Source organism: Astyanax mexicanus, chromosome 4, assembly GCF_023375975.1.
Source record: "Astyanax mexicanus isolate ESR-SI-001 chromosome 4, AstMex3_surface, whole genome shotgun sequence".
Taxonomy (NCBI): Eukaryota; Metazoa; Chordata; class Actinopteri; order Characiformes; family Acestrorhamphidae; genus Astyanax; species Astyanax mexicanus.
In genome coordinates, this window is record NC_064411.1 from 40,005,857 (window position 1) to 40,061,613 (window position 55,757).

Genomic DNA, 55,757 nt, shown 5'->3' on the forward strand with positions numbered 1-55,757 from the left:
TAAATGCTAAGGAACTGAGAATGGTAGCTCTATATAAAAAAAGATATGCTAGTTAACAACGACTGACAGTTAATGTGGTCCAGATAGTTAGAACAAGGTCATCTAAATAATGCTAAATAGCTAAAATGCACTGGAAATCCTCTGGAAACCTCTTAAAACATCTGGACAGCCAGAAAAATGCAAGATTAGCTAATACAGCAAGCAGTGTGTTGAGTGTTTTTGAAGTATAATTATCCTGAATAATGCTAACTGTATTAAAACCATAAAAAAACCTTGCTACAACTTTTAAAAAAGAAACAAGACACCCAGAAATTAATGCAATACAACTTTTAAGAAGACCCAAAAAATGTAATCAAAATGGGTTCTGAAAATCAGGGCTGGTGTCCTGCTAAAACATGGGTTGCTTAAATGCTAAAGCACTAAGAGCGGTAGCTCTAAATAAAAAAACATATGCTAGTTAACAAGCAGTGTGTTGGATGTTTTAGACGTATAACTATCCCGAATAATACTTAAACCTTGATACAACCTTTGAAAAATAAATGAATGCTAATTTTGCAGCAATTTCTAAAAGTTGTGACCCATGTAAAGATGTGAGCCATATAACCTTTTTAAAATCATGCTATTTACTTACCTTCTCCTTAGGCTGTCCAGGAGATAGTGAAAGAAGAAGGCTTAATGTAAAAAGAAGCAAAGGGATAGTACTCCTACTAACTCGAACAAACTCCATTTTCTGGAAGTTACAGTCTTTTTCTGATGCTGACTGTCCCGCACTGACCACACTAAACATGTAAGGGTCTGTGACGAGCTGGAGAGGAATTTTTCTCCTGTCCAATCCTAAATAAATCCTAGAACACTTCCCCCTTTAGGCAAGAGCGCACAGAGAAAACACTCATGAGCTAACAATACGCAGCTGTTCAGTTTCCAACTTTCCTTAGAATCTCCAGAAAAAGAGCTCACAATCCACATGAGTCAGAGTTAATGAGAAGAAGTGATTCCACAATATTTCTACAGTCAGTCATATAATTGGCTACATTTAATTTGAGTTTGTTTATGTTTGCCCTCTCCGTGTACTCTGGCTTTTAGGCCTGCTAGGAGATTAGAAACACTTTTAAAGATAAAAGCAACAATTCTGCTCTTTTATACTCTATATCCTATAACTCTATGCATTCATGTGGTGAGAAACCAGGGTTTTCAGATACAGCAAAAAACCCCACCAAAAACACTTCTAATCTCTCTAAAAACCCTCTAAAAGCTTAAATAGCACAAAATATAATATTAAATATATTAGTATATATAATATTGAAGTTACCATTTTAATGTAAGCTTGTAGGTGTGTTTAATACTTTTATTTCGACATTTTTTATGAGCAGCATTACTCATTACAACTATAAGAATGCTAGGAATCCTCCCAAACCCACAAGACAAAGCAATTAGACCAGCTACACACCTTATATAGGCCTCGTGAACTGATAACTAGCTTCTGTCTTATTCGGTATACAAAGCACACTCACTGACCAACACAGTGACGTGCTAGTACTGTGACATGACTTCTCCCATGATGCTTTGTGGTGCTATTTATTTTTATTTGTTTAAAAAGTAAAGACGTTTAGCAGCATTTATGTTTAGTAGACTTTTGTTGTTTCAGCTTATGTTCTGAGAGACGCATGTGTGTAAGTTTTGTGTGTGTTTTTAAGAGTTTTTAGAAATTTTAGAATTTGTACTCAACATAAAGTAGCCAATTAGATCAGCTACGAGCTTTATATAGCCCCTGTTTCCTTGTCATTACTATAGAAAACTGATAACTAGTTTCTGGTTTTGTTTTTTTTATTCTAAACTTCATTAAGGGAATGTCCTACAACTGTGGGTCAACATCTAGGCTAAAACTAAAGTCAAAAACAAGACATGCAGTCTGTCAACTTAAATTCTGTTTTTATATCATTGTTATATCTACACTAATAATCGGCAGGTAGGTGCCGATTATTAGAGGAAGCGATCACTGGCAACTTCCATTCACCCTTTGAAAGATGAGTCATTTAATGACCATAGTTATTGGCAGTAGCTAATCAGCAAGTGGCACATGTTAGTAGTTAATTTGGAGAGTGACGTTATTTTTTAGCTTGAAACTTAAGCTTGTGACAGTGTGAACTAACACTGAAGACTAAACTTTTTCAGCTTGGTGCTGTAGCCTGTGCAGACTAGGTGTTATTTTTCTTCTGTCTTAATGTGTGAACACAAACCACAGTCACTGACAAACACAGTGACATGCTCATACTGTGACACAGGACTGCTCCTATGATGCTTTTGTGGTGCCACTGACTTTCATTGGTTTTAAAATTAAGGACTTTTAGCTGCGTTTATGTTTAGTACACTTCTTCTGTCCCAGTTTATATTCTGAGAGGCACATTTGTTGAGGTTGTATATGTTTACAAGAGTTTTTACAGTAGAATTTTTAAATACTCACCATAAAAAAGCCACATAGACCAGCTATGTGTCTTATATAGCCCCCATTTCCTGCTAAATACAGTCTTGTCAGGAAACTGATAAATAGGTAAAAATTTGGGTCATTTGCTAGGCAAATTCTGAAGTCAAAATTGTGTTGTCTATATACATAAAATGTACCAGATTTAATAATTATTTTACCAACACTTTTATACAACTTTGGATAAGTCGCAGGTCTCTGAACATAACATAAGACTTTGGATGAAATAATTGAAATTGTATTGATACAACATATAACAGCTCTACTAAATTCTGCTCAATGAAGGTGTTATGGATCGAAAATGTGTTACCACTTTTTTAATTGGGCCTCAAAATCATTCGTAGAGCCTGTAATGTCATAAATATCATAATATTGCTTTATAAATACATTATTCAATGTAAATGAATAAAGTCATTATGATTCAGATAAGCATGTATGTGCAATTCAGAAAATAAATAACTTCTAACCTCATTTCCTTATTCCTCTTCTTTACTCCTCTACCCCATTATTTCTCTTTGACCTCCTTCAGGCCCTATCTAACTTCTATTACTTTCGTACTTCACTATTGTAAGTCGCTTTTGACAAAAGCATCTGCCAAATGTAATGTAATGTAATGTAATGTAAATATCAGAACAAACACAGCGTGACATTTAACAAAATTCTTAATTCATTGACTCACATTTTTTTCTCTTTTGTTTTATTAGTATTCCATGTGGTTCATTATAAGTTCCTTTGGTCCTTCACTTTATTAACAATGCAATTCCAGTAATAACAAGCATTCAAGCTGATTCAAGTGTATGTTAAAATAACTGTTAATAAAAAAGAATATATTTGTTTAAATGTTGCAATGTATACATATGCAGTTATTAAAAAGAGGCATTATATTCTAGAACAAAAAGGCAAGTTATAAAATGGATCCATTGTAAACAAAAAAAAAGGATGACTCCATTGTAAATAGAAATTCCCTTGTAAAAGAATAAATTCTGGTGCGCTGCTTGAGAGAATGCTCTTAGGTGCTCATAATGCACTGGATGAACTGAAAAAAACACAAATAACAATATGTTAATGGAAATTGAATTAACATTTACATTTTTAGAAAAAATTAGGCAGATTACACCAGATATACCTGAATTATAAATGTTTTTATTTTTATAAATACATTTTATGTGTTCCCTGGGACTTTAAATGATAAATCATAACAAAATAGTTGTATATATTTATTTGCCACCCACGTTAACTCATTATCCATTACCGGAAACACAGATTCCAAAATGTACTATATACTTTGAATACACATTGTTGGCCAATACTTCTTTTATGGCCTATATGATCTGAAGCAACTAGCCCCACAACACTCCAGAGCTGTTGTCTACAACTCCATGGTCTGTTCTCAATTATATAGCTGCGTTAGACTTACGTCATCGTATTGAAATGTAGCTGCTCCTTGTTGCGCCTGGTCCCTTCGCCTGAAAATATCTACACACAATAGAATTGGGCATGTTACACATAAGGTAATATAGAAAATATTTTGCTAAACAGACATACAGTTCTGGAAAGAAATAAGAGACCACTTTAGTTTCTGAATCAGTTTCTCTGATTTTGCTATTTATAGGTATATGTTTGAGTAAAATGAACATTGTTGGTTTACTTTATAAACTACAGACAACATTTCTCCCAAATTCCATCTCATTAAGAGCATTTATTTGCAGAAAATGATTTAAATTAAAAAAGATGCAGAGCTTTCAGACCTCAAATAATGCAAAGAATGTATGTCTGTCATTCAAAAAGTTTGAAGAGATCAGAAATCAATATTTGATGGAATAACCCTGGTTTTTAATCAAAGTTTTCATGCTTCTTGGCATGTTCTCCTCCACCAGTCTTACACACTGCTTTTGAATAACTTTATGTCACTGCTGTCACTTATGCTTGATTTGAAGGCTTGTGGTCATCCAGCTTTTTCTTGATTATATTCGAGAGGTTTTCAATTTGGTAAAATCAAGGAAAATCATTAAGTGGTCTCTTATTTTTTTTTCCAGAGCTGTATATTTACTTTTAGAAGTCAGGCTTATGCCAGCTATCTTTGCTGTACTACAGAATGCAATAACTTAAATTGTTGAGTATTTATAGAGCTCTAATTTTCAGCACAACAGTCTCTAGAGTTCTCGGAGAATGGTACAATAAAAAACCTAATCAAGTAAGCTGCAGGTCTGTCAGGTTAGAACTGACAGAAAGGCTACAATTACCGTAGAGATACACCAATAGTTAAAACTGTGGTGAGAAAAAAAAACACATTTCAGGATGATGCAATTATGTAAGAAATGTGTCTGGTAGCAGCAGATGCAAAAAAAGGAGCAATTAATTTGAATGGTTTGTTGCTGAACATGTGAATCTCTTCATGGCCATTTTTTTTTAATTTTTCAGCTTTTGCTCACGTTTCAAACCTGTAAAAGGTCTCTTCTACTTACAAACACTTAAGTGGTCTGCCAGACTTCTAAGAGTGAATATTGTCACATAAAAGATGACATTACACTTACAAAGAAAAAAAAAAAAAGTTTTATTATATCTGACTCACCAGTCAAGCTTCTCAGTTTAACACAGCATGCAACATAATCGTCAAAGGTGATCTTCCCGTGAGTACTGTAGCGCTTTACGATGATATTCATAGCTTGAGGGCTCAATCTGTAGCCTAAGAACAAACAAGAATAAAACCATGATATACAAACTTAACATTATGACCACATCCTTGATTCTACAAACATTATCCATTTTTCAGCTCCAATGCTTATATATAAGCACTTTGTGAACTGTTAAAAATGGACTAGAGCTTGACCAACACATACTGTGTAGCACCAGATAACAGAGCTTCTGTCTCTGATTGACCGAATAGTGAAAAGTGAGTGTTTAAAATCTCCAGCAGCACTGCTGTGTATGATCCACTCATACCAGCACAACCAACATACTAATATCTCATACACCACCATGTCTGTGCAGTCACTGCAGTGCTGAGAATGACCCACCACCCAAATAATACCTGCTCTGTGGTAGTCCTGCAGGGTCCTGCATTAATGAACAGAGTGAAAGGAGAATAATAAACTACTCAGAGAAACAGATACAGGACTACTGTACAACTTACAGAACAAAATACTCAGTGGAGCTGAAAAAATGGATAATGGGTGAAGAAATTAGGAGGTTACAGTACATGCATTACTATTCAAAATACTGTACCCATAGAGCAGATGGCCTGGTTCATTTCCTGTGCATCCACAGTCCCGCTCATGTCTCTATCGATGGACATGAAATGCTGCTTCCAGCCGTTCATCACGGCCCACAGCTCCTTAAACTCATTAAAGCCCATCTGTCCTGACATGTCCCGCTAAACACAAACTTAAGGAGAAATAGCTGACTGCATTTTCAACATTTAAGCAACTGCTTGCTGCAGGTTTCATATAATATCCATCACTTATTTATTGATTTGAGTAAAAAAAAGCATAATATATTCACTTTTTAAGCACTTAAAAGGAAGAATGAGTAATAAATGGCTAAAGCATTTCAATTTCTAAACACTGGAGAGAGTTGTCGGTCCAGCACACCCCTCGACAAACATTACAAGTGGTGGCAAGCAATGGCATGTCTTACTCACAAACAAACTGTTGTGGATTTCATATAACATTAACATTTACGTTTAAGGTATTTAGTAGACGCCCTTATCCAGAGCGACTTACAACAGTGCTTCGATGTTACTTCAAATATCCAAAGCTAGTTTGCAGACTAGGATCAAGAGATACACAAAGCTTGATCATGTTAAGAACACTAGGAACGTTTTTTTTTTTTTTTTTTTTTTTATTCGTTTAGGAACTCTTTGAAAAGATGCGTCTTCAGTTGACGTTTGAAGACCGCGAGTGACTCTGCTGTTCTGACAACCAGTGGAAGTTCATTCCACCACCTTGGTGCCAGCACAGAGAAGAGTCTGGATGTCTGTTTTCTGTGTGTTTTGAGGGATGGAGGTTCGAGCCGAACCGTACTGGAAGCTCTAAGAGCTCTTGGTGCAGACCTGGCTTTGCCATATAACTCTTTCATATAACTGTTAGCTTGATGCATCCTGGGCTGCATTAGCCAAAGCTAAGCCCAATAAAAAAATATATAAAATAATTACCTTTTAATATAGAATGGAACGTTTGGAATGTTAGTTCAAATAAGTACGTTGTAGCATGATGCCGATAACTAGCCTAGTTCAGATCACTTTAATTCGCCTTGATAACACAGATACACACTGACCAATGCTGCACTCAAACACTGAAATGACTTACAATGCCCGTCCCTACTACAGCAGGGGTGGTGATAAATTACCTAGCTGTGGTTAGCAAACCTTACTGAAGCTCACGGCTTACCTGTTCAGGGGAAAAATGGCCAGCTTACAATATAAAATGTAAGCCTTAATAGTCATTAATTAATTCTGCTCCAATTTATGCTCTGAAACAAATAATTAAATTAGAGGCAAATGTATTTTGTACTTACAGATTTTCCACACTTGGCAAAAAAAAAAAACAAGGATACTAATAATACAAATGAATTAAATAAAGTAAAAGACAAAAGATCTGATTGTGGTGAGTTTGTTAACATAATTTGAAAATGGACTTCGAAACTTCTGTGTTACCATGTATGTGGCAGACTGAAATTCAATCAGAACAAGACACAGATTTCAGACATATTGGGAGTGCAGACTGCTCGTCCAATCAATGCTCATCTAATTAAATTATTCAATTCTGATTAAGACTCTTTTAGCCTTCGGTGTGGTTCTAAAGGATACATCAAGCATGTTGATCATCAGCCTGCATGTCTCCAAGTTGAAAGCTGCAAAAGAGGAACAGACAAGTAATGCAATTACTAATCTACTATCTGAATCTGCGTCTAAGATCAGAGTGCAGCTCTTAAAAACTTTATAGCATGACACGCATCATTTACACGGCTATGACGCAAATGCTAAAGAAAAGCTATTGTACAGTTATTGTACAGTGCTTAATATTATTGTGTAGAATATTATTCACATGCTGCATTTTCATAGCAACATTTTACAGCCTGAAGTGTGAACTGTCTTACGTTTGTAGCCACCAGAGAAGTTAGCCTGGGTTAGACAGGCCTGGAGCTCCTCAGCAGATATCTGACCATCCTGCACCAGAAGAAGACATACACATACATATTGATCAATTAATTAATCTATATATTCAAATGAAATTAATTGAGGGTGACTCTTATTTCCAATGTAGACAATTGCTGACAATAAACAGGGATAAAATTAAAAAAGAATGATAATTGATTATCAGAATTTAATCAATGTATGTGAACACACGTTTATACTTTGGGAACGAGTTTAGAGCAGCTTCAAGCTCAGCCCCCTCCCCCACAGTTTAAGTAGATAAAGCTTAAGAAGTGGAAAGACGGATAGAGGTGGGAGGGATGTAGTTCAACCTGATGATAGGGTGAGAGAGAAGGGTATATTTAGGGAGGAAGAAGAGGAGTTTGGGTGCACTAAAATGGTAACACAACAATGAACTAAATATTTGATTAAAAAAATAAACTAACTCAAATTTAAGCTTGTGACAGTGTGCACCTTTTCAGCTTGGTGCTGTAACCTGTGAGGACAGGTCGTTTTTTTCAGCTGTCTTAATGGGTGAACACAAAGCACAGTCACTGACCAACACAGAGACGTGCTAAAACTGTGACATAGGACTGCTCCCATGATGCTTTGTGGTGCCATTGATTTTTAGGTGTTTAAAAAGTAAGGACTTTTAGAGGACTTTTAGCTGCATTTATGTTTAGCAGACTATTGTTGTCTTAGTTTATATTCAGACAGACACATTTGAGTAGGTTTTGTGAGTTCCTTTTAGATTTTTTGAGTACTCACCACAAAGAAGCCAATTAGACCAGCTATATAGCCCCTGTTTCCCATTAGGGACTATGTTGTCAGTAAACTGATAAGCAGGTTCTGCTAATGGTTCTGCTGTGGAAGTTTTCAACAATCAAAAGAATACTGGATTTTCTAAAAACATGGGTCAACTTCTAGGAAACCTCTGAAGTTGAAGATTTGCTGTCTATAAACTTAAAAATGACTTTTTTTAATCATTATTTTACCAACACGTTTACACGCCTTTGCCTAAGTGGCAGGTGCCAATTATTAGAGGAAGCAGTTATTGGCAACTTCCATTTAGCTTTTGGAAGATTACAGTCACTTAATGACCACTGTTATTGGCAGTTGCTAATTATCAAATGGCGTATGTTAATAATTAATTTGGAGAGCTTTTGTTTTAACTTTGAGTTTAAACTGGACACTTAATTGGTAGGAGAATGTTAAACATAAAATAAGATAAAAAAAACCTGAGAATATATATTTTTTTAATAATAAAGTCTAAATAAGACATTAAAACATTCCTCAAAATGATAACATTATAGCTAAATTACTTAAAATGACTAAAATAGTAATACAAAGTAAAAATTATTCTACTCCAAAATAGTGGGAAGAAATTTAACAAATAGTTACAAATGAAAACACAAAAAAAATGGAATTATGTACAACAATAAATAAATAAATAAATTAATTAATTAATTAAAAAATACATAGGTTATTGATATACGGCCAGCTATTCTTATAAACCATATTTTTTTGGAGGGGGTTGTTTTTAATATTATTATCTTTCAACCAGGGCTGGGAGGTTAATCAAGTTATTGTTTTTATGCATTTTTCAAAATGGGATAATGAAGATTGTACATTGTTTCAGTAGATAGGCTTATGTTTCTGTCAGTAAACTGTAAAGAATTCTTTTATCTGATTTTTTATATTTTACACAGTTCTTTAACTGAAATGCACCGTTTAATATAAAAGCTGCTTAAAAAGCCTTCTCTCAACCCCGCCCAGGTTGATGACTACAGACCGGTCTCACTACTGCCTTTTCTTTCTAAAACATTAGAAAGAGCAGCTCTCAATCAAGTCTCTGGCTTCCTCACCCAAAATGACCTCGTGGACCAGAACCAATCTGGTTTCAAGAAAGGGCACTCTGAGACGGCTCTGTTGTCTGTGACAGAAGCGTTAAAAACTGCTAGAGCTGCAGGACAGTCCTCAGTGCTCATTCTGCTGGACCTCTCGGCTGCTTTCGACACAGTCAACCACGACTTCCTCCTAACTATACTCTCGAACATGGGGATCTCAGACAATGCGCTGTCATGGTTCAGATCGTACCTCACTGGGCGCTCGTTCAGGGTGTCATGGCAAGGACGGCTGTCCCCAGCCCACTCGTTACCCACTGGGGTTCCCCAGGGTTCGGTACTGGGACCTCTTCTCTTCTCAATATACACCACCTCTCTAGGTCGGGTTATCCGCTCACATGGTTTTTCCTACCACTGCTTTGCTGACGACACTCAGCTATACCTGTCGTTCTCACCAGATGATCACTCAATCTCTGCACAAATATCACAGTGTCTCTCAGACATATCCGCATGGATGAAGGAACATCACCTCCAACTAAACCTCTCAAAGACTGAACTTCTGGTCATACCAGCAAAACCTTCTGTTCAACACAACTTTGCCATAACCATCGACTCTCTCTCTCTCTCTCTCTCAACGACAAAGGTTGCTAGGAACCTGGGTGTCATGGTTGATGACCAGCTTCTCTTCACGCACCATGTGGCCTCAGTTGCTCGATCCTGCCGCTTTGTGCTTTACAACATCGGAAAAATTCGACCGTTTCTGATGCAACAGGCCACCCAACTCCTGGTACAAGCTGTGGTAATCTCACGCCTCGACTACTGCAATGCCGTACTAACTGGCCTCCCGGCCTGTGTAGTAAAACCACTACAGATGATTCAGAATGCAGCAGCACGTTTGGTCTTCAACCAACCAAAACGTGCACATGTCACTCCGCTGCTCATTGAGCTCCACTGGCTACCGGTTGCTGCTCGCATCAAATTCAAAGCGCTTACAATCGCCTACAAGGTGATGACAGTACAGGCTCCTTCCTACCTGCACTCGCTCCTGAAGGCTTACGCTACCTCCCAGCCGCTGCTCCAATGAACGTCGCCTCGCTTTGCCAAACACTCACACAAAGCAATCCAGACTGTTCTCATACAGAGTTCCCCAATGGTGGAACAAACTACCTTCCACTACCAGATCAGGAGAATCTCTCGCTATCTTTAAGAAACTCCTGAAGACAGAGCTCTTCAAAGAGCACTTACTCTCCTAACACCTCTAACAAGCTAACTAATTCTAACCTCATCTCCTTCTTCCTCTTCTCTACTCCTCTATCCCATTATTTCCCTCTGACCTCCTTAAGGCCCTATCTATAGATGCTTTATTTTTAACTTCTATTATTTTTGTACTTAACCTCTTCTATTATTTGCACTTCAATATTGTAAGTCGCTTTGGACAAAAGCGTCTGCCAAATGTAATGTAATGTAATGTAATGTAATTATCATGACATTTTGTGTTTACTACACTGCCCAGCCTTTCACTGAATGGTGGGCAAAGAACACGTATATTCAATGCATTCATCTTATCATAGGCTGCTTTCACCAAACCTTTAAATTATATTATGCCTAACAGAACAATCCCAGATGCAAAGTCCACACTTTGCAAAGCAAGAAGTGCACAATGCCTATCCATTCACAATGCAAACAGTGACCCTTTTGTGAGGCCTACATACCTGCCCAGCCACCGCACTGAAGTACCCAAACAGAGGATCCTGCTGCTGTCCCGGAAATCCTCCAGGAAACTACAGAACAGAGAAAACACATAAAAATATCTTCAAACTAAATGTAAATATCTACAATTTCAATTTAACTACATAATTAAAGACATAGTTGTGTAATTTCCTGCATTTCCATTTGAATGTGAACATACACACACGTAAACAGATGTGAAAGTGATCTGAAGTTGGATTAAATTAAAGATATCCTCTTTCACTACAAAAAGTGGATGTTTAGCAGTTCTGTTGGATGTGTCTAGAGGGATCTGTCTCCTGTTTCATGGTGGAGAATAGAGTTGCACGGTGTACCGAAGGTTCGATTCTTTTTCGATACTACGTCATCACAAACGATTCGGTTCTTTAGCGTTCGATGCTTTCGATACTGTATATAGCCCAGTCACTAGCTTCAAATGAGTCAAATTAGTAGGCGCGATTTGATTCAGTTCATAAGAAAACTGATTCACACCGCAGCAGTCGGTGTGGCAGGATTCAGATAAACTTAGTGTTCTGAACAAATGAATCGATTCACGCGCAAGCCAGCAGAGCAGCAGCGAGTGTAGAATGGCGACGGCTAAAATAACAGATGTCTCTCGTCCGCGACTTGTGGACAAAACGGGCGCGAGGAGTGAAGTGTGGGAAAATAGTCTAAGATGTAGGCATCTGTTTTTTATTGATATTTTTATTTTTAAATAAAATAACGAAAACTGAAAGTGAAACTAAACTACTTTATTAGCGCTGTTTTCACTCCCGCAGTTGTACAGTGGGGGGTGTTGTGCCGATTCTGTCCGCGAAGCGGGAGTCGGATTCAGTAGCGGATTCGGCACAAGGGCGGCGGCACCTCGCGCTCCGCGGTGTTAGTTGTAAGCGCTCGCGCTAGCCGCAAAATACGACAGAAAACACTGAGGGAGCTGCAGAATTATGTATGGGACTAGAATATGAGCACGAGGAGATCAAAGAGAACCTTTACCTGTGAGTAGCTCACATCAGAACACGCAAATCTCTCTCACTCTCGCTCTCTCACTCTCTCACTCTTTCTCTGTGTCTCTCTCTCGCACGTGAACGCCTCCGCGTTTGACCTGCAGCACTGTGTTTAGCTGTTCTTAAAAATCATTTTAATTAAATAATAGTTCTATGCTTCTATGTTACAGTGTTATTTAACATAATTCTGATCATATTTCACTTATTTAGCAGACAAGCACCCTGATCTCTACAAAGAGCTGCGAAGTCGACAGGTTAGTGGAGTTAGTCAAGATACACTCTGTAGCTTTACTAAGATTTACTAGCGACTGCTAGTAAATCACGTTAACACGGAGAGAGTTTTGTTTTGGACCCGTGGTTTTCTCTATTTCTCCATTATCCCATTGGCTGTGAAACATGAACTCAAGATGTTCACGTTTTCGCGTTTCCATCGCAAATCTGTGGTCAGGCACGTAGCCTGCTTGCTCGTTACACTGAACATGGGCTTATTAAAAACGGTAACCGGTTGATTAATAAAACGGAGCAGTGAGTGTTAAAATGAACATAACATTGTAATGTTCTTCTGTCTCTTTATTTTCCTTATTCAGAACTTAACTTCTGCCCGCCCGTCAGGTTCACATAGTCAGGCTACCATTACCTCTGGTTTTAGTTTTAGTTTTTAGGAAGTGTTTAGATAATTGTTATAGTTAAGGTTATAATAACGAAACTTGTTTTTTGTACAAATGTTTCATTTTAGAATAAAAACGTTTGCACCGATTGTTCAGTGTTCAATCCAGTTCAGTCAAAAATAAACATTTTATGTTCAGATATTTTTATTGTTTTTTTTTCTTCCAAGTATCGTTTTGGTATCGAGAATCGTGATACTACAGTTGGTATCGGTATCGAAGTCAAAATTTTGGTATCGTGACAACCCTAGTGGAGAACTACAAACAATGAATCGATACAACAACCAGTCAAAGAGAAATTCCACACTGCTTATCAAATAATGGCGTGAGGAAGTTCAGGAGATGTCATGGTCAATGCAATCGCCAAATTTTGAGCCAATTGGGAACCTGTGGTACTGTGTTGGGAAATGTGTGGAGAACATACACCCAAACAAAAAAGAGGGTCAGTGTAATGTTTCAACATTTATATACTGTATATTTCAATAGTCAATTTTTAACACAACAGTCTGTAAATTTAGGGGATTATGAGATTAAGAATATTAGCTTTGGGCAACAGACAACACAAAGATGGTAAGCAAGTGAGAGGCCACACCCAATATGCAAATATATGGTGCCAGGAGCCTTATGGGAAAGCTGTATGAACAAACACTGATGAAAATGCATTGACACGTGTAGTATACTAAAAGTTGGATGAAATCACATTTTTTCATTGGCTCAACAATCATTTTTAAGTTTTCAGGTTAAAGTTCTGAGTGTATTTTTTTGAATTTCGCTGGCCGGTAAGTTCACTCAGCTTGATAATATTAGTTATTCTGGTGAAATACAAAATCACTTTTTAGGGTGCTCTTGTGAGAGTGTGTAATTGCACAAAGCATGTGAAAGAGTACATTCAATACAAGTTAATGAACAAGAACTGCTGGTTTAACGTAATTCCAGTGCATTGGAGTTGCATTGCATTTGTTCCATAGTAATACCAGTGGGGTAAATAAAAAAGTCAGAAACCACAAGTAGTTCCAAAGGGGTTTAACCTCTTAGACCCCGAATGTCCTTCAATACTAAATTAAAAATAAAAACACTGTCTCTATTTCTGCAGTTTTTCACTTTTTGACATTTTGAATCTGGCCAATGTTAAAATTAACATCTAAATTAAGCACGTGGTTTCACTTTTTAATTGCTACATAATTGAAAAACTACTTAACAAATAAAGAAGCAAAAAAGCTTTTAACTGCTTTTCTCAGGCTGTATTAGTTCACTGACATGTATAACCGGTTTCCTAAGCATTAGGATATTATCAAATTTCAACACTTACTGTTACAAAATAATTCCACAAGTGTTCCTGCATTGCTTTAATGCCTTCAATATTAAGTTTGACTGGTACTCTAAACTGTAAACCCACAGTTATTTAGAACTTAAACTTAGGTCTGTTTTCTGTTAAATTTGATATTATTTCCAACTGGTTTTCTCACATTAAGTAATGGGAATAAAAAACCCATTCACTTTTTAATCATAATGTATAAACTACAAGTTTACCAAAAGGTAGCCCTGGGGGGAGGGGGGGGCGACTATACACTGACGGTGAGTGTCAGAAACCTGAAGACACACCCAGAATGCAAATAGTTTGTCGCAACCGACTAAACTCAGTTCTTATAAGTTGAATCAACTCAAAGGACTACATTTAAAATGTATATGAACTGCTCACCTTATTTTTAATAGTTGAGTAATGATGTTTGGAAATATCAAATTTTACATTAAGCACAGTTAATTTGTTCAAACTAATTGTGGATTTACAGTGTAGCTACCATAGAGCTATTTTTTTATCTGTATTTTACTTAAATTAAATGAAGAGAGGATTAAATAAACATTTTTATTCATCTGACCATAACAATTAAAGTAGAATTATTATGCAAATCAATTGATATGACAGCATATTAATTAAATTAACTTACAATTAAGGCATTATGACTATTTTTTTTGTTTGTTTTTTTAGTCAAATTAACTCAAGTTTTAAAGAAACATTTAAAAATGTTAAGGCAACCAGTTCTCAAATAATTTAAGTAATTCAACCTATTCATTGTGGCTTACATTGTGTAGGCCATTTCAACAGATTTATAGCATTTTATCCTAATTAGTCCAGAGAAACCAATAAACTAAGGCCAGAAAAAAACAGTGGAAACACTGACCGAGATATTAACCCTCCAACAAGCAGTAAACACACAGTAAACGGCTAAAACATCTTTAAAAAAGGTAAAAACATCATCACCCATTATCAAATATAATGAAGCTAAGCTACATTATCGACACTAGAGGGTACAGTACTGTGGTTTTGCAGCTCTGCGGGTCAAATACAGTGTAACGGAAGTGAAGCTCTCTGCAGTCATGGCTTTATTTATTAAACGCTAAAAGCTAAAGGCTAAAGCTAGCTCAGTCTCAGTCAGGCAGGATGAGGGTGTGACCCTCACTCAGCTCACACTGAAATCTGGCTCCAGAGCAACTGAAGCGAGACCCTTCAACTCTTCAAAAACAGAGCCGCGGCAGCCCTCCCCTCCCCCGCGCTGCTCCGGTTAATCAGAGCCGGAAAACACTCACCCCTCCGGGCTGTCCTCCGGGTGCAGCTCCGTAACCGTAACTCATGATTTTAACGTAGTTTAAACTGTTCTTCTGCGGCTTCAGGAGGTCAGATGGGAGTCTGAAGTGAAAGTCGACTGAAAACTCGCACTTTTATCTCATTAAAGCCGCTCCCTCTTCCGCAATGGGAGGATCCTGCTGCTCATAAAATATCCCCGTTTTCGGGTAGCAGTCATTTACATATTCCACCCGTTTTCCGGTATCCTGACGATGTGTGCTACCACAGTGTAAACTACAGCTCTGGAACAAATTAAGAGACCACTTCAGTTTTTATAGGTATATGTTTGAGTAAAATTAAAATTGTTGTTTTATACTATGGACAATATTTCTCCCAAATTCCAACTAAAAATATTGTCATTTAGAGCATTTATTTGCAGAAAATGAGAAATTACTGAAATAACAAAACAAGATGCAGAGCTTCCAGACCTCAAATAATGCAAATAAAAAAAAAAAAAAAAACTGTTTTTGTGCATCTTGGCATGTTCTCCTCCACCAGTCTAACACGCTGCTTTTGGATAACATGCTACTCCTGGCGCAAACATTCAAGCAGTTCAGCTTGGTTTGATGGTTTGGGATCATCCATCTTCCTCTTGATTATATTCTAAAAGTTTTCAATTTGGTAAAATCAAAGAAACTCATCATTTTTAAATGGTCTCTTATTTTTTTCCAGAGCTGTATATATGTGATGTGTATGGATAAAAACTGCCTAAATTAAACAGCGGCTAGGATATTTAAATAAAACCAGAAGGTAAATATAAAGTAATCTAATGATACTGTTTCTTGTATTTTTTTAGTTTTATTTTTTTTCATCTGTAACACTTAAACATATAAATGCACCAGAGGAAAATGGAATTATCATTTAAAAAAACAAGAAAACAGTAAAAACTGTGGGTCGGCAGATGTGCAGGTCAGCTAAGTAGTAATTGTCAAACCTTGTCAACCAAGAACATTAAATAAACATTTATTTTTTGGTTGCATTACGTCGCTTAATGTTGATGACGAGGAAAAAAAACTTTAATTAACCATTATTTAACATTATCTGCACATTGTCTAGATGGGTTTAAAGAGCATACACATATTTTTTTCCATTAATAGCTGAAATGTGTTCCTTTGAAGTATTGAAACATATCAATCCAGCTGAAAAATTTCTTTCCTTTATAATTTCCGCCCCTGCAGTGCACTCTCAGGTTCAACTGTATAATAGTGACACTGTGTAACTGTGCCCCTCCCAAACTACCCCTCCAATTTTTTAGCCTTTACCAAGTTCACATGTCTGAACTCACTAGCTTGTAATTTTATCTAAAATATGACTTAATAATAAATAAATAATAAATCCTGCCACATATTAATTTTCTTATTTATATTTTTTTTGACATTTAAAAAAATGCAGTGTAAAAATAAGAGAGGTGATACTCATCTCAAATAATAAGAAATTTTAGGTTCTTGTATTTTAATATTGACCTAAAAAGATAATTAAATCACATTATCAATGGAAAAAGCTGTGATGAGCCCAACTCTTAGAGCTTGTTGTGCAGTAGTTCAGATTATTCCAGAATGTAAACGCTGCCCTCTGCTGGTGATGAAGATGATGTGCTTTCCCTAATCACTTTTTAGAGACAACATTGACCACATAGTGGAGAGCACTATGATTAATATTGGTTTCCAATAAAGTGGCCAGTGAGTGGAAGCACTAAAGTTATGGATTCTAAACAGAAAGTGGCCAGAAAGGTGAAGCTCTCTAAAGTAGATGGTTCTAATAAATTGGCCAGTGAGTGGAAGCACTAAAGTTAAGGTTTCTAATAAAGTGGCCAGTGAGTGGAAGCACTAAAGTTAAAGTTTCTAATAAAGTGGCCAGTGCTTGGAAGTAGAAGGCTGATGTTTCCATTAAAGTGGCTAGTGAGTGGAAGCACTGTGAGGTATGGGCTTTTAATTATGTGGCCAGTGTGTGGACTTAGGTTTAAAATTCAAATTAAAATTAAGGTGGACAGAAAGCTAAATCACTATAAGGTATGGTTTTGTAATAACATGGCCAGTAAATGAAAGACTAATGTTGGGATTTTTAATAAAGTGTTTCTAATAAAGTGGCCAGTGAGTGAAAGCACTAAAGTTAAGGTTTCTAATAAAGTGGCCAGTGAGTGAAAGCACTACAGTTAAGGTTTCTAATAAAGTGGCCAGTGAGTGGATGCACTAAAGTTAAGGTTTATAATAAAGTAGCCAGTGAGTGCAAGCACTAAAATTCAGGTTTCTAATAAAGTGGCCAGTGAGTGGAAGCACTAAAGTTAAGGCTTCTAATAAAGTGGCCAGTGCATGAAAGTAGAGTAGAAGGCTAATGTTTCAAATAAAGTGGCCAGTGAGTGGAACCACTAAGGTATATTTCTAATAGAATGGTCATAAAGCGGATGCACATGGGAGGTGTTTCCATTAAAGTGACCAGTGAATGCATATGATGTAATAGTGATTGGAATGATTCCAATAAATCTTGCTGTTAATAATAGAATCTTATGGCCATATGTTGCACCGCTGACCATTCTTTATACAGCAGTTTAAGTGGGAGCAGTAAGAGGTGCATCACATCCGACTTGAGCAGGAAACTGAATGTCGTGTCTCGTCACAGAAGGGGTGGGTGGCTTGGAATGTCATCTATAATGACCCACCCAGCTCTGCCCACTTACCTTCCACAATCTGCTGGCTGGGTTAAAGCGAACGGAGCATCAAGAGATCATCAATCTGTGTGTAACACTTTGATATGTATCATCAAAACCATTATTTGTTGTGGTCAGACAGACCAGTCTGTAGGCATAGCTTGAGAAGACGCTGTGGTGGACTTGGCTATGATTGCTGTGGACAGCAGGAGAATGAGGACAGCAGTGCTTCATGGATGCATGAGCAACCGACAGTGTGCTATTATGCTGGTAAGAACTTAAAAATATTAGTGTTTTTTTCTTTATTATTTATTATTGTTTTATTATGTATGTATTAGTTATCGTTGGCTCATATCTTCACAAAACCAAAAGTGCTTCTTCTCTGGTATGGATAACCATTTGAAGGACATTTAATTTGTTGGTAAATGTAATGTAGTGTGAAAGAAGTCACACAAAGGTATGAAATATGTTTTTGTGTGATTGTGCACTTAGATATACTGACACTTGTGTTCAAATGGAACACAGAATTAAAATTAAGAAGTAAATAAGAAATTTAGAGCCTGCTGATTAAAGAATGAATGGGAATATGATATTGGGCAAGGCATTGAAGTGTTGGGCCACATACTTGGCATTAGAATTACAGTTTAAAAGGTTAATAAATGAGTGTGGATGGTAATCTTATTAGAAACCTAGAGGTCTGGATATGAAACTGTCTGAGGTTGCCTTGTTTTCCGAGGCGATCGGAAAGCCTGCAGCTGAGTGCCATACCCGATCACAGCAGGCCTGCTGGCACACACTACAGAGAAAGATGGGCAGTGGAATAACGTCATCCTGTAACAGATCCAGAAACAGCCACCTTCACACCTAATCCCCTCTCTCTCTCACACGCCCACGTTTCCTCCTAAAACCACAAATATATCAGTGTAATACATGAAATATATGAATATAATATATGAAAAAAACCAAGCAATGTAGTGATGATGGAATACTTGTACTTGTAAAGACGTTTAAAGTTTAGCATCGGTTTGATGTAAAATGGTCTTAGAGAAACCTACCAAGGTCTTTGTCTGGACAGTAGAGACAGTTACTCCAACAAAAACAGGATAAACTCTTTTTTATTCACTTTATTTCAGAAGAAACAATGAATAAGCAATGAATTTTTCAAGTGCTTTTGTCCTTAGGTTGTAGCTACAGTATTTTGAATGGATGGGTGGATGGATGGATAGACACAGTATCCAGTATGTTGAAACAACACAAATAGATAAGTACAGCCAAAAAAACAGATATATAGAAAAAATATATAGATATACAAAGGGTATATAAAACTTTGGTAGGGTATATAAAACTGCCGTAGATGGTGCAATCAGCCAATAAACAACCTACAGAGCAAAAGTGCAAGATGCAAACGACATTAAATATAAGATAAATTGATTAGGTCTGCTTATATACAAGTATCTACCCCACTAGTACCATTGATTTCTGTGTTATACTTAGTGTTGAAGATTAGTGGCAATTTACTCATTTCTTTCTAAGAATTTTCTTAGATTTGTTCTTGAGAAAAGCCCAAATTGTTCACAACTCTGACCATACAGTGATAAACACCATTGTCCTTGTACAATACACAAATCCCAAATAAGAAAACAATAGTGAATGTCAAAATCTTCATGCAAACTTCATTAATGGGTTTTTGGAAGAAATGTCTACTTTAGAACGTATCTGTAAACAAAATCTGTTCATACTATTCATTACTATTTTTGTCCTTCAGGTGAAACTGACCTCACCCACGAATATATTGAGATAGAGACAGATTCCTGCTTGACTGTAGCTGATCAAGATTTTGAAGAGGTCCACATTGGACAGGAGCTGGAAGACCACGAAGTCTGGTTGGAACAGACCCATCAAACAGACTATGACCAAGAACACATTCACGGAGTGTCGTCTTGCCCTCCGACAAATCACAGAATGAATGAAGGGTCAGAACAGAATAAAGGCTGTTTATGCCCATACAGGACTGTTCATTCAAGATGGGGCAATGAGGCAACCAACCAGTGTCCATGTGTGTCTCCTCAGTGTTTTAATGGTGGGTATTATGTAGATGTATTCACTCTGACATGCTGTCCATGGATTATCTATTTATTTTCTATCTATTTAATCTGCAGTTTTAACAGGTTTAAGATTAGTTTCTCCTTTATGTTATCTCACCATGATCCAAGACTTTATTTGATGTTTGTGCATCTGGTTTAGCGTGATGCTAATCACTGGCTAGCATACTCATGGCAAGGCAACGTGAATTATAATAGGTTGGTCTGGGTGCCAGATGGACGAGACTAAGTCTAAAGACATTTAACATTACTCAAGCCACAGTTTCACGTGTGTACCAGGAATAGATCATTGAAGGCATTACCACCCACAGTAGACAGTGCAGTGGATGGTAATGATTGTAAATAGTGGCATCTGGCTAGAAATGTCCTTCTCTGGCCACATCTCTGGCGGAAATTACATCCACATTCAGTGCAAGAGGCTCTGCACATGTATCTCACAGGTCAATAGGGTGTGTTTTAGCTTCAATGGGACATGGCAAAAGTCACGGGACACAATACTATTTCCTATTCCATGACACGTGGCATGTCGGTGTACAAACAGCCGTCAGAAAAGATTTACAAAATGTGAAACCATCAACATATTGCTATCAGAACAAAATGTTTTATATCCAATTTGTATCTTTCTATTTAACTTTTTGACATACTTAAAAATGTCTTGCCCTTTAACATTAGAAACATTAGAAAATTGCTGGATTCACGCTTCAAGCGTGTTAAACTGAAGTAATGTGATTTCTTTTCTGTTTAGTGAGGAACACCCTGGTAGTCGGGGTTGAGGTGGATGTTCTAGAAGAGCTGGTTTATGAAGACACAGAAATTGTGCAAACACAGACAGTGTGAGTAGTACAAGCAATGCTGCTGTTTACTAAATAAAAATGATTTTTTATATTGATATTTTAATGACTGATAAGATTGGGCTAGGCAATTAAAACTTGAGTATGAGGAATATGTCTAGATAAGGCCAAGCTGCACAGAAATGTAAATATAAGCCCACATATACAATAGTGTATGTGGTCAATAGTTAATTTTCCTAGTAATTATGCATCTGTAGAAAACATGTAGAAATTTATCAAATGCAATATGACTAATGACATTCCCAGCGTGCTTATTCTGCTGTTATTTATCTTCATGTTGTAGGTTTGATGGAAGTCTGGAAAACCATCCTATGAACTCCACATCATGTTGTTGCAACCAACTGTTTCTTCAGTGAACAGAATTGCAATTATTTTTAGTAGTACTATTGTTATTAGTATTAGTAGTTGTATCAGTTGTATTTTACAGTGTTTGTGTGTTTCTACATGATTATATCTACATCTTCTGCAGAAAGGTGCTGCATACAGGACAATCCAATCAATATAATCACCATTCATATTCATTCACTTTTCTACACTGGATTTAATGAGTGATTGCAATAACTCTTAAACAAAGTCATTCAAAGTGGGTTTGATCCAAAATGTTCCATTCTAGAGAAACTTACCAAAATTTCATACATTGGTGGTGATATATAAAACCATAAATACAGTATATATAAGTAAAACAAGCACAACCACATTATAAAAAATTATTAGAGTTTTGTTAATGAACTGTTTATAACAATTAAAGAGTGTTAAATCCAAAAATGGTTTGTAAGGAATTATTTTGCCTTATATCACCCTACATGTACCTCTCTGCTGTTGTAGTGTATTTAAAAGTGTTCTATATAGTATATTTTGTTTCCCTTTTTTAAAACAGGATTTTAATTATTCATAATAATTATAATATTCAGAGACATTTCATCTCAAAGTTAAAATAAAGTCTGCTTATTCACCATTAAGTAACTTTAAATTAAATTGCTATTATTATGTAACTAAACAACATTTGATGAATGCAATTCATTTGTGAGAATTATTTTTTTTAACTATTTATTTGTACTATTATGTACTATTATCTGTAGCTTTTTTATTTTATTTTTTATTTTCTAAAACACAAAAACACAAAATTAGGACACAAACACAGTTCAAACAACCATCATTACAAAAATACAAACAAAAAAAATACATGAACAAATAGATTTATTTTAAATTGAAAAGTTTTAAAATATACAGCTCTGGAAAAAATAAGAGACCACTTAATTTTCTGAATCAGTTTCTCTGATTTTGCTATTTATAGGTATATGCTTGAGTAAAATGAACATTGTTGTTTTATTCTATATATAGTTTATATAAACTACGGACAACATTTCTCCCATATTCCAAAGAAAAATAGTCATTTAGGGTATTTGTTTGCAGAAAAAGAGAAATGTCTGAAATAATAAAAAAAATGCAGAGCTTTTAGACCTCACATAATGCAAAATAAAGAAGTTTATATTCACAACGTTTTAAGAGTTCAGAAATCAATATTTGGTGCAATAACCCTGTTTTTAATCACAGTTTTCATGCATCTGGGCATGTTCTCCTTCACCGGTCTTACACACTGCTTTTGGATAACTTTATGCCGCCTTCCTGGTGCAAACAAAAATTCAAGCAGTTCAGCTTGGTTTGATGGCTTGTGATCTTCCTCTTGATTATATTCCAGAGGTTTTCAATTTGGTAAATTTAAAGAAGCAAATTATTTAATTATTATCTTATTTTTTTCCCTGTATATGGATTTATGACAGGTCATCTGTACCTAGATAGGATTACGTGTTTAAATACAAACAGGACTTTTATTATGAAAAATGGTTACGCTGCGCTACGTTGACAGATGCTCGATGTAGCTTAGCATCTTGTTGCAGGAAATCATCTTTTCAGAAGCTTTCCCGGATATTTAAGCTCGTTTCCTACTCATATCGCGTGGATATAGAGTGTTTTAAGCGTTTCTACAGGATGGTAAGTCTGTTATTAGAAGAGCTGTGTGATTTGTGCTGTTTTTGTGTTACTTTAAGTTAATAGTTTTAATGGGTCGCTTTGTTTGAATGTAAAGGCTTAGGGCTGTTAATCTGGATGACACCAAAGCCCATCTGCCCTAGTTTTTATATCGTTTCATAACCTGCTAAATATATGATGGTTATGGCAGTGTATATATTTATTTTACATGTTTTTTAAATCAGACGTATCTAAAATCGTGTCTGACATCTCGATTGTGGGTTGTTGTAATTTAAATATAACTAACGTTATAGTATTATCAATTTTAAACATTAGTTAAAATTGGTCGGTGCGTGTTGGTAAACGTTTCTGTGGAAACAGGTCATACCATTTTTGGGGAATGTGGGGAACTAACAGAATGTCAAAAACCGACAATATGAGTATAAAACACACAATAAAGACCACTGATTGTATCATTTCACCACATAAAGTGTTTCTGGCTGTTTGTGTGCGCTATAAATGGCGTTAGGGTGCGTTAATTTGAAGTATATTTCAAATACTTTCTCTAGCCATTAGTTGACTGTGTTTTCCCCACTCATATTCAGACTCTGTGCAGAAAAGCCCCCTCGCCCCCTACCGCAGGGAGGCGGGGTGTGCCTGAGTACGGGTGTGCAAAAAAAACACATGTAGGGGGCATTCGTTTGCTGGGAGAAGGGTTGCCAGGTTCGGGCTTTTTACAATACTTTGCGCTTATTTGAAAATCCATTTGTTTTTTTTCCGGTCAGTGTCGATATATTAATACAACCTGTCTTTTGCGTCCACAGCGTTGTTGTATAAATTTTATAAAAGCACTGTGTAACAGTACTTTTTAAAAGGTTTTCTTAAAATGAACACATTATTACAAGTATTGAAGAATGTTAATTTTCACTTTAAAATACTAGTTTATATACAGTTTAGATACACTACCGGTCGAAAGTTTTAGAACATCCCCGTTTCCCCTTTATTTTTTGCCATATGTACAAAGAAAAAAATAAAAACAAATGAACTAAACTAAACACTTAAAAATTTATTTTAGCATTTGAAAAAAGTAATAATATTTTGTCAAAGTATATTAAAAAAAAGAAATGAGAGGGCAACTTTGAGCAAACAATGTATTGCTTCACAGCTTACAGTTGCTAAGTAGCACTGAAAATAAACAGAGCTTTGCAAATGGATTTTAAAAAATTATTAAGCCTTCTTCTGTGTAAAAGCTGTATTGGAACAGATCATGGTACTGCACTCTCTACTACAGCATTTATACAACAAACAGGACATTTACACTTACGTCATAATAAATAGAAAAAGACACAGAAACACTGCTAACTTTGTAACTATTTAAAGTGTAATTTATTACAGATGAAACGAGAGAGTGGTGAGTACTGTTTCTTTACCTTCAAAAGACTCTTGGAAACTGGAGATAACTGGTACAGGAAGCGTCAGGTCTTACTGATCCACATGACAACAGTTTTAGCCTTTACCATAGTGTTTTACCATTGGACTAAGTCTCAGTTTTAGCAGTGAATAGAAGAATTACAGGGTTACAAGATTACCATTATTAAAAAGTGAAATTATAACATGAACAGGCTGGGAAATAATGAGTTCTCTTTCCTCAGTAGTCTGAAGTCCAATAAATAGGGGAAATATAAATATATATGGTTAATTCTTAATAAATGTCAGTAAAAATGTCATAAATATAAATGTAAAATTTGAACCCGAAATTTTTAATCGATCTGGCAACCCTGGCTGGGAGGGCGAGACCATGTGAAGACAGGAAGAGGGCTCCGTGTGTGAGAGGAGAGAGTGCGTGTGTATGACTTCTTCTGGGCAGCGAGATCGGCTCTGGTGATGGATAAAACCGCCGTGGTTAAAGTCGGGGCGGTGGCCAGCGCCAGTGTGTGCGCCCTGTTCGGCGGGGTGGTGCTGGCCCAGTATATCTTCACTAAGAAGAAGAGAGCGGGCAAGAAGACCAAGATCATCGAAATGGTGAGCGCTGCTGGCCTCCTCCTGTTACTACTCCTCCTGCCGCTGCTGCTCTCCTTCGAGCTGTGAAAAACACTGCTCGGTAGAGGTCACGGCTGCAGTGTGACCACTGTAACTGTACAGAGACCACCACAACAGCCTTTAACAAACTGTGAGGAGACCCGAGACTCAAAGAGGAACGGCACTAACTAACTAGCTGTTTATTATCTATAACACATTTAGTTACAAAGCAAACAGTACAAATAGCTCAGTAGCTGGAGGTTAACTAACTATAGTTACAGCGTGGAGCTTTACAGATAGTCTGGATCCACGTATGTGAATATTAATGTACATTAAAATCATAACTACAGTTAATCAGCTAGTTAGGTTAGCTATGTTAGCTATCTTAGGCATGTTTACATAGCTAGCTAGCTGAGCTAGTTAGCTACCTAGGTTAGCTAACAGCATCATTTCCAACAGTACAGCCCAGACGCAGGTGAATCCAGAATGCATATATGAACACAGAGAGCAATAATACATATATTTTTATGTTAATTAAAGCTAAGCTACTTATATTTTGTAACTACAATATTTCAAAGGCTCTCTCGGTTGACACTGTTACCAGGGGCGTGACCATGGTGTTGTCAAGGGGCGTGGTTACGCGCGTGTCAAAGGCGTGATAACGCCATGTCTGTCGAATGTCAACATATGTTAATTTAATTTTATTAAAAGTAATAGTTAAAATCCACCAGTAATACAAGAAATTACTAATCTAAGCTATGCTGCTGGCACTGATGTTTGTTTAGTAAAAAAGCTGTAAACAATAATAATAAAAATAATAATAATAATAATAATATGGTCAGTGTAACGTTCATCAATTTCATTGTCTGACAATTAAGGTTATATTTAAAAATATACAATTGAGGGTAAAACTTTTTTTTTTTTAATTCCTACGATTTGGTGTAGAACAGAAGAAAAGAAATTTCATAAATTTTACCAATTCTCTAGTTTTTGATTCTGGCAACTCACAATTAGAATTTCAGGAAAAATGGAAAAAAAGAATCTTCTCTCAATTTTCTGATTTTTCCATCTTGTAACAAAAAAATAAGTTGCATTATACAGTCAGATTTCTGTAACAAGATGAAATTATTGAAAAGAAAATAGAAAATATATATTTTTTTCAGTTCTGTTAGCGAAAACTAAAGATTGAAAAAAAGAGTTTTAAACCCAATTTTCTATGTTCAAATTTAGCCTGAAATAGGCTGATAATTGAACTGATAGACGTTACACTGACCTAACACTTTCAACACTTTTTGTGGAAATTGAAATAAAACTGTATATTACATTTAGTCAAAAATAAATGAGGATTTCTGTAGGATTGTAGTAAATTAGAAGGTTCACCGGTTAATCTATTTTATTTGTTTAATTTGTGTCTGGCCCTTTTACGAGGTAATTTATTTGCCAATATCTTGAGTTACAGTTTTTACTAGTAAAAATAGAAGATATCTTTAATTTGGACTTGTTACTAAAAAAAGAGTACTTTTAGATACCTGTAACATGAGACTGTACTTCTTTTTGAATTGTATTTATAGGTATTAAGTGAAATTCCTTCTACATAAATGTTCACATTTGTCTAGTCAGAATAACATTTAAAAGGATGTGTCTTCATTGTAGTATTATTGGTCAGACTCAGAAGAGATTAATAACTGAACAGAACTAATTGTATTACTTGTAAACAATTCACAGTTGATAGATTTAAATACCAATTTCTTTCTTTTGTTTGGAAAACTGCATTGTAGCCATATAGTCAAAGTTGAGTTATGTATGAGTTATGTATAGATTTGTATTGCTGGTAGAATTTGAGGCTAAAACAGCTTATAACATATAAAATAGGTGCATTCAGAAGGGTTCTCCAGGATGTATAGTAAATCATATTTATGTGAATAGTGTTTGTTTTGAATAAAAGCACACATGAGGCTCAGTCTTACTATCTATTATCAGTCCACCCATAAAAAAATTAATGCTAATTTTATGCAGCTTATTTGACTGCTCATAGTCCAACCTTGTCCTGTTTTGAGCCTATGATAATAGACCATAAACAGATGTCATAAACATACATCATCCAAGACCCAAGTGTTTACCACTGAAAAACACACCCTGTCCAGTCACACCTATTTGTGAATTAACTGGTTTGTGGAATTGGGTGTGTTTAAGTAGAAAATATCACTAGCAATACTTAGAAACACTGATCTAGGTATGTACCAGTATCACTTTATTGGACATGTAGAGTTGCATTTATGAGGACTTTCTCCTGGTCCGATTGGCACACAGGAACATAGAGTATATATAACATAAATAAGGAACATATTTTAAATAAATTTGCAAATATGTTTTGTTATGGTCATTTGTTACAGTACAGTTGTTTAGTATTCTATTCTAAATGTGTCACACCCTTACCTGTCCATCAGGCAAGCTGAGAAAATTCCACTTGAGTTTGAATGGCGTGTCCAAAAGCTACTGAAGCAGGAGATTAGCTGGTTACTGCTGTTTGTAGAGTATGGAAGGACCTTATGTGTGATCTCTTCACATCGAGTCTTGGGGGCTTTACCTGCCAGTCCCGCTGGAGCTCAGTACTGGCCTTGCCAGAAAAAGATAACCTAGAATTCCTGACATCCGTCTGGAATTTCGCAGCCATTTAAAATAGATGTGCGTGTGTTGAGGAATTTCAACAAAGGTTGTGATCAGGTTTCCTAGATGTACAGTACAAATGTTTTGGGCATATTAATAAAGCCGTTTAATTATGTGTTATTTACTAATATCTTTACAAAGTCCTGTTTGATTAGATAAATGGGAGCATATTTGGAATAAAAATAATTTTACTGAGTAAGAGATTGTATTTAGATATAGTTTAATTTTCAGCTGCTGCTGGTGATTTATTCTGCATCTCAAAATATTGCATTAAATACTGCGTATCACAACAATGAATTTAAATATCATAATATATTTGTCACCATATCGCCCTGCTCTGATAGTTGTCATCCAATACCCATTTGTTTTTCATTACAGTGCTTAAACAAGTTAAAAGTAATTTGTGCACTGTGTTGATGTTTTTTTTTTTTTTTACAAATTATAATGTTATAAAGTTTCATGTGTTCTTTTTACAGTTTTTACATGCTTACCTTTCGATAATGTATTAAATCATTTGTTCAGGCTAAGGCAGACATTACATTATAATGGTGTGCAGTAATACTGCTTATATATTAAATGTAATTTGGTTTGAAATTAGGTATTTAATGTTAATCAATGCTCCAACATTGAAAATTAGGCTTCTAAAGAAAGACAAAGGCAAAGTGGATCCTTATTCCCTCATTAGTATTGCGCTACATAGGGGGAAGACTATTACTTCACTAAGTAGTGCTAAAAACATAACTTAATAAAATTAGCATGTTAAACGCAATACATTTGAGTATTATATTGCTTAGAAACATAAGCCCATTATTAACAAACTTCATGGAAAATTTCTGAAATGTTTGTCCTGTTTATTAATATGTGGCTTGTATTTATCACTGACTTAACCTCATTGTCATTTTGTTCCACTGTCTGTTGTGTAGTAATGAGACTCGCAATGCATTCTGCTCCATATTTAACTCATGTAGTGGAGAACATTGTTCAATAGAAATTACCAGTGCTTTGTAGCAGATTGTAGTAAACTCACAGCCAAACTACACATTTTATATTCAAACACCTGTGGAGAAAAATGGCAGACACACTCATTAGTATTCTGAAATATAAATAGCGATTTATAACACTGTTGGAAAAAAACAACAACTAATGAACAAAAAATGTACAAACTAATACAAGCTAACATAAAACTAACATAAAAGACATAAATTCCAAAATGTAGAACTGTTTTCATTATAAAAATCTACAATACATGTCTAAATGGTTATCTAGACAATATTTCTCATGATTTTGTGTGAAAATGATAAATATCACTAATTGAGTCATCTGTTCTTTCGACACCTTTTGTTTGCATGGGGATTGTACAATTATGTGTGTGACTGACAGGGCTGCAGGCTGTGTGTGAGTTAAATAAACTGTTCAGGTGGTACCTAAAGTAAATTATAGTGAGCAGTAATTGGTAATAGCATTCCCTGACATTTATACCCTGACGTTTGTAGACATCTACTCAGCTTAAATTTCTTCCTGAATGAATGATGTTAATAGGTCAGGCATTGATGCTGGATGATCATTCTAAGATCAGAAATTCCACTCAAGCTAATTTTCAGGGTATTAGATCGAGCTTTTTTTATTTCAGAGAATGCAGTCCTAGAAAGCTTTTTAACATTTTTTTTGAATGGCAGTTGTGGCTTTCATGTGCCGCTGCCCCAAACCATCTCATTGTATCTACAGTATTTTCTGTTATTTCTATTATACAATCTGTGTTTTGTACCAACAACAGGTCCACCTTAAAGTGAATCTGAATGCAGTATTGTAATTTGAACAGATGCAGAATGCCTGGATATTTTTGGATATATCGTTTATGTATGAATATAGGTTAAACAATGGCTTGACCTAGTTTATCTGAATGGAATGAAATGACCTGAAGCTCAAATGCCTCAACAGAAGCTTTGTCCTCTGCTCTGTGTCCTTTGCTCTGTGTCCATTTGCACTCATCTAACCTTTGGCCTCTGACAAAGATGACATGACAATTATTTACTAGGCTATCAGAAATTACTAGGCAGGTTACTAGAAATTACTTGGCTTTGGAAGTGATGGCTCACAGGATGTGTAGGCCGTTAAGGAGAACTTGTACATTGTGCAATAGTTACCTTTAAAGAACGGCCAAAGTACAATGAGTAGTGGAGTTAATTAAACAGCATCCTTATTTGTTTATTTCATTAGTTTGCTGAGCAGAGAATGTACTAACCCTCCTTCTGTGAGCTATATTGCTGTGGTGTTGAGGAAAGGTGCTCATTTTACTTTCATGCCCTTAGTATGTTAACTTTACCACCTTCAATGTAAAAAGGACATGTTAATTAGCTAATTAGCTTACACAGCTGTGTTAGCGGCAGGGTAAACAAACTAAATTGTGCAGGACAGATGGTATCCATCTTTCATTTCAAAAGCTTTGCTTCTGATGACCATTGTACCAAGAAAATGCTTGGAATGAGATTTTTGCTTGATTTAACTTTTATCACAAAAAATCAATGAAAGTGGTCTTATTTACTTTGTTGTTTGCTTGGACCTTGTGGAGATGTCCTACTGGAGAGACTGCAGAAGCATAAATTCAGCACGATAACGAAAGGCATGCCTCAGCATTGGAGTTTTGGAATGCACCATGCTGGAAACCAGGTCAGCAAGCACCAGCCGGGGCGTCTCAGCCTTCTAATTGTGTGCTAGAGGCCTAGCTGTGTTCTGTGGGGTTGAAAAAGTTCAGGGCTGCATTGTTCTAACTTGTTGTGCCACAGCTGACGTGACCATAAAACAAAGCTTTGGGTCTTTAGTTGTAGTTATGAGCTATACAGATTGAGGGACTTGGTTGTGTGGTGGATAAAATTGTATTAAATACAAAATGTAAAATTACTATACATGATATATCTATTGATTTTCATGATAATATGTAGTAAAAGTGATTTTCAAGTATCAAAAAGAGTAATTTTAGCTAGAATATCATCAGGCTGTTGGCTCATCTTTTAGGGATTGTTTGACATTAGGAGTCTTGTCAAAAAAGCTAAGTTTTAGCAACAAACTGAGGAATATTATGGTTATATTTTTATATCATTATTATTAAAATATTATAATTATTTAAATAATAAAAATAGTACAATTGTTACTAAGTTTCATGTTGAATGAGTAACACAGGCTGCCTCTTCAGGTAAGCTAATGGGCTAGCTATCTAAGCTAATTTACAATGCTGAGGGGGAATGCTTGTTCTCACTTTTCCTAAATGAAAGATATGTTGATAAGTAAATAGTAGTTGTCTAATAAATATATTTGTGGATATTTATTATTGTTAATGTACGTAGCTATAGGCTTTAAATTGTTTATTGGTCTAGCTAGCAGCTAGCTAACTGTGCTGTGAGATCAAGTTCTCTGATTAGCTGGGCAAAACATTAGTGCTGCATGTGAATATTTAATTTAACTACTCAAATAATTTAGTTAACTTTTTAATTGTGTATTATTATAATCTTTAAAAAAAATAATAATAATAATGTCACTTTCATAAATTCTTGTCAGTGCTGTCAGTAAAGACTATGTCCTTAATAAACAGTATGTGCTTAGAAATGAGCTTTGTAGTCACATTCAACACAGTAATAGCAACATAGTCATATTGCCCATATTCAGAACTTTCCATTCTAAATTCTTTGAAGCTTTGTGTTTTTGGTTTACATTGTGAACTTGTTGAACTAGATTCCATTGTGACATTAGGACAAATGAAGGAGATCTTTCTTGGAATAAAGTGACTTTTAATCAGTTGCAAAATGTTTGCTATAGCGCAGTGCTAAGAAAGTCATGATATCAGTTAGGAAATGTTTGCTGTTTGTAGCTTTTGTGTGTTCATGGCTTGTACGTTTGTAGGCTTCAGCAGAATTGAATTACAGCTTAACCCCAGGAGCCTCATTGAACCATACCCTTCTGGTATTCCAGACACATATCATCTCATCAGTGGCAGCTAGTGCTATCTGTGTAGTGAGTGTGTGCTCCTGTGAGAACAAATCAATATTGATAAAAAGGGAATTTGTTTCAGACCAGGTTCATTTGATTATTTTAAAGCTGAGGGGTGAAATCTAATGGTCAGAGGAGAGTGCTTTATAGGTGATCCAGTTGATCAGAAAACTGTAAATAGTAGGCTGCTCTATATAAGCCAAAAAGTCTGCTCATAGTTATTTTATTAAGCTGAAATAATTGGTTGCCCATCAAGATAAATATCTACTGTGATGTACACTGAATAATTGACTGCTCTATGATTTTCCTGCCTTGTTTCCTTCATACAGTAGGCTGCTCTAAATGCTTCAGTGCACCAAAATAGATTGCTCTTCTTGATTTAGCACAAAAGAAGAATGCTGTTAATCTTTTAGTACACAAAAATATTTAACCAAATCAAAATTAGACTGCTTTACATGTTTCAGATTCCTCAGCAATCAGCTGAGCTGGGTTTCAGTAGGTAACAGTAGTCAACTGCTCTGTGTTTAAGTACAACAAAATGATGAATTGCTCTCAGTTTCAGTGAGCCAAACAAATGCATTGCTCTTTGTGTTTAAGTGCACCAGAATAATTTTAATTAACTTTACAAAAGGGTATGTTTAGTAGACCAAAATACATTTTCACTGTCTCAGTGTCATGAGACAGGGGTTACTATTTACTTTACTGTGATATACTGTAATACTGTAAGCTAGTACTGTAAGCAAGTGGTATATTGTAGTTTCTAACTATCAAATTTTAGGAAAACACATTTAATGTATACAACTGTATTTATACTGAGTATAAGTAAAAGTAAACTTCATTTTTTATCCAGTCAGAACAGCTGGATCTGAACATTGCTCTTAACTGCAATACAAAATAAACCACCCTCTGCATCCACTCTAAGTTAACTCAAAGTCGATACTGTGTTTTCGAGAGTAAATACAGTATTCGAAGCATAGTATGGCAATAATTTTGATTCCCAGTATGTTTTACTAGAGATTAGGGGTGGGAATGATAATGATTATATCTTGATACTGTGATTCTTCGATACTCAATATATTACAAACCAATAATCTTTAATACCTTATGGTAATCATGTCACTGAAGAGGATACAGTACTCCTAAATAAGCAAATATCAGGAATTATCAATTTATTAGTGTAAGAATTTGACAACCAATTGGCGACACCACATGGAATAATGAAGCAGTAATTTTACTAAGGCAAATTGGAGGGGGGGGGGGGAGAATCTTAGGGATGTGTTTCAATAAAAAAACAAAAACGATATTTGAGGACAAATATTGATAATGTATCGGAAATACCTTGAGATACTGTAGTAGGCTGCTTTTTCAGTAGGCCACATATAATACACATATATTTAAAAAGTTGGAGTTTTGGTGCTGTTTGTAGGTTACAGATCATCTGTGGATCCCATTGCCTTACTATCCTATGTCCTTTTTATGCCCTCTTCACTTAATGAGTTTTATACTAAGTGTTCATCCTGGCTGTTTAAGTGTGTGTGTGTGTGTGTGTGTGTGTGTTGCGTCATGGCCTCTTCAAAAGGGGTGGGGATTATCTGTAATCTATTTTAGGGGCCACGCCCTCTCTGTAGCCAGGCTATATAAGCCTGTGTTTGACTGGCAGAATTTTCTTCTCTTGTTTTTCACCAAGCTGTGAGGACACCCAGGAGAGGTAAGCTATAAATCAGCCTGACAGACAGCAAATCCATAGGATACGATACTATAAATAGAACTCTGTATGCAAACAATATTTTTTGGATTAGGTTTTTTTCTGTATGTTGCAAGAGATGTAATTATGTTAGTTTAAAACTATGTAATTAATAGTACCTAGAAAGGTAAGTTACGAGTTCCGAGTGCTTATTGAGTAATAGGGAATTGGATAGTGTTTCATATATTAATTAAGTGTGTAATTTATTGACTGTAAATATGTAGAGTTAGCAATTTAAATGTAATATAGAAAGCTTTACCTGATCATTTACGTGCATTAGCTTTGTCTTTTTTGTGCAGACTAAATCCACTTACGTTTCAGGACTCTTGATTGTGTTATGTAAAGTCAGGGTATCTTCTTACACACAAACTCCTGGCTCAAAGAAGATAGGCCACCCCCCTGGGTCCTGGTAACAACTTAGTGTCATTTAGCTGGATTGAAATCGTAATTGATATCCAAATCATACTTTATTTGTTTGTGATTATTGCTAAGTTATAGTCATTATGGTAAAAAAAACATAGCTTATCATTTCACATAGGTTGGCTTTAAAACTGTTTACGACTAGTTTATTTGTTTACTTGTTGACTGTACACATGCCAAGGTCAGCCTTAAAATATATACCTGCTCCGATTACCACCCGGAATGTTGAGGCCAAGGTCTTCTGAGTATTTTTAAGCCAAGCTGGGACTTGTCCACAACACTCAGGACTGATATCATATTTACGTATGAAGCTGAAGCTCAAAACCTATAAAGTAAAAAGAGGTGAAAAAAATATTAATTCATCATTAAAAAACATTAAAACAATACATAAGTATAATACACTATGTTTTGAAATAATGTTTCTCTTCTCAAAAACACAGTATGGATTATCAATAAATAGTTTACAGTAAAGGATTCTGTGTTGTATTTAAACCCTGACTGTTATGTAGCAGTTTTTCCACTGTTGTGATTGGTTAAAAATGGTAAAATAGCATGTGTTTTATTTTATCTTGCTTACAGTATAGCAATATATGCATTGTATGATAGTGAATCATAACTACTTGCCTATATGTCTCAATACACACCTATTTATAAATGATAAATATAATAAAACCATGGTTACATGTCACTGTGCATCAGTGTGTAATAGTAATCAAATACATCATTTCATCACTCCCAGCTGTTGTTGAGAAATAGAAACTCTACTGATTTATGATTTCCATTACCTTTAAAGGAATAGTTTGTAAAAGAATATCTCTGACCACAGCCATGCTAGCATTTATGCTGTGTTTTATTTACCTTGAATGTCAGAGCTGGTATTGACATCACACTCTATGTTAATGGCTTTCTATTTAAACATTTAGCATTTTGCATTATTTTCAAACATTTCCAAAAACTGTTATCTAAAGACTTTGCCATTTAGCACAATAATCTTTGCCAGTGTTTTTTGGCGAGTCCAGCACTATATCCCACTTGTTATGTCCCAGGTTATTATGGTTAGCACTGTTCACACATTCTGCAATATTTTGCACATCCAAACACTACAGAAATATGTCCACAGATTGAAGTTGGACATTATTGTGTGTAAAGCTGATTTAATGAGACACAGACAATAAAAATAAGGTGTACAACACTACTGCTTTAAATACTGTTGATGTACAGGGCAGCCATCTTGGATTCTGAACTAAAACACAAAAAACTGTTTTTCATAATATTCATTATAATAATTAGCAAAGCCAATATCATACACATTTGTATAACTTAACTTATGTGTGTGTGTGTGTGTGTGTAAGTTGTCGAGGACTGAAAAGCTTCAGACATGGTTACCTTTGCTGTACTGCAGTCATGTTCCTCCACTGTGAGCTCGGCATGGCACTCCTGTCCACACTGACCCTGCGGGCAGAGTTTGGGAGTGACCGAGCTGCTCGTGAGCCCAGAGTTTGTTTGGGTTCTTCTGTCTGACAGGCCAAACAGCTGCTGCTTGATGCCTGTGTGTGTGAGTGTGTGTGTGCTGTGTAGAGACAGATAGTTTAGATCATGTTTCAGCTCCTTTAAAGCCCCAGTACCACCTACCCTTCCAGTGTGAGTGTGTGTGTGTCAGATATCAGCCTGAAGCCAATGCCACAGTGATGTGTTCATTACATCATAATGGAAGGCTGGGATGTTGTCCATATAAGGGAATGAACAGTCGTGAAGTTCATAGTACTGTTTAAACGTTTGGAGTCGGTTTGGTGCAAATACAATTATAAATAGATTTAAATAAAAAAAAACTTAAAGGCAGTTTCTATTCTGAAACTACCCTTAATACCAGGGTTTTAAAAAATTAAGCATGGTTTTTAATTATGATTATTAACAGAATATTGTGAGTTTTTAAGTGATTGACCCCACTAATATAAAATGTTTTTGTTTTTGGGACAGCAATAGTAAGCATTTATTGCAATAAGTTTTTTGTTATATTTTTGTCTGTTGTCTTAATGGACAAAAACATTACTAAAAATATTTTAGGAAGCTTCATTTGTTATGATCGTTATTTCAGCTCAACAAATTCCTCCTACAGACAAAAGTCTGTACGTCCATCTAAATGTCTATACATGTTTACTGTATTTCAAGCCTCACATTTTTATATTTTATCTTTATCCAGACTGCCACTAAGAAACCTCATAAATACGTGATAATTTAATTTAATTTAGATACAGTAAATCCATACTTCAGTTTTGTGGATTGAATCTCAAGGCATATCACTTAAAAAAGGAATAAGGGCATAAATGTAATTACAGTTAATGATGCACATCACTTACTTAAACTTTTTATATTTTGAATCTACACTGCTATATTGTAATGGAATATAAACGTGTTATTCCGAACTATTTTCCCAGTACTGTATATATTATTCTTCTCTTTCTCACCACTGTCTGTCTGATGTGTGTATTGTTCACAGATGCCAGAGTTCGAGAAAAGCACGGTCCATATCAGAGACCCCGAGCGGGTGGAGCAGATCATCTGCGGCATGATCCAGGGCGGGGCCAACAAACTACAGGTACTAAGAGGAACTTTGTAGACGTCTGTTCTGGAGTATACACACTAATACAGTAATACTGAGAAATATGTGTTATATACTGATCACAGCACAATGCTCTTTTAAGTGCTTTTTTGAGTACAAATACTATTAAAACTAAAATGTTCAGATACTTTGCACATTGGTAAAATAAAGTGCAGTTCAGCCTACTTTCTTTCTCTGTACCACTTCATACTTGAATAAGCATGACTGCTTGACAGCCAGACGAGCCCAAATAGCTGTCATTTGACTGCTTAGGTTCAATAATTAATAATTATCTGAGACTTTTCTGAGACTGTCACAAATTAGGCATTATATATTTCTTCTCCGAATTGCAACTGAAGCTGTGTTGTTACTCTTCTCTATGTGTTTTTATGAAAGTGCTCTTACTTATAACCCCCATTTTTGTTTTTCTTACTTTTAGATCATCACAGACTTTGATATGACGTTAAGCAAATTTGCAATCAACGGAAAACGCTGTCCAACATGCCACAGTAAGTCAATTCACTGTTTATATGAAATCTTGTCTTAAAAAAGGTGTACAGGAGCATTATAGAGATTAGAGAGATTCACTGAAATAAAGATTTTGGGCAAAACAGATGTCAAACAAAAAACCATATGGCAAAAGTCTAAAGACCAAATATGAAACACAGTTTTGAAGATTTTCATTAAATTTTCCACTGAACATTCCAGCAGACACGCCCATATATATATATATATATATATATATATATATATATATATATATATATATATATATATATATATATATTTTTTTTTTTTTTTTTACATAAATTGATCATCATGCTTTATAATTTATTCTGTTTTCTTTGACTTATCTTCAGAACAAACCTTTTTAGCAATTTTCAACCAAATAATTATAGTTCCCAAATATTTGGGGCATCCCTAGTATTTTAAGTTTTTTTGTGTATAAATAGTAAATATATGACTCATTTCTTGTTTACCCATCCTTTTTTACCACACTGTATTTTTTTTACTTTAGAATAAAACACAAGGTCAACTTCTCTATAATGCAACGTTTTTTATGTTTGTTCATTTTAATTATAATAATAATTATATTTGCAATTGATTTACTAAATTATTATGAATATTCTTTGAATTGTATCTATTAAAATTTCGACACAGTGATGACACAGTGAGCTTCTAGCACTTTTCAGCACTAATATGCCCCTTTATCTTTTCCAGATATTATTGACAACTGTAAGCTGGTCACAGAAGATTGTAGAAAAAAGGTATGCTAGGTTTACTTTGCTGTTTTTCTCTCACCTATTAGTGTTTTTTTTTTTATTTATAAAATTGATTTATCATGTAAAATGATCTTTCGTCAGCTGTTTCAACTGAAGGATACCTACTATCCTATCGAGATAGACCCACATCTGAGCATGGAGGAGAAGTACCCATTCATGGTGGAGTGGTGAGTAAAAGTAATGCACCAGTGTACTCCACACAAGGGCATTACAGTATGGACAAAATGTGTGTATCCCAATTATACTGCTACATATTCCAATGTAGTTCAGTATATTAATGAATATTATGATCTCTTTCTCTCTCTCTCTCTCTCTCTCTCTCTCTCTTTCTCAGGTATTTCAAGTCTCACACTCTACTGGTGGAACAGCGGTTACAGAGAGATAAACTGCCTGAGATTGTGAGAGAATCGGATGTTTCTTTGCGGTATGTCTGATACAATTATTATTATTATCATGTCAATTCAAATGTAAAAATACATGATTTACTTACTATAAGGCGTTTTACTTCTCACATATACCAATCAGCCATAACATTAGCACCACTAACATAAAAACATTAATTTTCTTATATCCCATAGCTACAGTGGCATGGGATATATACAGAGGGATATTAAATATTATGTATATTGTATATTATAAGTGTAAGGATGTAAGCAAGATACTTTGCCAAATTCTGATGGCTAGATTACGGGTTAGGACATCTTTACATCATTAGGCAGGTCTTAAGGCCAATTTGTACCTCTGCGAGTGCGCTACACAGCAGAGTGCGTTTATCTCCATATCTTGTGGTTTAGAGTACTTGGCGCCATAATCAGTCCATTAAATATATGCAAAGTCTGGTTAAAATGAATGACATGCCGCATTTGGACAGGACTAAAATCATTAAGAATGATCTATAATTATTTTAACCCACATCCCCAGGTTAAAACAGTTACAAGCCTCCCTCATGCAATTGAGAGAGGCCCCACCTCACAACTCCATAATACCTAATCTGTAGATGTTCATAGTGTGTTTCTTTGAATGTTCACGGCAGGGAGGGTTACGAGCAGTTCTTTGATAGGCTGCAGCAGCACAATGTTCCTGTGTTCATCTTCTCTGCGGGACTGGGGGACATCCTGGAGGAGATCATCAGGCAGGCTGGAGTTTACCACCCCAATGTCAAAGTTGTCTCCAATTTCATGGACTTTGATGAGAATGTGAGTATCGAGCTTCGTGAGAAATGACATTTTGGTCCATGTGCTTCACCATATTGTGTGCAAATCGTTTTAAACACTTTTGCTAATGAACCCATTCAGCTAATTTTAGTTGCATCCATTGCTGACACTGATGTGCACATGCGCACACACACACACACACACACACAAACATGCAGACACAGCTTGTATAGTCACTGTAGTAGTTAAAGTATAGCCAGTAGAATATAACTGGATATATATCTGCAAAAGTTAAACATGGGTCGGTCGACACCGTATTTAATGCCAGCTGTGGAGAAGTGGAATAAACTGTGATCTCTGGAATGATGGTGCTCCATCCTGTACTTTGGGATTGGATGCAATCAAATCATTGTCCCACAATCTAGTAATCTGTCACTAGAGAATGTTGCTCCAACAAAAGCAGGATAAACTCCTTTTTTAATAATATTGATTTCAGAAAAAAACTAAGAGTGAGCCGGTTTCCCAGAACTTTTGCCCAGACCTGACTACCCATGTAATTTATCTATCCCACAGTACATGACTCTAGTGACTCTAGTACCACCTGTAGTTGGACTATAGTAGAATATGAGTTAGTTAGAGGTATTAATTACAGGCGTAGGCTGCAGTTTGTATGCTGACTGACGGGGACGATCTTGTTCTTCAGGGGATTCTGAAAGGTTTCAAAGGAGAGCTGATCCATGTTTACAACAAACATGATGGTGCACTGAGGAACACCGAGTACTTCAAACAGCTGAAGGATAACGGCAACATCATCCTTCTTGGAGACTCCATGGGAGACCTCACTATGGCTGACGGCGTTCCTAACGTGGAGAACATCCTTAAAATCGGCTTTCTCAATGATAAGGTGAATTCTCATTCCAGCGGATTCCCTCATGCTTTCATGGAGAATTGTGTTGTAAGGCCGATAACTGTTATTTATTACATTACATTTAACAGCCGCTTTTAACCAAAGTAACTTACAAATAATCAGGTATATAAGCAATAGAAGACCAGAAATAAAAGTCCAAGGCTAAATGTTACTCACAATATTAACAGTGAATTTCAACTTGTGGGCTTAAATGGTATAAATATACAAATATATAAACGTCCTGCACTTTAGTTAGATAGTTTTATAAGGTAACTTAGTGCCCTCTCTAGGTTTTTAGGTAGAATTGCATGTGAACTTCAAGTTCAAACATTTTAATACCTAGTTATAAAGGAATGTGAGACTCGCTCATAGTAATTTTAGGAATGTTCTCAAGTATTTGCATTGCAAAAGTTAATTAGTGCTTTTAAATTATATTTTAAACTAATTTGCAGTATATTTAAGCAATAATACACAAGAGGGAGTGCTATAAGGTGTAATATTGGCACTGCTGTGCAGGTTATAGCATGAACCTTGAGTATTGGGATTATTCCACAGTTCCATTAACACTGTTTACTGAAAGATTTTGAGAAAAAGAAAATACTATCTGATTAGTTATAAACACTCCACTAGTTAAAATAGTTGCATTGCTGCTCTGTTTGTAGCTGCGCTGTGGCTTGTAAGCGCTGCATCGTTGCTAGTTTACTTGTATGTAAGTAAGTAAGTAAGTAAAATTTACTATACAGCACCTTTTACAGACAAAAGGCACAAAGTGCTTTACAAACTAATTCATACTACACAATCTAAAAAAGGCCAAACATAACAAAACATAAAAGATAATAGACCAAACAATACAAGACAGCAAACCTGATACATTATCCAAAAGCCTGCTTAAAAAGATAAGTCTTTAAACACTTTTTAAAAGACTCCAATGAATCTAGTTTGGTAGTGCATTCCTTAATTTGGGAATATGTGGCTGAGTAATACATGGAGAACGGCACTCACAGAACGCCTCTCAGCCAATCACATTGCAGGGTTGGAACTAACTGTGGCATAATTTATCACTTCCCTTATTTTTGAGTAATTTTGTTTCATTTTGTTCGTACAGGTGGAGGAACGCTTGGAGAAATACATGGACTCTTACGATATTGTTCTGGTGAAGGATGAAACCCTTGAAGTGCCCAATTCCATTTTACAGAAGATTTTATGACTGCATAACACCGGGTTTTAATGCCGCCCCCGGTGGAAAGACTCTAAGCCACCCATTACTGGATCACCAGTCACTGGGCTATCACCAGCTCTGTGGGCTGTTTGCCACCTCTCACACCCACACACCCACAAGCCATACACACCACTCACCATTATCTTTTAATGTCACGTTTTTTCTCCCTTCTAAATGAACTCTTTAAAACATCCAACATCTATCTCCTTGCTTTGTCTGTCTGCTTCGGGTGTTATCCAGTCTCTGCTACCCTGAAATGAGAACCAAAACAATAGAATAAATAGAATAAATATATATATATCTTAGTGAATTTCTTCAATTTGCACACTCTTATAAATGTTAATGTTTATTATTTTTGATATTGTGTAAGGTTTATATCTAGTGTACAATATTTGCAATAATATTCTGGTAGTCCTGCTAGTGAAATGAAAAGCATGGTGAAGTTCTCAGTGCAGGCCTGGCTAGCATTTCAACACTGCTAGAGTTTACTTCCAAATGTCTCCTAAAGGAGACTTTCTGTGATTGATCTGAACATGGATCATCGATTCCAGGGCCTATAATGTTTTAACAACCACAATGTCTAGGTTTACATCCGTCAGTATGGTTGGTACATGAGAAGCATTTATGTAAACACATTAATATCGCATAGCAATACTATATTTTCAACGAAAGCAAACAACAGACTAAAACAAAATGAATGTATTGTGGATTTGTATGTTTAATGCAAAGAAAAGCTTCATTTCGAGGTGCAGTTACAAGCAGGGGCCTGGTTCTGGTTGTTTTTGGATTTATACTACCTCTAAAAGAAACAGCTCATCTAAAAATGCTATTGTTTGCCTCAAATAAGCTTTTATTTAATAATGAAACAGTAGTATTTTTTGATGAGCTGTTTATTTCAAACTATCACTTGTGAGGTGGATTTGCCTGTATCGTTTGGACTTGCACTAACCTGTGTTGATGATAAAGTCATTGTTTTAAGTTTTAAGACCTGTTGTATATGTGCTGCTAACTTGCATGTTGCCTTTTTTGGTCCATAAAATAAAATGAAGGGGTGAAATAGTATGTCAATAAATGTAGGCAATAACAAAACACATTTTACTGATTGTTTAGAGGTCTTATTTTTATAAGAGGGTTTATATATTGATGCTTTCACATGAAAAAACATTGTGTCTCCATTTATGCCATTTGTCACTTTGGCACAAATAACTCTTATAGACTACAGCACTGTGGCCATATAAACAAACATTATATAAAACAAAACTAAATATCCAGATGAAGGTAGTCCTGATGGGCAAGACTACTGATGGTAAAGTAGGATTGGGGGGACATGTCCATTATACTAACACATTATGCCAGGAGCCAATAGGAACATTATGTTTCGTGTACTAATTACTTTTTATGTACTTAGAAGTAGGGGTGTTAAGGTACTGAAGATTCACGGTTCAATTCACACCTCTGCATAAACCCCACGGTTTGGTCTGTTTTCAGTACGGTTGGTGGAAAAAAAAAGGCTGGGTATTCTGTATAGCCTCACATTTATTAACTTCATAATAACAATGGAACTCCATTATAATCATGTTTTGTTTTTTGGGAGGGAATATAGTAACCGGGCTCGAGCTCTTTTATTATTAAATCCTTGAAATCAGGGTTCTCTCCTACTGTCAACATTAAAAGGCTCCATCTTTTGGATCTTGTTGAAACAAACAATGAGCCTGATTGTGGCACTTTATTAAGAACAAACACAACAGCATTACTTTAACTGATTAAACTACAAATATTTTTTTCCTAAGCATATTACTAGATGCATTTCAGTGTTTGAGTTCTTTTTAAGAAATATTAGATTGTTCTAATTAAATTATATTAGAGGGGTCAATCACTTAAATCTGAGAGAGTGTGAGAGACAGAGAGAGTGAGAGCGAATGAGTGAGCAAGAGAGAGACAAAGAGGGCGCGCGCGAGAGAGAAAGAGTGACAGATAGAGGGCACGTGAGAGAGAGAAAGAGAGACAGATAGAGGGCGCGCGAGTGATACAGAGAGTTTGAGTTCTTTTTAAGAAATATCAGCATTAGATTGTTCAAATTAAATTATATTAAATCTGAGAGAAAGAGAGACAGACAGAGAGCGCGAGCGAGAAAGAGAGACATACAGAGAGAGCGCGCAAGTGAGTGAGCGAGAGAGACAGTCGGACAGAGAGCGCGCGAGTGAGTGAGCGAGAGAGACAGACAGAGATTTTTTTATGTTATAGTTGGTTAACAAGGATGGTCTCTTTGTCTCCAGCTATGGCGTCACATCAATGTCAAAAGTCGAGGGCGCAAAAATACCAGGTAAAAAAAAACGAGTTTTGAAAGGGTTGTTTTTGACAATTTGGGGGCGGAGTCAGGATCGCCTCCCTCAGTGAATGCTATTGGCTGATATCTCCACGGTTTGTAACGGACCGCCTACTAAGCCATGGCTCTGCTACTACAGCCGGATGAGAGCGGAGAAAAAAGTACAGAAGGAGAGTTAGTTAGCTGGCTATGCTAACATCCAAACACCCGTCTCCACGGCGTTGTTAGCTCGGGTTTAGTGTCCGGAATGACCGGCTCTCTCATTCAGCGCCTGGCGCGACCGACCCTCCGTTGCTGTCACCTCGGGTTTAGTGCCCGGCTCTCTCGTTTAGCGCCTCGAGCGACCGACCCTCCGGCCCTGGTTTAGTGCTCGGAGTGACCGGCAATCTCGTTCAGCGCCGGTCGCTCCTGACGGTAAACGAGAGAGCCCCCGGGCTAACAGCGCCGGAGATCATAGCTAGTTAGCTAACTCTCCCGCCGTCCTTTTTTCTCCGCCCTCCTCCGTGGGGATAGGCGATCCCTCACAAACCCTGGAGATATCAGCCAATAGAAAGCCCAGCGCAGTGCAAATTGAAAAGCGCTGCAAAAGCACAAAACACATCCATCAAAATTACAACACAGGCGCAGCAAATAGAAAAACGCGCTGCAAAAAGAAAAACGCGCTGCAAATAGAAAAACGCGCTGCAAATAGAACCACAACACAACGGAAGTGAGTCACAACACAACGGAATTTTCCCGGGGGACCTTAAAAGATGCTGTACCAGCTGTATACAAAGGACAGTAAGTGGCAAACAAGCTTCTGAAAAGTAAGTTATGTTTATTACATGTGATTACCACGGTTGTGTGCATATTATTAAAAGTTCTGCTTCACAAAACGCCTTGTTTGCCACTTATTGTCCTTTGTACACATAGTGAAGTCCGAGACGTTACTGAAGACGCAGCTTAGCTGGTACAAGCGGAGTAAAGTTAGTTTGATATTCGATATTCAGCGGAGATTCGCCTTTCGGCCGTTCTCTTGCTCACAGGCAATGTCCTAAACTCTCCCAAATTACATTTTCCTAGTGATGGGTCTGACGACCCTGAAACCTCGACACATGCGCCGAGCTGTCAATGCGAAACCCCGTGTCGGTGCGCATATCAAGTTAAGGAAAACCACGTGACCGATACACTTCCTGTATCGTTTGGTAGCGATGGGTCTGACGACACTGAAACTTCAGCGCATGCACCGAGCAAACAAGGCGAACCCCTGTGTCAGACCGCGTATCATTTTAAGGAAAACCACGTGACCGATGCATTTCTTCGCGCAGTTGCTTGCAATGACTTTCTTAGTCCAGCAGATGTCGCCATTAAGTGATACAGCAACACAGTTTCAACACAGTGTCGATACAGTTTGGGAAATGTGCCATACACCCAATGAGGCTTCATCTGCCCATCACTACATTTTCCAAACCACAGAAGAACAGAGAACAAACTACAAACGTCAGATTTTCTGAAAACACCCAACCTTTCTGTTTCTCCGAGAATATTTACTGAAAATGGCAGGAATCGCTGCAGCGGGCGCTGAAGCTGTTAAGGGACCGTCTGCAAAGTACGGACCCTGATTAAAAACGTAAACAATCACAGCGCCGTTTAATGCATTTCTACTGTAACACGCCCATATGAAATATAGATAAAAAAAATCATAAGTAGTCTTTAGAGACACACCTGAAAAATAACTACAACTTTTAGTTTTTAAAAATATGTCTCGGTTGATTTTATATTATTTTTTTAATTATAAAAATTGCTACTGTAATGCACTAATATAAAATATAAAAATAAAATCACTTGTAGTCTTTAGAGACACACCTCATAAACATACTACAACTTTTCGTTTTGAAAAATATGACTCGGTTGATTTTATATAAAAAATTTTATATTAAAAATTGCTACTGTACTGTACTAATATGAAATATAGAAATAAAATCACTTGTAGCCCTCAAAGACACACCTGATATACATACTACAACCTTTAATTTTGAAAAATATGATTTGGTTGATTTTTTATACATTTTTTAATAATAAAAATTGCTACTGTACTGTACTAATATGAAATATAGAAATAAAATCACTCGTAGTCTTTAGAGACACACCCGATAAACATACTACAACCTTTAGTTTTGAAAAATATGATTCGGTTGATTTTTTATTATTTTTTTTATAATACAAATTGCTACTGTACTGTACTAATATGAAATATTGATAAAAAATCACTTGTAGTCTTTAGAGACACACCTGATAAACATACTACAACTTTTAATTTTAAAAAATATGATTCGATTGATTTTTTATTAATTTTTTAATTATAAAAAATGCTACTGTACTGTACTAATATGAAATATAGAAATAAAATCACTTGTAGTCTTTTGAGACACACCTGATAAACATACTACAACTTTTAGTTTTGAAAAATATGACTCGGTTGATTTTATATTAATTTTTTAATAATACAAATTGCTACTGTACTAATATGAAATATAGAAATAAAATCACTTGTAGTCCTCAGAGACACACCTGATAAACATACTACAACTTTTAATTTAAAAAAATATGATTTGGTTGATTTTTTATAATTTTTTTAATAATAAAAATTGCTACTGTACTGTACTAATATGAAATATAGAAATAAAATCACTTGTAGTCTTTAGAGACACACCCGATAAACATACTACAACTTTTATTTTTGAAAAATATGACTCGGTTGATTTTATATTAATTTTTTAACAATAAAAATTGCTACTGTACTGCACTAATATAAAATATAAAAATAAAATCACTTGTAGTCTTTAGAGACACACCTCATAAACATACTACAACTTTTCGTTTTGAAAAATATGACTCGGTTGATTTTATATAAAAAATTTTATATTAAAAATTGCTACTGTACTGTACTAATATGAAATATAGAAATAAAATCACTTGTAGCCCTCAAAGACACACCTGATATACATACTACAACCTTTAATTTTGAAAAATATGATTTGGTTGATTTTTTATACATTTTTAATAATAAAAATTGCTACTGTACTGTACTAATATGAAATATAGAAATAAAATCACTCGTAGTCTTTAGAGACACACCCGATAAACATACTACAACCTTTAGTTTTGAAAAATATGATTCGGTTGATTTTTTATTATTTTTTTTATAATACAAATTGCTACTGTACTGTACTAATATGAAATATTGATAAAAAATCACTTGTAGTCTTTAGAGACACACCTGATAAACATACTACAACTTTTAATTTTAAAAAATATGATTCGATTGATTTTTTATTAATTTTTTAATTATAAAAAATGCTACTGTACTGTACTAATATGAAATATAGAAATAAAATCACTTGTAGTCTTTTGAGACACACCTGATAAACATACTACAACTTTTAGTTTTGAAAAATATGACTCGGTTGATTTTATATTAATTTTTTAATAATACAAATTGCTACTGTACTAATATGAAATATAGAAATAAAATCACTTGTAGTCCTCAGAGACACACCTGATAAACATACTACAACTTTTAATTTAAAAAAATATGATTTGGTTGATTTTTTATAATTTTTTTAATAATAAAAATTGCTACTGTTCTGTACTAATATGAAATATAGAAATAAAATCACTTGTAGTCTTTAGAGACACACCCGATAAACATACTACAACTTTTATTTTTGAAAAATATGACTCGGTTGATTTTATATTAATTTTTTAACAATAAAAATTGCTACTGTACTGCACTAATATGAAATATAAAAATAAAATCACTTGTAGTCTTTAGAGACACACCCGATAAACATACTACAACTTTTGGTTTTGAAAAATATGACTCGGCTGATTTTATATTAATTTTTAATACTAAAAATTGCTACTGTACTGTACTAATATGAAATATAGAAATAAAAGTACTTGTAGTCTTTAGAGACACACCTGATAAACATACTACAACTTTTGGTTTTGAAAAATATGATTCGGTTAATTTTATGTTAATTTTTTAATAATAAAAATTGCTACTGTACTGTACTAATATGAAATATAGAAATAAAATCACTTGTAGTCTTTAGAGACACACCTGATAAACATACTACAACCTTTAGTTTTGAAAAATATGATTCGGTTGATTTTTTATTAATTTTTTAATACTAAAAATTGCAACTGTACTGTACTAATTTGAAATATTGATAAAAATCACTTGTAGTCCTCAAAGACACACCTGATAAACATACTACAACCTTTAGTTTTGAAAAATATGACTCGGTTGATTTTATATTAATTTTTTAATAATAAAAATTGCTACTGTACTGTACTAATATGAAATATAGAAATAAAATCACTTGTAGTCCTCAGAGACACACCTGATAAACATACTACAACCTTTAGTTTTGAAAAATAAGATTTGGTTGATTTTTTATAATTTTTTTAATAATAAAAATTGCTACTGTACTGTACTAATATGAAATATAGAAATAAAATCACTTTTAGTCCTCAGAGACACACCTGATAAACATACTACAACCTTTAGTTTTGAAAAATATGACTCGGTTGATTTTTTATTAATTTTTTAATAATAAAAATTGCTACTGTACTGTACTAATATGAAATGTAGAAATAAAATCACTTGTAGTCCTCAGAGACACACCTGATAAACATACTACAACTTTTAATTTTAAAAAATATGATTCGATTGATTTTTTATTAATTTTTTAATTATAAAAAATGCTACTGTTCTGTACTAATATGAAATATTGATAAAAAATCACTTGTAGTCTTTAGAGACACACCTGATAAACATACTACAACCTTTAGTTTTGAAAAATATGACTCGGTTGATTTTATATTAATTTTTTAATAATAAAAATTGCTACTGTACTGTACTAATATGAAATATAGAAATAAAATCACTTGTAGTCCTCAGAGACACACCTGATAAACATACTACAACTTTTAATTTTAAAAAATATGATTTGGTTGATTTTTTTTATAATTTTTTAATAATAAAAATTGCTACTGTACTGTACTAATATGAAATATAGAAATAAAATCACTTTTAGTCCTCAGAGACACACCTGATAAACATACTACAACCTTTAGTTTTGAAAAATATGACTCGGTTGATTTTTTATTAATTTTTTAATAATAAAAATTGCTACTGTACTGTACTAATATGAAATGTAGAAATAAAATCACTTGTAGTCCTCAGAGACACACCTGATAAACATACTACAACTTTTAATTTTAAAAAATATGATTTGGTTGATTTTTTTTTTTTTTTAATAATAAAAATTGCTACTGTACTGTACTAATATGAAATATAGAAATAAAATTACTTGTAGTCCTCAGAGACACACCTGATAAACATACTACAACCTTTAGTTTTGAAAAATAAGATTTGGTTGATTTTTTATAAATTTTTTAATAATAAAAATTGCTACTGTACTGTACTAATATGAAATATAGAAATAAAATCACTTGTAGTCTTTTGAGACACACCTGATAAACATACTACAACTTTTGGTTTTGAAAAATATGATTTGGTTGATTTTATATTAATTTTTTAATAATAAAAATTGCTACTGTACTGTACTAATATGAAATATTGATAAAAAATCACTTGTAGTCTTTAGAGACAGACCTGATAAACATACTACAACTTTTAATTTTAAAAAATATGATTCGATTGATTTTTTATTAATTTTTTAATTATAAAAAATGCTACTGTTCTGTACTAATATGAAATATTGATAAAAAATCACTTGTAGTCTTTTGAGACACACCTGATAAACATACTACAACCTTTAGTTTTGAAAAATATGACTCGGTTGATTTTATATTAATTTTTTAATAATAAAAATTGCTACTGTACTGTACTAATATGAAATATAGAAATAAAATCACTTGTAGTCCTCAGAGACACACCTGATAAACATACTACAACTTTTAATTTTAAAAAATATGATTTGGTTGATTTTTTTTATAATTTTTTAATAATAAAAATTGCTACTGTACTGTACTAATATGAAATATAGAAATAAAATCACTTTTAGTCCTCAGAGACACACCTGATAAACATACTACAACCTTTAGTTTTGAAAAATATGACTCGGTTGATTTTTTATTAATTTTTTAATAATAAAAATTGCTACTGTACTGTACTAATATGAAATGTAGAAATAAAATCACTTGTAGTCCTCAGAGACACACCTGATAAACATACTACAACTTTTAATTTTAAAAAATATGATTTGGTTGATTTTTTTTTTTTTTTAATAATAAAAATTGCTACTGTACTGTACTAATATGAAATATAGAAATAAAATTACTTGTAGTCCTCAGAGACACACCTGATAAACATACTACAACCTTTAGTTTTGAAAAATAAGATTTGGTTGATTTTTTATAAATTTGTTAATAATAAAAATTGCTACTGTACTGTACTAATATGAAATATAGAAATAAAATCACTTGTAGTCTTTTGAGACACACCTGATAAACATACTACAACTTTTGGTTTTGAAAAATATGATTTGGTTGATTTTATATTAATTTTTTAATAATAAAAATTGCTACTGTACTGTACTAATATGAAATATTGATAAAAAATCACTTGTAGTCTTTAGAGACAGACCTGATAAACATACTACAACTTTTAATTTTAAAAAATATGATTCGATTGATTTTTTATTAATTTTTTAATTATAAAAAATGCTACTGTACTGTACTAATATGAAATATAGAAATAAAATCACTTGTAGTCTTTTGAGACACACCTGATAAACATACTACAACTTTTGGTTTTGAAAAATATGATTTGGTTGATTTTATATTAATTTTTTAATACAAAAAATTGCTACTGTACTGTACTAATATGAAATATAGAAATAAAATCACTTGTAGTCTTTAGAGACACACCTGATAAACATACTACAACTTTTATTTTTGAAAAATATGACTCGGTTGATTTTATATAAGTTTTTTAATAATAAAAATTGCTACTGTACTGTACTAATATGAAATATAGAAATAAAATCACTTGTAGTCTTTAGAGACACACCTGATAAACATGCTACAACTTTTATTTTTGAAAAATATGACTCTGTTGATTTTATATTATTTTTTTAATAATAAAAATTGCTACTTTACTGCACTAATATGAAATATAAAAATAAAATCACATGTAGTCTTTAGAGACACACCTGATAAACATACTACAACTTTTAGTTTTGAAAAATATGACTCGGTTGATTTTATATTAATTTTTTAATACAAAAAATTGCTACTGTACTGTACTAATATGAAATATAGAAATAAAATCACTTGTAGTCTTTAGAGACACACCTGATAAACAAACTACAACTTTTATTTTTGAAAAATATGACTCGGTTGATTTTATATAAATTTTTTAATAATAAAAATTGCTACTGTACTGCACTAATATGAAATATAAAAATAAAATCACTTGTAGTCTTTAGAGACACACCCGATAAACATACTACAACTTTTGGTTTTGAAAAATATGACTCGGCTGATTTTATATTAATTTTTAATACTAAAAATTGCTACTGTACTGTACTAATATGAAATATAGAAATAAAACCACTTGTAGTCCTCAAAGACACACCTGGTAAACATACTACAACTTTTAATTTTGAAAAATATGACTCGGTTGATTTTATATTAATTTTTTAATAATAAAAATTGCTACTGTACTGTACTAATATGAAATATAGAAATAAAATTACTCGTAGTCTTTATAGACACGCCTGATAAACATACTACAACTTTTGGTTTTGAAAAATATGATTCGGTTAATTTTATGTTAATTTTTTTATAATAAAAATTGCTACTGTAATGTGTGGTATATATAATAACATTCATGAGTTAAAAGAGGTAAATAATCTAAAAAGACACGGTGTGGGTAAAAATGGTTAAAAAGAGTTAAAATATACAAAGATAGTGTGGGTTAAAAAGATTAAATTAGGTTAATTAATTTAATGTTGTTTCCTTGTTTAGTTTATTCATGTTAATTTTAGTAAAAAGGCTAAAAAGTCATGCATTGCACAGGAAGAATAGAAGACTCAAATGAGTGTATACAGCAGAGATTAATTTAGATAAAAGTTATTTGAGTGAGAAATGGTGATTTTATTGTTATCAGAGTCCTAAAAGGATTTAGCTACTATGAAAAAAACATGGTTTGTGTATAAGTGGACAGTAGGGGGAGCTCTTGTCAGTCCTTTCAGTGGGGAGGTTATTTCTAAGAGGAACTTAAGGGGGCACTCTGATGTGTTTTCTCATTCTCTGCAATACAGCACAAGGGAAAACAGCACAATCTAGTCTCTCTTTATTCCTTCCCATTGTCAGGGGTACAACAAATGCACTAATATGAAATATAAAAATAAAATCACTTGTAGTCTTTAGAGACACGCTTGATGAACATGTACTACTTTTAGATTCGAAAAATATCACTCTGTTTAATTTGTATTATTTTTTCCAGTATATTGCTACATTTATATTGAAATGCCCAGGTCAGCATATTTTATAGGTGTTGTTAAGAATTAACAAAATTTTGGGATATGAACCACGCCTCAATCTCCCGTGCTCCTCCCCCTGGTCCTATATATATACCTTCCAGGTGCTCACCTACGCGACTTTCGACCTCAGAGAGTTTTATATTAATATTACTTTTTTCAATCCATGCTTCAAATTAAATTTCTCATGAGTTTCCCAAAAAACCAAAACAGATCCAGTACCTTGTAAAAGAGTCCATCCTAGACTATCAATTCTGCAAGTCTGGGCAATTTTCACTGTATGGTTTATTTTATATTAATAAAAAAATTGTATGCGTGTTTAAAATTAAATTTTTCATGATTTTCCCATAATGCCAAAACTGGTCCACTACCATTTGAAAGAGTACAACATAGGCTGTCACCTCTGCAAGTTTGGGCAAATTTCACTGTATTTTTTATTTTATATTATTATTATTATTATTATTATTATTATTATTATTATTATTATTATTATTATTATTATTGTTGTTGTTTTTTATTCATGTTTAAAATTAAATTTCTCATGATTTTCCCATAATGCCAAAATAGATCCACTACCATTTGAAAGAATCTGTCCTATTTCCTTTTTTTAATTCATGTTTAAAATTAAAATTTTTATTTATACTTAAAATATGTTTTTTTCATGATTTTCCCATAATGCCAAAACAGGTCCACTACCATTTGAAAGAGTCCATCCTAGGCTATGACTCCTGCAAATTTGGGCAAATTTCACTGTTTTGTTTATTTTATATAATTTTTTTTTTTTTTTTTTTTTATGCTTAAAATTACATTTCTCATGATTTTCCCATAATGCCAAAACAGTTCCATTACCATTTCAAAGAGTCTGTCCTAGGCTTTGACTCCTGCAAGTTTGGGCGAATTTCACTGTATTGTTTATTTTATATTAATTAATTTATTTACTATGCTTAAAATTTAATTTCTCATGATTTTCCCATAATACCAAAACAGTTCCACTGTTAGCATTTGATGCCAAAACATAGGCTATCACCTCTGTAAGTTTCGGCAAATTTCACTGTATTGTTTATTTTATTTTATATTATTATTATTATTATTATTATATTATTATTATTATTATTATTATTATTATTATATTCATGTTTAAAATTAAATTTCTCATGATCTCATGATCTCTACAATTTGAAAGAGTCTGTCCTAGGCTATGACTCCTGCAAGTTTGGGAAAATTCACTGTATTGTTTATTTTATATTATTTATTTATTTTTATTATTCATGCTTAAAATTAAATTTCTCATGATTTTTCCATAATGCCAAAACAGGTCCACTCCCATATGAAAGAGTCCATCCTAGGCTAGCTCCCTGACAGTTTTTAAAACTGCCGGCTTACTGTCAGCAAGCTCCCTGACAGTTTTTAAAACTGCCGGCGTACTGTCAGGAAGCTCCCTGACAGTTTTTAATAGTGCCGGCGTACTGTCAGGAAGCTCCCTGACAGTTTTTAATAGTGCCGGCGTACTGTCAGCAAGCTCCCTGGCAGTTTTTAATACTGCCGGCGTACTGTCAGGAAGCTCCCTGACAGTTTTAGTAGTGCCGGCATACTGTCAGGAAGCTCCCTGACAGTTTTTAATAGTGCCGGCGTACTGTGAGAAAGCCCCCTACTGTCAGGAAGCTCCCTGGCAGTTTTTAATACTGCTGGCGTACTGTCAGGAAGCTCCCTGACAGTTTTTAATAGTGCCGGCGTACTGTCAGGAAGCTCCCTGACAGTTTTTAATAGTGCCGGCGTACTGTCAGCAAGCTCCCTGGCAGTTTTTAATACTGCCGGCGTACTGTCAGGAAGCTCCCTGACAGTTTTAGTAGTGCCGGCATACTGTCAGGAAGCTCCCTGACAGTTTTTAATAGTGCCGGCGTACTGTGAGAAAGCCCCCTACTGTCAGGAAGCTCCCTGGCAGTTTTTAATACTGCTGGCGTACTGTCAGGAAGCTCCCTGACAGTTTTTAATAGTGCGGCATACTGTCAGGAAGCTACCTGACAGTTTTTAAAACTGCTGGCATACTGTCAGCAAGCTCCCTGACAGTTTTTAATACTGCCGGCGTACTGTCAGCTAGCCCCCTGACAGTTTTTAGTAGTGCCGGCATACTGTCAGCAAGCTCCCTGACAGTTTTTAATAGTGCCGGCGTACTGTCAGCAATCTCCCTGGCAGTTTTTAATACTGCCGGCGTACTGTCAGGAAGCTCCCTGACAGTTTTTAGTAGTGCGGCATAATGTCAGGAAGCTACCTGACAGTTTTTAAAACTGCTGGCATACTGTCAGCAAGCTCCCTGACAGTTTTTAATACTGCCGGCGTACTGTCAGCTAGCCCCCTGACAGTTTTTAGTAGTGCCGGCATACTGTCAGCAAGCTCCCTGACAGTTTTTAATAGTGCCGGCGTACTGTCAGCAATCTCCCTGGCAGTTTTTAATACTGCCGGCGTACTGTCAGGAAGCTCCCTGACAGTTTTAGTAGTGCCGGCATACTGTCAGGAAGCTACCTGACAGTTTTTAAAACTGCCGGCATACTGTCAGCAAGCTCCCTGACAGTTTTTAATAGTGCCGGCGTACTGTGAGAAAGCCCCCTACTGTCAGGAAGCTCCCTGGCAGTTTTTAATACTGCTGGCGTACTGTCAGGAAGCTCCCTGACAGTTTTTAATAGTGCGGCATACTGTCAGGAAGCTACCTGACAGTTTTTAAAACTGCTGGCATACTGTCAGCAAGCTCCCTGACAGTTTTTAATACTGCCGGCGTACTGTCAGCTAGCCCCCTGACAGTTTTTAGTAGTGCCGGCATACTGTCAGCAAGCTCCCTGACAGTTTTTAATAGTGCCGGCGTACTGTCAGCAATCTCCCTGGCAGTTTTTAATACTGCCGGCGTACTGTCAGGAAGCTCCCTGACAGTTTTAGTAGTGCCGGCATACTGTCAGGAAGCTACCTGACAGTTTTTAAAACTGCCGGCATACTGTCAGCAAGCTCCCTGGCAGTTTTTAATATTGCCGGCGTACTGTCAGGAAGCTCCCTGACAGTTTTTAGTAGTGCCGGCATACTGTCAGGAAGCTACCTGACAGTTTTTAAAACTGCCGGCATACTGTCAGCAAGCTCCCTGACAGTTTTTAATAGTGCCGGCGTACTGTGAGCAAGCCCCCTGACAGTTTTTAGTAGTGCCGGCATTCTGTCAGGAAGCTCCCTGACAGTTTTTAAAACTGCCGGCATACTGTCAGCAAGCTCCCTGACAGTTTTTAATACTGCCGGCGTACTGTCAGCTAGCCCCCTGACAGTTTTTAGTAGTGCCGGCATACTGTCAGCAAGCTCCCTGACAGTTTTTAATACTGCCGGCGTACTGTCAGCTAGCCCCCTGTCAGTTTTTAAAACTGCCGGCGTACTGTCAGCTAGCCCCCTGACAGTTTTTAGTAGTGCCGGCGTACTGTCAGGAAGCTCCATGACAGTTTTTAGTAGTGCCGGCGTACTGTCAGGAAGTTCCCTGACAGTTTTTAAAACTGCCGGCGTACTGTCAGCTAGCCCCCTGACAGTTTTTAGTAGTGCCGGCGTACTGTCAGGAAGCTACCTGACAGTTTTTAAAACTGCCGGCGTACTGTCAGGAAGCTACCTGACAGTTTTTAAAACTGCCGGCATACTGTCAGCAAGCTCCCTGACAGCTTTTAATAGTGCCGGCGTACTGTGAGCAAGCTCCCTGACAGTTTTTAATACTGCCGGCGTACTGTCAGCTAGCCCCCTGTCAGTTTTTAAAACTGCTGGCGTACTGTCAGCTAGCCCCCTGACAGTTTTTAGTAGTGCCGGCGTACTGTCAGGAAGCTAC

At 35.2% G+C, this 55,757-nt stretch overlaps 4 protein-coding genes across 7 annotated transcripts in view; 2 read left to right on the top strand and 2 right to left on the bottom strand.

Annotated features, from left to right (window-relative positions):
• Positions 1–837, bottom strand: part of LOC111194557 (uncharacterized) — an 11,304-nt gene extending 10,467 nt beyond the window's left edge. The window contains exon 1 of the mRNA XM_022679093.2: positions 632–837. Coding sequence (XP_022534814.2) covers positions 632–787 — 156 coding nt within the window. The 5' untranslated portion in view covers positions 788–837. The remainder of the gene's footprint in view (positions 1–631) is intronic.
• A 2,372-nt stretch (positions 838–3,209) lies between these two features.
• sri (sorcin) lies at positions 3,210–15,630 on the bottom strand. Of its 2 annotated transcripts, none has more exons than XM_049478613.1 (8): positions 15,441–15,630; positions 11,170–11,238; positions 7,577–7,646; positions 7,287–7,330; positions 5,705–5,852; positions 5,039–5,165; positions 3,897–3,951; positions 3,210–3,515 (listed from the first exon to the last, which is right to left on the bottom strand). In XM_049478613.1, the coding sequence occupies exons 1-8, from the start codon at positions 15,483–15,485 to the stop codon at positions 3,489–3,491; spliced, it is 585 nt and encodes a 194-aa protein (XP_049334570.1). In that variant the 5' UTR covers positions 15,486–15,630; the 3' UTR covers positions 3,210–3,488. The 2 variants fall into 2 exon arrangements, with proteins under 2 accessions (XP_049334570.1, XP_022534816.1); XM_022679095.2 differs by having other exon boundaries at positions 3,897–3,955; positions 5,052–5,165; positions 15,441–15,627.
• A 2,464-nt stretch (positions 15,631–18,094) lies between these two features.
• LOC103031164 (uncharacterized) lies at positions 18,095–21,832 on the top strand. Its single transcript, XM_007240005.4, has 4 exons — positions 18,095–18,391; positions 19,887–20,201; positions 20,969–21,056; positions 21,358–21,832. The coding sequence occupies exons 1-4, from the start codon at positions 18,226–18,228 to the stop codon at positions 21,428–21,430; spliced, it is 642 nt and encodes a 213-aa protein (XP_007240067.3). The 5' UTR covers positions 18,095–18,225; the 3' UTR covers positions 21,431–21,832.
• A 1,076-nt stretch (positions 21,833–22,908) lies between these two features.
• nt5c3a (5'-nucleotidase, cytosolic IIIA) lies at positions 22,909–42,128 on the top strand. Of its 3 annotated transcripts, none has more exons than XM_022679097.2 (9): positions 22,909–23,066; positions 36,371–36,469; positions 36,912–36,981; positions 37,694–37,740; positions 37,837–37,922; positions 38,090–38,179; positions 38,789–38,951; positions 39,613–39,813; positions 40,922–42,128. In XM_022679097.2, the coding sequence occupies exons 1-9, from the start codon at positions 23,064–23,066 to the stop codon at positions 41,021–41,023; spliced, it is 861 nt and encodes a 286-aa protein (XP_022534818.1). In that variant the 5' UTR covers positions 22,909–23,063; the 3' UTR covers positions 41,024–42,128. The 3 variants fall into 3 exon arrangements, with proteins under 3 accessions (XP_022534818.1, XP_022534817.1, XP_022534819.1); XM_022679096.2 differs by lacking the exon at positions 22,909–23,066 and adding an exon at positions 24,865–25,064; XM_022679098.2 differs by lacking the exon at positions 22,909–23,066 and adding an exon at positions 33,357–33,417.
• The last annotated feature ends 13,629 nt before the right edge of the window (positions 42,129–55,757 follow it).

Coding starts and splice junctions, on each gene's coding strand:
- LOC103031164 (XM_007240005.4), top strand. CDS start 18,226: ATGTATCATCAAAACCATTATTTGTTGTGGTCAGACAGACCAGTCTGT. Junction 18,392..19,886: donor GACAGTGTGCTATTATGCTG/GTAAGAACTTAA, acceptor TTTGTCCTTCAG/GTGAAACTGACCTCACCCAC. Junction 21,057..21,357: donor ATTGTGCAAACACAGACAGT/GTGAGTAGTACA, acceptor TTCATGTTGTAG/GTTTGATGGAAGTCTGGAAA.
- sri (XM_049478613.1), bottom strand. CDS start 15,485: ATGAGTTACGGTTACGGAGCTGCACCCGGAGGACAGCCCGGAGGG. Junction 11,239..15,440: donor CCGGAGGACAGCCCGGAGGG/GTGAGTGTTTTC, acceptor TCTGTTCTGTAG/TTTCCTGGAGGATTTCCGGG. Junction 5,853..7,286: donor TGATGATCAACATGCTTGAT/GTATCCTTTAGA, acceptor GTTTGTGTTTAG/CGGGACATGTCAGGACAGAT.
- nt5c3a (XM_022679096.2), top strand. CDS start 24,927: ATGGATAAAACCGCCGTGGTTAAAGTCGGGGCGGTGGCCAGCGCCAGT. Junction 25,065..36,370: donor AGACCAAGATCATCGAAATG/GTGAGCGCTGCT, acceptor TATTGTTCACAG/ATGCCAGAGTTCGAGAAAAG. Junction 36,982..37,693: donor ACGCTGTCCAACATGCCACA/GTAAGTCAATTC, acceptor TATCTTTTCCAG/ATATTATTGACAACTGTAAG.